The following is a 72089-nucleotide window of genomic DNA, read 5'->3' as shown; positions in this document are numbered from 1 at the left end:
GATAGCTGAGTAATATTCCATTGTGTAGATGTACCACATTTTCTGTATCCATTCCTCTGTTGAAGGGCATCTGGGTTCTTTCCAGCTTCTGGCTATTATAAATAAGGCTGCAATGAACATAGTGGAGCACGTGTCTTTTTTATATGTTGGGGCATCTTTTGGGTATATGCCCAAGAGAGGTATAGCTGGATCCTCAGGCAGTTCAATGTCCAATTTTCTGAGGAACCTCCAGACTGATTTCCAGAATGGTTGTACCAGTCTGCAATCCCACCAACAATGGAGGAGTGTTCCTCTTTCTCCGCATCCTCGCCAGCATCTGCTGTCACCTGAGTTTTTGATCTTAGCCATTCTCACTGGTGTGAGGTGAAATCTCAGGGTTGTTTTGATTTGCATTTCCCTTATGACTAAAGATGTTGAACATTTCTTTAGGTGTTTCTCAGCCATTCGGCATTCCTCAGCTGTGAATTCTTTGTTTAGCTCTGAACCCCATTTTTTAATAGGGTTATTTGTTTCCCTGCGGTCTAACTTCTTGAGTTCTTTGTATATTTTGGATATAAGGCCTCTATCTGTTGTAGGATTGGTAAAGATCTTTTCCCAATCTGTTGGTTGCCGTTTTGTCCTAACCACAGTGTCCTTTGCCTTACAGAAGCTTTGCAGTTTTATGAGATCCCATTTGTCGATTCTTGATCTCAGAGCGTAAGCCATTGGTGTTTTGTTTAGGAAATTTTTTCCAGTGCCCATGTGTGCCAGATGCTTCCCTAGTTTTTCTTCTATTAGTTTGAGTGTGTCTGGTTTGAGGTGGAGATCCTTGATCCACTTGGACTTAAGCTTTGTACAGGGTGATAAGCATGGATCGATCTGCATTCCTCTGCATGTTGACCTCCAGTTGAACCAGCACCATTTGCTGAAAATGCTATCTTTTTTCCATTGGATGGTTTCGGCTCCTTTGTCAAAAATCAAGTGACCATAGGTGTGTGGGTTCATTTCTGGGTCTTCAATTCTATTCCATTGGTCTATCTGTCTGTCTCTTTACCAATACCATGCAGTTTTTATCACTATTGCTCTGTAATACTGCTTCAGTTCAGGGATAGTGATTCCCCCTGAAGTCCTTTTATTGTTGAGGATAGCTTTAGCTATCCTGGGTTTTTTGTTATTCCAGATGAATTTGCAAATTGTTCTGTCTAACTCTTTGAAGAATTGGATTGGTATTTTGATGGGGATTGCATTGAATCTGTAGATTGCTTTTGGTAAAATGGCCATTTTTATTATATTAATCCCGCCAATCCAGGAGCATGGGAGATCTTTCCATCTTCTGAGGTCTTCTTCAATTTCCTTCTTCAGTGTCTTGAAGTTCTTATTGTACAGATCTTTTACTTGCTTGGTTAAAGTCACACCGAGGTACTTTATATTATTTGGGTCTATTATGAAGGGTGTCGTTTCCCTAATTTCTTTCTCGGCTTGTTTCTCTTTTGTATAGAGGAAGGCAACTGATTTATTTGAGTTAATTTTATACCCAGCCACTTTGCTGAAGTTGTTTATCAGCTTTAGTAGTTCTCTGGTGGAACTTTTGGGATCACTTAAATAAACTATCATATCATCTGCAAATAGTGATATTTTGACTTCTTCTTTTCGGATCTGTATCCCCTTGACCTCCTTTTGTTGTCTGATTGCTCTGGCTAGAACTTCAAGAACTATATTGAATAAGTAGGGAGAGAGTGGGCAGCCTTGTCTAGTCCCTGATTTTAGTGGGATTGCTTCAAGTTTCTCTCCATTTAGTTTAATGTTAGCAACTGGTTTGCTGTATATGGCTTTTACTATGTTCAGGTGTGGGCCTTGAATTCCTATTCTTTCCAGGACTTTTATCATGAAGGGGTGTTGAATTTTGTCAAATGCTTTCTCAGCATCTAATGAAATGATCATGTGATTTTGTTCTTTCAGTTTGTTTATATAATGGATCACGTTGATTGTTTTCCGTATATTAAACCATCCCTGCATGCCTGGGATGAAGCCTACTTGGTCATGGTGGATGATTGTTTTGATGTGCTCTTGGATTCGGTTTGCCAGAATTTTGTTGAGTATTTTTGCGTCGATATTCATAAGGGAAATTGGTCTGAAGTTCTCTTTCTTTGTTGTGTCTTTGTGTGGTTTAGGTATAAGAGTAATTGTGGCTTCGTAGAAGGTATTCGGTAGTGCTCCATCTGTTTCAATTTTGTGGAATAGTTTGGATAATATTGGTATGAGGTCTTCTATGAAGGTTTGATAGAATTCTGCACTAAACCCATCTGGACCTGGGCTCTTTTTGGTTGGGAGACATTTAATGACTGCTTCTATTTCCTTAGGAGTTATGGGGTTGTTTAACTGGTTTATCTGTTCCTGATTTAACTTCGGTACCTGGTATCTGTCTAGGAAATTGTCCATTTCCTGAAGATTTTCAAGTTTTGTTGAATACAGGTTTTTATAGTAAGATCTGATGATTTTTTGAATTTCCTCTGAATCTGTAGTTATGTCTCCCTTTTCATTTCTGATTTTGTTAATTTGGACGCACTCTCTGTGTCCTCTCGTTAGTCTGGCTAAGGGTTTATCTATCTTGTTGATTTTCTCAAAGAACCAACTTTTGGTTCTGTTGATTCTTTCTATGGTCCTTTTTGTTTCTACTTGGTTGATTTCAGCTCTGAGTTTGATTATTTCCTGCCTTCTACTCCTCCTGGGTGTATTTGCTTCTTTTTGTTCTAGAGCTTTTAGGTGTGCTGTCAAGCTGCTGACATATGCTCTTTCCTGTTTCTTTCTGCAGGCACTCAGCGCTATGAGTTTTCCTCTTAGCACAGCTTTCATTGTGTCCCATAAGTTTGGGTATGTTGTACCTTCATTTTCATTAAATTCTAAAAAGTTTTTAATTTCTTTCTTTATTTCTTCCTTGACCAGGTTATCGTTGAGTAGAGCATTGTTCAATTTCCAAGTATATGTGGGCATTCTTCCTTGATTGTTATTGAAGACCAGTTTTAGGCCGTGGTGGTCCGATAGCACGCATGGGATTATTTCTATCTTTCTGTACCTGTTGAGGCCCGTTTTTTGACCAATTATATGGTCAATTTTGGATAAAGTACCATGAGGAGCTGAGAAGAAGGTATATCCTTTTGCTTTAGGATAGAATGTTCTATAAATATCCGTTAAGTCCATTTGGCTCATGACTTCTCTTAGTCTGTCTACATCTCTGTTTAATTTCTGTTTCCATGATCTGTCCATTGATGAGAGTGGGGTGTTGAAATCTCCCACTATTATTGTGTGAGGTGCAATGTGTGTTTTGAGCTTTAGTAAGGTTTCTTTTACATATGTAGGTGCCCTTGTATTTGGGGCATAGACATTTAGGATTGAGAGTTCATCTTGGTGGATTTTTCCTTTGATGAATATGAAGTGTCCTTCCTTATCTTTTTTGATGACTTTTAGTTGAAAATTGATTTTATTTGATATTAGAATGGCTACTCCAGCTTGCTTCTTCTGACCATTTGCTTGGAAAATTGTTTTCCAGCCTTTCACTCTGAGGTAATGTCTGTCTTTGTCTCTGAGGTGTGTTTCCTGTAGGCAGCAGAATGCAGAGTCCTCGTTGCGTATCCAGTTTGTTAATCTATGTCTTTTTATTGGGGAGTTGAGGCCATTGATGTTGAGAGATATTAAGGAATAGTGATTATTGCTTCCCGTTATATTCATATTTGGATGTGAGGTTATGTTTGTGTGCTTTCATTCTCTTTGTTTTGTTGCCAAGACGATTAGTTTCTTGCTTCTTCTAGGGTATAGCTTGCCTCCTTATGTTGGGCTTTACCCTTTATTATCCTTTGTAGTGCTGGATTTGTAGAAAGATATTGTGTAAATTTGGTTTTGTCATGGAATATCTTGGTTTCTCCATCTATGTTAATTGAGAGTTTTGCAGGATACAGTAACCTGGGCTGGCATTTGTGTTCTCTTAGGGTCTGTATGACATCTGTCCAGGATCTTCTGGCCTTCATAGTTTCTGGCGAGAAGTCTGGTGTGATTTTGATAGGTCTGCCTTTATATGTTACTTGACCTTTTTCCCTTACTGCTTTTAATATTCTTTCTTTATTTTGTGCGTTTGGTGTTTTGACTATTATGTGACGGGAGGTGTTTCTTTTCTGGTCCAATCTATTTGGAGTTCTGTAGGCTTCTTGTATGTCTATGGGTATCTCCTTTTTTAGGTTAGGGAAGTTTTCTTCTATGATTTTGTTGAAGATATTTACTGGTCCTTTGAGCTGGGAGTCTTCACTCTCTTCTATACCTATTATCCTTAGGTTTGATCTTCTCATTGAGTCCTGGATTTCCTGTATTATTTGGACCAGTAGCTTTTTCCGCTTTACATTATCTTTGACAGTTGAGTCAATGATTTCCATGGAATCTTCTGCTCCTGAGATTCTCTCTTCCATCTCTTGTATTCTGTTGGTGAAGCTTGTATCTACAGCTCCTTGTCTCTTCTTTTGGTTTTCTATATCCAGGGTTGTTTCCATGTGTTCTTTCTTGATTGCTTCTATTTCCATTTTTAATTCCTTCAACTGTTTGATTGTGTTTTCCTGGAATTCTTTCAGGGATTTTTGTGACTCCTCTCTATGGGCTTCTACTTGTTTATTTATGATTTCCTGATATTCTTTCAGGGATTTTTGTGTCTCCTCTCTATGGGCTTCTACTTGTTTATTTATGTTTTCCTGGAATTCTTTTAGGCATTTTTGCGATTCCTCTCTGTAGGCTTCTACTTGTTTATTAATGTTTTCCTGTGTTTCTCTAAGGGAGTTCTTCACGTCTTTCTTGAAGTCCTCCAGCATCATGATCAAATATGATTTTGAAACTAGATCTTGCTTTTCTGGTGTGTTTGGATATTCCATGTTTGTTTTGGTGGGAGAATTGGGCTCTGATGATGCCATGTAGTCTTGGTTTCTGTTGCTTGGGTTCCTGCGCTTGCCTCTCGCCATCAGATTATCTCTAGTGTTACTCTGTTCTGCTATTTCTGACAGTGGCTAGACTGTCCTATAAGCCTGTGTGTCAGGAGTGCTGTAGACCTGTTTTACTGTTTTCTTTCAGCCAGTTATGGGGACAGAGTGTTCTGCTTTCGTGCGTGTAGTTTTTCCTCTGTACAGGTCTTCAGCTGTTCCTGTGGGCCTGTGTCTTGAGTTCACCAGGCAGGTCACTTGCAGCATACAAGTTGGTCTTACCTGTGGTCCCGAGGCTCAAGTTCGCTCTCGGGGTGCTGCCCACGGGCTCTCTGTGGCGGCAGCAACCAGTAAGACCTGTGCCGCCCCTTCTGGGAGCTTCAGTGAACCAGGGTTCCAGATGGCCTTTGGTGTTTTCCTCTGGTGTCCAAGATGTGTGTGCAGAGAGCAGTCTCTTCTGGTTTCCCAGGCTTGTCTGCCTCTCTGAAGGTTTAGCTCTCCCTCCCACGGGATTTGGGTGCAGAGAACTGTTTATCCGGTCTGTTTCCTTCAGGTTCCGGCGGTGTCTCAGGCAGGGGTCCTGCCGCTCCTGGGCCCTCCCCCACGGGAGCCCAGAGGCCTTATACAGTTTCCTCTTGGGCCAGGGATGTGGGCAGGGGTGGGCAGTGTTGGTGGTCTCTTCCGCTCTGCAGCCTCAGGAGTGCCCACCTGACCAGGCGGTGAGGTCTCTTTCCCATGGGGTCTGGGAGCAGAGAGCTGCTGCGGGCCGGGATCCGCGGGTCGACAAAACATTTCTGAAGCAGGCATATTACACAGAAGCTCACCTGAAGATTATTTCAATATGGGAACATGTTCCTTAGACAGATTTGATAACAGGCAATTCTTTATGGAAAATATTGAGAATTTGTACATGTGGGACTCTGTGCTGTCCCTGGAAAAGATCATGTTTGTTTATCAAGGTCTACTTCAAACTTGACGTCAAACTAGTAGTAGTAGCATTATCTGGTCAGCACGACCCATAAGTGGGGCTAAAGTTATACTCCAGTAGGACAAAATTTCTGGGGAGAAAAATCACTAATAAGAGACACTTACTTTGAACATAACGTTACTTCAAGCCCTGTAGATCATGTCTGCTGCTTCCTTTTAATTTACCATTTATCGAACTACTAGAATTATGATAAAAATACAGTATCTCCTAGTGTTTGATCATTACTTTTCATTGCCAAAAGCATCTCTTCAGCAGTCCTATTGTTAAGATAGAATACTGGGATTTAACCAAAAAGTTGAAGCCAAAGAAAGCACTGGTAAGAGATATGAAGGGCATGGGCTTCAGTCACAATACAATGCAGGAAAACTGGACATTCCAGTCATGAACAATTGAGTCCACTGCATTTTGAGCCTGCGAGGTTTCCTAAATGCTGAAGGGGAAATCCAGTACGTGTTTCTTTAAGGTCATATCAGCTCAGGTGATAAGAGAACGGGTAAGTGAGTCAATAGTCAGGCAGGTGCTTTATGAAGAGAGAGTAGAGGATCAATGAGAGGTGTGTGTCCTCTGCCTTACCTACACCAACCTGAGAATTGTCTCATCAAAGTGAATTTGAACTTGATCTATATCAGAGTCCTAAGAATTCAGCCTAACTTATGATTCGCTGCTAGGAACATCTACAGACCCTGAAAGAAGTTCACATAGCAGGCAGGATGAAAGTCAATAAGCCGTTATGGGAGCAACTTGGTAGGGAGAATAGGAAAACATCAAGAGCAACAGAAGACATTTTGCATTAGTCATTTTTTGTAACTGTGACAAAACACCAAAAACAGGAGTAGTTGTGGATTGTAAAATCAAATAAAAAGATTTATTTGATTGGCCAGTTTTAGGGATTTTACTACATGGTTGGCTGGATCCTACAGAGAGAATCTCTTATAAACATTACCTGTCCAAAAAAAAAAAAGCCATTGGCCAATGAGCTGAGGCAGGAAATATGAGGCAAGACATTAGCAGGAGGAGAGAGGATTCTCAGAAACAGTAAGAGATAGAAGACAGACTAGGGGAAAGCCGAGAGAGATGAGATGGGAGACAGACTGAGTAGCAGGAAGATGGATGTAAAGCAGCAGGGAGACTCTAAAGAAGTGGGCAGGGACTGAAGGAGAGGTAACTAACCACATGGCAGACAGAATAGTTTAAATGGTTAAATAAGTTATGAGCTAATCAAGGAATGAGCCAAAGGTTATGGTCTGGGCATTTAATAATAACTAATTAGTCCCACCGTCATTATTGATAGAAACTAAGGGACCAGAAGGAAAACTGAGGTTAAAAAAAAATCATGACCTACTGGTGTACATAGGCGATGGCCTCTGAGTGGCCAGAAAGCAGAGAAAGCCAGAAAGGGCTTCAAGATAGGGCTTATCCTTCAAAAGAATGCTCTCAATGACCTACATCCTCCAAGTAGGCCTAGTTCCCAAAAGGCCCATTCATCTGTGAACTCATACATGTATTAATCTACTAATGACTCCAGCGTCTTCACGACCCAGTCACTTACTAATAGTGCCATCAGCTAGGGATCAAGACTTTAATCTGAGTCTTTATAGGACACTTCATATCCAAACCACAGAAACCCCCACCTCTGCTCCTCAAAAGCTCATTTTTATATCATAATATAAAATGCATTTAGCCTTTTTTTTCTAAGAGTGCTCTTAGTTTCAACAGTTATGGCATTTCTCAGAAGTCCAAATTCAAAGTGTCCTCTGAGACTCAAAGCAAACAATGTTGGTTGTGAGTTCCTATAAAAATAAAGCAAAATCAAATATAAACAGAAAGAATTGCACACAGTAAGTATTATCATTTCCAAAAGAAAAAAACATGGACCAAAGAATGGGGGCAGGGCTAAGGCAAGACCTAAGCCCATGAAAGCAAACATTAAAAGCTCATCACTCTATGTCTAGAGCTAGGAGGATTGATAGTATAATGTAAGCTCCTAGAACCTTGCTACCTACAAACCACATAGTTCTCCTTTAAGCCAGCTCTTCTCACTGCCTGGGCTTTTTCTTTGTAGATGTGCCATGTTCTCCGTGATTTCTAGTTCCTATGTCTATTGTGGTTTAAATGTTACCCTCTGAGCTTCACACATCCCCTTCCCTAGAAACTACTCACAGAGGATCCAAACTGCTATCTATTGGCTGCGTTTCAGGACTTCCTTTTAAATCCTGAGGAAACCTCCATGACCCTGTAACTGTGGCACTCCACCTGCCAGCAGAATCAGAATTGCATGGACAAAGTTCTGCCCCCAGCTTGAACTTGGACCACAGTTGTGCTGACCTCTGTGTGACTGAGTGCAATGAAATGAATTCCGATGAAACAACATTCCAGGAAGCCCCAAGAAGCAGGATGTGTAGGCAGTGCTCTCTTCTAAAACAACATCTTTCAAATAATTCTACACTTTCACACAGAAACCTGTGGTGGACAAGGTCTTGGCAGGTCCTTTGATACCTTCAAGACATCTTTCCTATTGTCCCAGTGCAAGGTACTTTTTCCTCATTTCTAAACCTTTTACCTGTGAAGGAATAAATCTTCTTTTTTTTACTTCAACCTCTGTTGAATTACTTCCTACAAGTAAGCTGCACTTCCCACAGTCTTTCAGCTATGAATTCAACAATGGCTTAATCTATTCATGAATTCAGGAAACAGGAGACAATGACCAATTTGTTCCAAAGATGATCTTCAGAAAGGACTACTTAAATAATCAGTTCAGCATAGAGAAGAAACATTTGAACAGTCTTATCAATCGAGAATCAGTTTATGGAGACCAGAGAACTGCTCTATTAGTATAACACTCAGCCCCATCCTGGCTTTTAAGTATGGAAGTATATGTTGGAAAGGATAACTTCAAAGTGTTGCAGCTAACCAAACAAAGAGCATGCGCAGGCTAGTCTGAGGCCTCAGGACATATGTGTTGATGGGCTACCTTGCCTGGTCTCAGTGGCAAATAATGAGCCTAATCCTACAGGGACTTGATGTTCCAGGGTGGGAGAATACCCAAGGGACACCCTCTCAGAGGTGAAGGGGAGAAGGGGAAATTTTCTGCAAGCGGGGGACCAGGGAGTGACATTTTGGGATATAAATAAATAAAATAATTAATGAATAAAACAAAAAGGTGGCTATATGGGTTTTTACAAAGCCATGTTCTATGAACTTAGATACTTAGATACTACACAGCCATCTTATTCATTCACTTATCTAATCAATTTATTTCACAATGACTGTTTACGAGGCTCACAAGAATCAGAAAACTGAGCAAGACAGATGGGTTCTGGCCAAAAGAGATTTAAAAATCTTAGTCAGCAGTGACCAATATTAGAAGAATGGCTTGTGAGTCATTATTTCTCTACAACTACTATAGCCTACATGCTCCTTCACGAGCTCTCTTTCTAGACTAGATGTAAACTATCTCTTTCAGAAGTGTTAACTGCCATCAGGATTATCTGTCAGTCAATATACCAAGATTTTCCTCAGCAAATCCATATTGTTAATTGAAATGGTGTGCTGGTAACTTTCTCAGGGCACTCCTTGTAATTGTCAGCTGTATCAATAGTGGTGTCAAAAGAGGGGAAATTCTTAACTTGAGAAAACAATCATTTCGTTGAAAATGTATTAGCAAAAAATAAAGAACTTAGCACCACGGGCGTCCATAAACATGACTGCGAAATAAGAAAAGTCAGAGATTGTGATAATTTCTACATCATCTGGTTTTCCTGATATCTGTGGAGAACTGGAGAATAGACATAATCAAGGTCCTGGGGTAAATGCCTTGTGAGAAGAGTAAGGTAAGTGTCTTCTGATGGAAACTAAATGTGCTACACTTGGGTCTTTCTTCAGTGCTGCTAGTGATCATGATACCAAGTCGCTCTTCTGCACTCTACTGTACTCATGAAAGAACTGACTTGGAGTGACTGAGGAAAGTCCCTTCTGTACAATCTACTAAGAAAATTTTCAGGACATTACAAGTGATGGTACTCTACCCCCATTCCACCATGTCTCATAAATTTCATATAGGCACTTAAGTCTAGAGTCTACATTGAGTTGGGAAGGAAATTGCTAATTTTGGAATCTGAGGTTGACCTTTTCAGATTGTCAAAAGAGATGTCACAGCACTGGAGTATAAAGAGAAAACAGACATGGATGAGTTAAATTCAAGTTTGATGGATCTCATAAGATTGTAAATTGACTTCTTTCCGTTTTGAAGTTTTCTATTAACCTCCTAAGTTATATAACTCGGTAGAACCACAAAAGTTAATACTATTTTTATAGTCAAAATGTTCAAATACCAACAATTCTATATAATTCAATCTAGTAGGTATCCTGAGAAACGATCTCACAGTTTGGGCAGAACAATAGATCTAGAAAAAATTATAGCTACAGAGGTCAGAGTAGACAGATGACATATTGCAAGAGGAGATAAACTCTTCTGATGGAAACAGAATTTGCTACACTGATGTCTTCCTCTGGTGTGGTCTGTTGAGTGTCAACCTCCATGGACAGATAGGAAGACTAGATAGTGAGGAAAAGGAGAGGGAGAAGAAATGACAAGGAAGTAGGAAAAGAGAGGAAGGAGGGACAAAGAAGAAAGGAAGGAAGAGACAGAAGAGGAAGGAAAGAGGAGGAAGAGAAGGGAGGGCAGGAATAGAAGAGCAACTTATGATGGCACCCATGTTTTATGAGCATACATTAGTTACATGTGATGGACTTCATCATGACACTTGCACACATCTCATTTCACATGACTCTTTCTTGTTTCCCTGCCTCCTTTGCAGTGGCTTTACTCTTCCCAAATACCTCCTCTTCTCATTGAATGCCTTTTTAAAATAAAAAGTTTCATTAGAACGCTTATGAGAGAATGGGTCTTCACAGGAACCTGGGCATTTTCCCAGTGGCTATGTCACTAAAGGAAATGTCTCCCTTGGGGCTGGAGAGATTGTTCCATGATTAGAGAGAGCCACAGCTGCTCTTCCAGGGGACTGAGGTTAAGTCCTCAGCACCCACAGCCATCTCAGCAGCTTTAACCATCTGTAACTGTAGTTCCCAAAGACCAGATGTTTTATTCTGGCTTCCAGGGGAACCAGACATATGGGCAAAACACCACATACATAAAATAAAAATAAATCTAAATTAAAGAAAGAAAGAAAATGTATCTCCTCTCATATCAATCAACAAACATATGAATCTTCAGGGAAAGGTGGAGCTCCATGCCGAAGCATTAATCCTGCCCAGACTTTTATGCCGGCAATCAGAGCTGCTGTGGGCTCAATGAGAGTTTTTGCATCTAATACTTGAATTCATTTTGCTCACAGTAAAAAAAAAATGTTTCCTGTCTCAAATAGCACAAAATTCCAATTAGAAAATCTCTGGTCCGTTTTAAAGATCTCTATCTAAAACACTCTGGTTTTAAACTCTTAGGGTGCAAAATGGCGTCATGTTCACATTCAGTGTAGGAATGTGCAGGAAGAGGCAGCACCCAAAGTTCCGATCTGATCCATCTCTTCTTTCAAGAGAGCAACGCCTGAAGCCCTCCCTCCCTACTCCATGAAGAAATCTGCAATATCTTGCTGGCCAAAGGCATGCCACATGGACGTGCACATGAGAAAGATGCTGAGGTGCTGTAAATTTCCTGGCAGCAATGCTCAGTTTCTCTGACTGTCACATTCAGTGTTCAGTGGCCAGCTCTGTGACTGAGCAGCCTCTGGGTATGAGGAAGCTGTATCCTAGGCTTCGGCAGCTATGGTCATTGCGGAAATCTGCCTTCTGCTTCCAGCATCCCTACATCTCTTTACAAGGCACGCTACAGGTCCCAGGTGTGGTCCAGATCCCTCTCCTCTCTAACATTTACAGAGAACAGAGCGCCCTGGTGGGCCAATTCGACAATCTTGTTCTGTGAGTTATTCTTAAAGTCACAGCCTATAGTCTGCTCCTGGGGGCCTCTGCGGTTTTGCAAACACTTAATTACATCTTTTAAATGTCTTTCTGTTTACAACAACTAACATGGTTTCTGCTTCCTGAAGCAGGACTCTGGCTGATACACAAGCCACTGTTTTGCCACAGGTAGTGAGGTGGAAAGCAAGCTCTGCGGGGCCTCAGCCTCTGCCCAGGCTTGTCAAGAAAAAAGCTAACAAGAACTAATTTCCTCAGCTTCCCAGAGCCTGCACAAATGAACACATATTTACTTTCCAGGCACGGCTTTAGTCACACAGATCTAAACCTTCATAAGTGTCCGTGCCGCTGACGTTATTTCTATCCTGAACAAATGACACTAATTGTGCATCCTGAGGTTCGAGTATCCCATTCTCTTTAGTTTTCTTTTCTATTGAACAAAATGATTCCAGAAATCATACCTTGATGCATGAATGCATCTCAGGATATTCAGGTTCCAGGATTTATAATCATTTTTTGGAACATCTAATAGATTTCTAGTAGCATTCACTAAAATCTAACATTTATTCACAGGTTAAAAACTCTTAGGTTATAAAAAGAGTTCTTTTGATGCATTTCTAATTTTTTCATGCTCTTTTTAAGTTGTTGTTTTTGTTGCTTTAATTAGGACTGGCAAATAGAAAAGTAAAGTGAAAGCAAATCAACAATGTAATAATGGTGATGATAGCTAACATTTTATATATTGCCATGATGCAGATAAGTATTCTGCATTCTGTTTGCAAACCTGTCTTGAGCAAACTCCAGAGCAGAGCTGGGTATGTAACTCATGAGTAATGAACCCACCTAGCAGGAGCAAGGTCTTGGTTAAAACCAGCAGATCTACAGAAAATAATTGTCTATTTAGTATCACAAACATTCAATGAGATACACAATACGGGTATCACAGGAGAGCTAATAAGCACTTAGACACTGAAAGTGTAAATAAACATGGCGATGAGTCATCTGAAAATGGCAGCCACAGAACTGGATGGCAGCAATCTAGGGTGAGACTCTGTGTGCTTCATATCTACCATCCAGTTCACAGACTGGAAATGTATAATAAAATGACTTATATGCAGAGACAATGAAATATTGCATTTACTACTAGATAGCCCTCTCTTGAAATTTAAATAACTCTTCCCCCTTCAATCTACCTTCTATGTTTCTCATAAGAGACTCCAGGAACCACTCTTCCCTTCCAAGAACTGCAACTCTGTCATCCAGTTAGATTTCCCATTTTAAGCATTTGTGGTATTTATTCACTGAAACCATGAAAGCCATTGTCCCGAAGCATGAAGTAGAGTAGATCCTTGAGCTGTAAATATGAAGCAACATTTCTTACTGTTTTTCCCTCTACTGTATGCCCACGTACATAAGAATGTCCAGAGTGAGAGTGGCACTCTGGCCACACTCAAACAGCCAGTTGACTTCTAAGTTAACTGCTCACAAGTCCTTCTGTTTATGTAAAATGTTCCATTTAAACTCCCATCCTCGACTGTCTACTTCTTTTTGTAAAAACTCCCATCTCACCCTACCCCATATTTAATTTGAATTTTTAATTTCTAGAAGGTCAGTCTATCTGAATTGGGTTTGCAATTCTACTACTTGGTCTCTCTCTTTCTGTCTCTCTCTCTCTCTCTCTCTCTCTCTCTCTCTCTCTCTCTCTCTCTCTGCTTACTTCCCTTCTCTTCCCTTCCCTTCCCTTTCCTTCTCTTCCCTTTTCTTCTCTAAGAAAAAAAAAAGTCCCCTCCTCCTGACCAAGATAACTCAGCATTGCCAGCAGAACTTCCCATAACAAGGTGCTTGTTTTAGCATCTTCTAAAGCAATGAGCAATAACAGTGAAAGTTGCAATGAATGAAACTGAGCTGTAATGTTCATCCCACAGGGTACAAGATGGAGTGAACAGAAGTTTCTTATACATTGATTTTAAGAATAAAACCATCACAACCTACCTTATTTAGTAAAATAGAGAACTCGAGCTTTTATGTCAGAAGCGGCTGGCTACTTCTACACCAATTTGTTAAGAAGTAGCTTTCCCTCCCAGAATTACATTTGCCATCCTCTTCCCTAGTAAGCAGTGGGCAGAGAAATGTCACATGACACTTCCAGACCACCATGGTAAGGAACAGAGGAGGGTTTCATCATTGCCCTTTTCTCGTCTCCACCTGCAGGCAGAGCATTCATCACAAGACTGTGAGGCTCTGGAAATAGCAGAGCCATATGATACAAAATCTTTGAAATACAACTTGGAGGAGAGCCTCTTGCCAACCAGGAACATATGATTGTCTTTTAGAAGAGCCAAAAATAATTTCTCATGATCTTGTCATGAGATTTTTTTATACATTATTACTTTAACTATTCTATTAGTTAATGCTTGTATTGTTTGTCTTGAATTTTTAATTTTTGCCTTGTTTTTAGCTTCTTACAAAGTAAAGATGCCTAAAACAGACTTATAGGCCGTTGTAGGCTATAATTATGCACAAGGAGATAAACGGTAAGTATATATACAAGTTAGGTTTTGTCCACTTAAAATAAATTTATAATTACCTGGAAAGACAGACGCTCAAGTACGAACTTTCTCCACTAGATTGCCCAATGTTTATGTCTGTGAGGCATTTTCTTAATTGTTGATTGACATACAAGGGCCCAGCCACTGATGGGTGTTACTATCTGTAAGCAGGTAGCCCTGGGCTATATAAAAAAGGTAGCTTGAAAAAAGAAAAAGAAAAAAAAAAGAAAGGTAGCTGAAGCAATCCAGAGACAAATCAGCAAGCTGCCTTCTTCCATGGCTTCTGCTTCAGTTCCTGCCTCCAGGTTCCTGCTTGTGTTCCTGCCTTGACTTCCCTCAATAATGAACTGTAAAATGGAAATATAAGCCAAACAAACCTTTTCCTATCCAAATTCCGTTTGTTCATGGTGTTGATCACAGCAGGCAAACCTGGCAGGTCTGTTAAGCAAATCTTAAAGTTCGCAGAATTCTGAGACCAACTACATCTTTAGAAACCATCTAAATTCAAAGGTCCATCCAACTAGAAGGCCAGTTGGAGTGTGTGAGACAAATTTATAGAGACTGTGGTATCCACAAAGTAGTATCACTTTTAAAAATCCTTTGTCTTTTTCTTCCTGTCCTTCCACCACACCATCTGATCTCTTTCTGCTGCTCCTGAAAAATGCTGGCTTGGCGGTTGGCCCTTAAAAATGTTCCTTCTGGTCCGAAATCTCCCATTTAATTCTATTGGCAGACAACTCGATTTGATTGACACTGTCTCAGACATGTCTTTACCACTGGCCCTTTGGTTATCCTGACCAACTATTACATCAACCACTTTTCCTTTTGTCTACAAATTTTGATTTTTAAAAAAGGGACTGGAAGAACGCAAAGGTAGAAGCATTGTGTCATAATTTAGAAGTAAGTTCTTGAGCAAGGAAGTAACTGAGGGAGGAAGAAACTTCAAAGTGGTAACACAGTGTCTTAGTGACATGACTTACACGGCTCTCGTTAGTCATTTAATGTCTTGTCCTGCATTTCTCTACACGCTTCTACTGCTTCAAAACGTCCCCAAACTAACAAGTTGAAAGTCCAATGTGCTCCGTGTAGCGTAAAGTGCTCCGTTATATTGCGCATTCTTAAACAGTTTCTGATTCTCTTCAGAGATCTGCAGTGCCTATCCCTCCTCTGTCAAAAGACAAGTTTTATTCATATTTTCAAATCCAGGTCAAATGTTGCCTCCTGTACAAAGCCAACCCCCAACCACTCCTCATCTCCATAGTGATGGTCAGGAGCCTTTGTGAACTGCAATTGCAACATTCTCTGATTACAGTCCACAGAAGGCTGGCCGGAAACAGAGAATAATTGGATTGCTGTCTCTCCAAGAAGTCCTGAAGAGAACTTATCTCTGTATATCTAAGGCTAGACCTAGCACCTGGCACTTAAATAGTGAACATGCTTTTATCAACGCAAGCTACTCCGCCTCAGAGGCATTAGCAAAGTCACAAGTCAAAACGCAAAAGCTCAGGGAGTGCTTGTGAGGCAAGCAGTTCAGAAAAAAAAAATCTCTGGAACAAACATTTCTGCAACTGTGAAAAATTATTAATGGCAATTATTCCAAGCTTCTGAAGATTGCCAGAGTGCCTGCAATCATTTATTCATCAAATGTCTAAAAAGCTTTAATAAGGAGAAATTTGTGAGAAACAGAGAACTGACATTTTAGATGGGTCTGTGCCCACCCCTTCCCACCACACTCCACATGCAGGTGACAGTGACAGGTGGGAAGGTGGGAGATTCCTTCTCCATCAGCTCAGTTCTTCACAAGACATATTCAAGCAGAGCAAGAGCCACGCATGTTTCCACTCAACTCGTATACCGCAGAAATCGTCCTTAGGCCAGTTAATGGAGAGCAAACTCCGAACTTCTCACCCTCATCTCCTGCTCTATACACATAAGTATGAGCTGGATATATGCTCAAAGTTCATGCAGTCAATAATTAACTATTGATTTTAAAACATGAGTTATGCTAATCAGAGTGTATTCCCTAAGAAGAGGGGTCTGAAGAAAAGCAATTTTAAAAATCTGAGCAAGAAGCTAGGTGGTGGTGGCACTTGTCTTTAATCCTAGTACTTGGTGGGCAGATGAAGGTGGAGCTCTGTGGGTTCAAAGCCAGCCTGGTCTACAAAGCTAATCCAATACAGCCAGGGTTACACTAGAAAAATTCTGTGTCAGAAAAAATATCTGAACACAAGTTAGTAGAGGATTCCTATCACTGGATTAGTAGCATTTCTAACTTTATTCCAGATAAGTCACTAAGCAAAACATAAACAAACAAGCAAAAATATGAAGACTTGACAATCACCTATTGTAATTGACATGTAGAGGCTTACTGCTGAATAAGCTCACCATTTCTAGTTCTTTCTAAACTCTGACTAACTGGTCAAACTCAACTGTTCTGGCTCAAACTCCTCTCCAATCTGACTCACTTAATCTGCTATCCCAACATCTCACTAAAATGTTCTGCTTGGCCTTAAACTAACTCTAGCAATGTGTATTGCAGAGCAATAGTGATAAAAACTGCGTGGTATTGGTACAGAAACAGACATGTTGATCAATGGAATAGATTCAAAGACCCAGAAATAGACCGACACAATTTTAGACACTTGATTTTTTATAAAGAAGCCAAAACCATAGAAATGAAAAAAGAGTAAAGCATCTTCCACAAATGGTGCTGGTCTAACTGTATATCTACATGTAGAAGAATGTAAATAGATTTATCACCCTGCAGAAAATTCAAGTCCAAGTAGATCATGGACCTCAACATAAAACTGGATGGATACGCAAGATCTAATAGAACAGAAAGTGGGGAATAGCCTTGAACACATTGGTACAGGAGATAGTTTCCTGAATAGAACACCAGTGATTCAGGCTCTAAAATCAACACTTGATAAATAGGACCTCATGAAACAGAAAAGCTTTTGTAAGGCAAAGGACACTGTCAATAGGACAAAACAGCAGCCTACAGATTGGGAAAGAATCATCACCAACCCTACATCTGACAGAGGACTAATATTCAGAGTATACAAAGAACTCACAAAGATAGACACCAACAACCCAATTACCTCAATTTAAAAATAGGTACAGAACTAAACAGAGAATGTTCAACAGGTAATCTCAAATGGCTGGGAAACACTTAAGTAAATGTTCTAAGCCTTTAGTCATAAAGGAAATGCAAATCAAAACAACTCTGGGGTTCCATCTTACCCTTATCAAAGCAGAGATCAAAAACTCATATGACAGCACATGCAGGCAAAGATGTTGGGCAAAGGAAACACTCCTCCTTTGCTAGTGGGAGTGCAAAATTATATAACCACTTTGGAAATCAATTTAGTGGTTTCTCAAAAGAGTGGGAATCATTCTACTTCAAGACCCAACTATACTACTCCTGGGTACATACCCAAAAGATGCTCCATCATCCCACAAAGACACTTGTTCAACTATGTTCACAGCAACTTTATTTGTAATATCCAGAAACTAGAAAGAGCCAAGATGTCCCTCAACTGAAGAATAGATAAAGAAAATGTGGTATGAAATACTATGCAGCCACTAAAAACATAGACATCATCAATTTTGTAGGCAAATAGAACTTCAGAATATCATCCTGGCTGGAATAAATCAGTTCTCAAAATGACATACATGGTATATACTCACTTATAAGTGACTATTAGCCAAAAATAGCAACAACAACAGCAACAACAAAAACAGGATACATATGCTACACCCCACAGACCTAAAGAAGCTAAACAAGAAGACAGGATCCATGTTATACAGGTGTCAGCCTGTAATAAACCAAGCCAAATTATCAGGCCTTGATAAAAACAGATTAAAGAAACACTTTCCATGCTAAAAACAGACTAATGCAATTTCTAACCACTAAACTAGCTATATAGAGGATAGTTAAAGGAATATTTAAGTCTGAAGAGGAAAAATATGCCTTAGAGAGCACAAAGAACAAATAAAAGATAACACTGATTTGAAAGAGATCTTAAAAACTACAACAAAACAATAAAACAACAGGAATTAATAAATACTTTTCAACAATAACTTTTAATACTAATGGACTCAATTTTCTACTAAAAGAGACAGAGACTAAGAGGGTTAGATGGATTAGAAACCAAGATTCATTTTATTTTATTTGTTGCTATCTCCATAAAACACATCTCTCCACCAATGATAGATACCACCTCATGGCAAAAGGGTGGGAAAATTTGTTCCAAGCAAATAGAACTAAGCAACAAGAAGTCATATCTATACTAAGAGCAAACAAAATAAAATTAAAACCTAGTAAGAAGAAGTAAGGAGGGATACATCATATTCTTTAAGGAAAACAATCTACCAAGGAGAATATTAGAATTTAAAAATACATGGATCAAACCTATGTGCAGCAACTTCATAAAACAAGCACTATTAAAATCTAAAACCACAGATTAATCCCAACATAGTAATAGTGAGCATCTTAATACCTGCTCTCCCCAATAGACAAGTCAATAAATACAAAAACTAAAGCAGAAAATCATTGAAGCTAAATGAAAAAATAAAACAGATGGACTTACCAATTATCTAGAGAACATTTCACCCAAACATTAAAGAATACACATTCATCATCCCATGGAAATTTTTCCAAAACTGACCACATATTGTGAGACAAAGAAAGTGTCAACAAATTTAGAAACACTGAGATAACATTTGTCATTTTATCTGACTACACAGAATAAAGCTGGATGTCAACAGCAACAAAATCTACAGAAAGCACACAAACTCATGAATGTTGAAGGATACACTGCTGAAAATTAGGTTCAAGGAAGAGAACAAAAATGGAAATTTTAAAACTTAGAATATAAATATTTTTAAAAATGAAAACAAAACATCCCAAAAGTTCTGAACATGATGAAGACAGTTCTACAAGAAAAGTTTACAGGCTTAAGTGTCTAGAGTATTAAAATTAGAAATATCAAATTAATAAACTCAATAATATACCCAAAGGCCTTGGATAAACAAGATAAACACTACCCAAAAGAGTAGGCAGGAAGACACAAGGAAAGTCAAAGACAAATTATCAACAACAGCAATAAAAAAAAATGCACACACAAAGAATCAATGAAAAGAGCAATTGGGTCTTTAAAAGAAGTAACAAAACTGACAAACTGCTATCTACATTAAGAAAAAGAGGAAGAGAAGCCCAAATTAAAAAGATTAGAGAGAAATGAGGCATTGTAGCAGAGGAAAATGAGAAAATCAGGATATACTATAAAAAGCTATATTCCATTACTGGAATAACTAGAATAAATGTATGAACACCCAAACACATTTGATATAGCAAAGTTAAATCAAATGAAATAAATAATTTAGGTAGGACAATAACAACTAGTGAGATAAAAATTTCCCAACATAAAAAGCTCAAATGACTAGTTAGATTCAGTGCAGTATTACATCGGAGTTCAAAAAGGATCTAATACTTTATTACTTTAAAGTAATACCAATACTCTTCAAATTACTCAATAAATTAGAAAAAGAGAAAACATATGAATTATTTTATAAAACCAGTATTACTTTGATACTAAACCCAAATAAAAAACTCAACAAAAAGTTATAGGCCAATCTCAATAATGAAAATGGATGCAAAAATTCTCAACAAAAAAAAAAAAACCCTACCAACCAGCAAGCAGTGGAGCTGACCCTGATGGTGAGCTGGCCCCAAGGATGTGAGCATGGGAGACCTGATCCAGCAACTTTGTACCTACCTTGTAGGTACAAAGTAGCGTGTTAGGGAGAGATACCCTACCCTACCCTCACCCTGAGGATGTGAGAACAGAAGAGATGTCCCTGACTCTCACCTGCTGCAGCACTCAGGAGAGTAGGCTCTGCACATTGATCAGGAATTACAGTAGAGATGTCCCTGGACAGAGGGGTTACAGTGAGCTGTCACCAGATGCATGAGAATGGAAAAAGCAATGGGCTGACCAACTCAGAAACTTCTCAGGCCCAGATGCAGGACTTTGAATTGGCCCACCCCCATATCTGTCCTACCAATGGATTGCATGAAAGGGACAGTCCTACAGATCCAAAACTAAAGTATTTTCATGACACAGGGCAACATCAGGATACTCAAGAGGAGTCACAACAAAGTTCCAATACTGATAGAGTAGCAGAAGCCAAAGACATATACCATACCAACAAGTCATTGCAATGAACATTTGCAAGCAAATATATGTGGACAAAAGGTATACTGTGGGACATACTGTGACATACTACAGCTTCCATAATATTTTTTCTTTTTTGTAGATGGGGAGAAGTTGCAAGGGTGGAGGGCAGTTACAAGTGGAGGAAGAGAGGAGTGGGATTGGGGTGCATGATGTAAAATTCACAAAGAACAAATAAAAAGGTTTTAATGCAAAATGAAAAAATACTTTTAAAAATATCTGCAAGCCAAATTCAAGAACTCATTAAAATGATCATCCACCATGCTCAAGTTGGCTTCATACCAAAGATACATATGTAAATCAATAAATGCAATCCACTACATAGACACGTTGAGGGACAGAAACCACACCACCATTTCCATCATTTTATTAGATGCAGAAGATTACATCCAATAACTCTTCATGATAAAAGTCCTGGAGAATCTAGGGGTTCAGCAGGTATACTTACCTCAACTTAACTCAACATAATAAAGAAAATGAATATCATACTAAAATGGAGAAAGAAAAAAATCATTTCCACTAAAATCAGGAACAAAACAAGTTTGTCCGCACTCTCCACTCCTGTTTCATGCTTGAATTCTTAACTAAAGCAATAAGGCAAGTGAATGAGATAAAGTAAATATAAACATGAAAAGAAATCAAACTACCCTTATTTGTAGATGAACTAATTCTATGCACAAAAGACCCTAAAGACTGCTAGGAAACTCCTAATGATGATAAACATATTCAGAAAACAAGTAAGATACGAAATTAACACACAAGGAAAATCATGGGGAAGGGGCAAAAAGATTATAAGCACCAGAGGGTAGGACATTTGTTCTGAGACAACATCTTCTCTGTATGATAGGGAAGCTACACTCATGAAATCTCAACACTATAGTTGCCTAAACAAGACCTCTACAATGACATTAGTTGATAACGTGAGCGGGATAAATCCCACAAGGACCAATTTTGAGGTTTTCCTACCTCTGCCCTTGTGCTCAAATACTGCATTCCAATAAAGACTACTGGTGAGTGGTTAAAACAAAAAGTCTACTTATATACATACATAATAAGAAAGAAATTAAAGAAACAATCCCATTCACAATATCTTCAAAAATTAAAATAGCTAGGAATAAATCCTACCAAGCAAGTGAGTTGTACAACTTTAAGATACTAAAGAAAGAAATAAGATGCTAGAAGAAGGAAAAAGCTCTGGATTGGTAGGATTAATATAGTCAATATGGTCATGACCCAAGAACAGTCTACAAATCCAGTGCAATGATGGTGCTGATGAAGATGAAGATAGTGGTGGTAATGATGGTGATGGTGACTATGATGCTGTCAATGCTGTTGATGATGGTGGTGGTGGTGGTGGTGGTGGTGGTGGTGGTGGTGGTGGTGGTGGTAATGATGGTGATGGAAGCCATCAAAGAGGAGAAGAAGGACGGAAAGAAATAGGAAACAAAAAGGGGATAAAGAAAAGGAAAAGAGGAGAAAGTGGAGGGAAAAGAGGAAGAGTCCTACCAATGTCATCATTTATGGATTCAACCCACTTCAAATATATTTTCTATTACTTTCTCCTCTAGTAACTCATATCCGATCTCATAAACTAATGATCATTTCTCAGCCATCCCAAACAATTTCCCTTGTATTCTTTTATTAGTTTGGTTAAAATATATTTATATGTGTAGATGTATCTGAGTATATACATCATTGAAATATGAAATTCACCTTTTACTGTAAATTTTTAGCAGAAACATTATGCAAAACCTTATTACAGAGCAATAGATATTTACCTTTGTTAAATCAGAGATTTCATTGAAAATCTGATTCTGAGATTGGAGAATATATACATGGTGCCCAAGGTCACATTTTTTGTTCAGTTTTAGAAAATTCTCAAAACCACTAAAATGAGTTTCAAAATCTACCAGGAGCCTAACGCTCAGAGTTACCTCTAAAAGTACATTAGCAATTGATCCTCTCTGAGACATTGACATCTCCTATTGACATGCCCATTCTGCCAAGTGAGAGAGGCAGGAGACTCCAGAAGGAGATGCCCTGTTCCTACAACCTTTAACTTTCAATAGCCTATTGGGAGGAAATAAAAACACAGGTGGGTAAAATATGTGTCTTCCACATGCTTTAGTGACTGTGAAAACATATAAGACAAAAGTGAAAAGAGTTGACATGAAGTTAAAATAACTCGAATATCCCCATACCCTGATGTATTTTCTAATTCTATCTCACACTGAACATACCCTGAAAGAATATTCTTTTATATATTGTGTGGAAGCATGCACTGTCAATAAGAACTGATGACATATTGGCAAAAGTCAGGGAGTAGAAGGTCTTTATCAGAGAGAGAGGGAGGGAGGGAGAGAGAGAGAGAGAGAGAGAGAGAGAGAGAGAGAGAGAGAGAGAGAGAGAGAGAGAGACTCTGGGATAGGGTCAGGCATGAGAAGATTCACCCCAGACTCTGAGGAGGTTGGACATATGAAACTGAGGAGAGGTAACCAGCTATGTGGTAGACATAAAATAGGATAAACAGGTTAAATAAGTTACAAGTTAGTAGGGGAATGAGTCTAATTTAAGGCCATAAGCATTCATATAAATAATAAGCCATCGAGTTGTTATTAGGAAACTGGTATGCAGGTGAAACAACCTGTGTTATAATACCCAAAATTTGTCTCAATCACATGCATAATGACCTACTCAAGAAAAAAGAATAAGATAAAGACATAGAGGGGCTTATAAGAAAATACATGGCCAAAAGGGACACATGATTTAAAATGCACCATCAGCCTTTCTCTCCCACCCCATGTCAACCTATCTACCCAGAAAAAACACAAGGACATTTGGCAGGTTTGTATCATTGAAAATTATATTTGACATTTACAGTGGACCACTCAAAGCTATTTGCACACAATTAGCCACTCCTGACCCAGTTACCACACAGCCTCCATGCAAAGTAATCATTCTTAAAAGATTTCAAGAGGGAAGAAGAGGACACCTAGGATACAAGTGTCATTTCCTGAGAAGAAAATCTTCATTTTAGTAGCATGGGAACTACAAGGATGATGTGGTTTTAAAAAGATCTGTTGCTTCTGATGTCAGTAAAGTGTTCTCCACCTAAATATATGGTCAGTCAGGATGAGTCCATGGAAGCAAGAGCCTTTCTTTGCTGAAAGTCTTTATTTTCAACCATCAAGTGGTAAATCAAACATTTTGAAATACCTAGTAAGGGTCAAATGATGGAACTGAGAGTCTCAGATTGTCCCTGGGATTACTTAACTGAAGTTATTCCTGCCATCATCACTGCTAGGTTTACACCACTCAAAGACAAAAGTCAAATGCTGAAAGGCCAGGAGAAATGAGAGCCAAGAGGACTTTCAGTCACAATGCTCACCCATAAGAATAAGCCATCAAAGTACTACTCAAGAGCTGTTGTGTGGCGGTAATGAGCAATAGAGTTGAGATCTTAGCTTCTGCCTTCTATGGGGAGCTCAAGTAGAAGAATGGCCTAAGTGCTTCAGCCAATTTACAACAAAGCTCTCTATTTTGTCCACTAGAGAGATGTGAAATGCTTGTGAGCAGGAAAAACATCACCCCAGACTAAAGGTCTCTGATGAAATGAGTCAATCTATTAAGAAATCTTTCTGTCCACAACTGGACATTTGGTATCCTTTGCTTCTGTGTATCTAAGCCAGTAAACAATGGAGTGCTAAGCATGTAGGGAGGCCTTGGGTAAAAGGCTCCTTTTATATTTAACTCATCTATTTGGGCTTAATCTAGGCCATAATGATAGCTATAAAAGACAAGATGAAGGAATAAACACAAATGATGAAATACCTAACATTATGATTGCAATGTGTGTTGATATAAGAAATGTAAACTAAACCCATAACCTTACTGTGATTACTAGATTTTTTTTCTTTCAAGAGTAATATTAATACAGGAGAGATTCATGGTAGGATGACACGGGAGTGTGTCACTATATAGCACAGAGCATATGTTAATGGAGCATAGATATGATGTAGACAACTGTTATAATCAATATTCAAGAAAGTACCACACACTAGTCTTGTTCCCCAGGTCTATCTCTCACGAATGTCTAGGCAATCACATAGCAGTGAATTGTGTTTCAAAATGACAAAGAACAAGAAAATTGAGAAGGGCTCTCATCTGTGAGAACAAAGAGCACTGCATGGGCTCTGAACTCACCACTATATTTGATGCTCAGTGGTTTGGGTAATATACAGTGATGTCATCGCTTTCTAGTGAGGATATAGATAATGGCACTCACTGGTGCTAGGGATACCTGACAAGGTGAACCATGCAACTTCTGTGAGGCTCTTGCTTTGTGTTATAATGGGTGGGAAATGGCAATGAAATGGGTCTGTAACATCTGTAGACCAACCCCAACACTTTTGCTGATGCCAAGAAGTGCTTGCAGAGAGGAGCCGAGTATAGCTGTCCTCTGAGAGGCTCTGCCAGCGACTGAATAAGACATCTGTTGGCAAATATAGCCAACCATTGGAATGAAACCAGGGACCCCAATGGAAAAGTTAGAGGATGGACTAAAGGAGCTGAAGGGGATTGCAACCCCATAGAAAAAACAGTAATATCAACTAACCAGACACCCCAAAACTCCCAGAGATTAAACCACCAACCAAAGAGTATTTTTGAGTCAGTCCATGGCTCCTACTACATATGTAACAGAGGACTGCCTTGTCTGGCATCAGTGGGATGGAAGGCCCTTGGTCTTGTGGAGGCTTTTTGCCCCAGCAAAGGGAGATACTAGAGGCCAGAGTAGATGGGTGGAGGAGAGCACCCTCTTAGAAGCAAAATGGAGGGGAAGGAGGTAGGGATTTGCAGAGGGGAGATTGGAAAGGAGGACAGCATTTGAAATATAAACAAATAAAATATTAATAATGATGATAACAATAACAAGAAGAGGAGGAGGAGGAAAAAGAAGAAGAGGAAGAAGAGGGGGAAAAGGGAGAGGAAGAAGAAGGAGAAGGAGAAGGAGAAGGAGGAGAAGGAGAAGGAGAAGGAGAAGAAGAAGAAGAAGAAGTGAATCTGTAGAGTAGGGAAGGTCCTTAGAGCTGAGCTTTTAGTCATGAAGGAAAGATGGCACAAGGGAAAACAGAATAATAAGCAAGATACATATTGATACATAACAGGTTTAACCACATCTTCTTCCAGCTGCTTACGTGAAAACTCTGCACCTGCTTCCTCAATACCTTTATTAAGACAGAGACATATATCACTACAGACAGAGAAATAATTCCTATCAACAGTAAACTTTCTTTCAACATGTTCAACAAGTAGGGATACACTGAGTCCTCACTATTAAAATTTTCTTTTTTTTGCAATTTCCTTCTCTCTTTTTTCTTTTTTTCTTCTTCTTTTTTTTTTTTTGGAGCTGGGGATGGAACCCAGGGCCTTGTGCTTGCTAGGCAAGCGCTCTACCACTTGGCTAAATCCCCAACCCAATTTCCTTCTCTCAAATGTTTGTGTCATGCGAGATCATGAATTGCAAGGAGATTGTTATGACAAGTGACTTCCAATAAAAAGCCAATTTTATTTTTAAAAATTCTATGAGAAATGATGGACAAAAATTCCCTTATAAGGTATGTAGTAAGTACTGTAGTCCTATGGAGCAAATGTGTAGATATTTTTAAACATTTTGCCGTAATTGCACAATTTTTGCATTTTTACATGATGTCATTGTTTCTTGTAATAAAACCTTTTCTGATTGAAAACTGCCAGTGTTATAAGCTGATCTGAAGAATGATTTTTGCAAAATTAAAATTTGGTGAAAATTTTAAAAAAGCTAAATTTTATACTTAAGAAACTACAAAAATGATCATCTCAAAAATAAACAGGGATGTACAAAAGGAAGGAAAACTCTGAGATGCCTAGAGAATAGTTTCAGTTGAATTCTGAATGTGAATGTGAGATCCTGGTGAGACAACATTGTCTGAATGTCTCACTGAATCCCAGAGTAGAAGAGAGCTAACTCAGCAGGGGTTTTCTTTTATAAATAAAGTCTGAAATTGGGAACAGAGAGTTGAGATGGAGAAAAGAGACTCTGATGCATCAATAGAACCCAGAAAGTGACAGGGCAATTTGAGATGACCTTAGGATTGGGAAAAGAGGGGCTTTACTGTCATCACAGTACCCAGAGCTCAGATTTAGTTTGAAAGAGCTACCTTGGTAAAGAATCTGTCATAATCTTGAGTGTTTTATAGTCTGTTTTGTGCTGTGTAGCAGAAAGCCATAAACTGGGTAATTTACAAATAAGAGAGGAATAGAGGGCTTGTCGTTCAAAAGCCCAAAAGTAAAGGACTACATCTGTAAGGGCAAGCTTGCTGTGACTTAGTATGATAGAAGACATCATATAATAAAAGAGAATCTTAAAAGGAGTAAAAGAGGGCCAAATGTGCTTTTATTATATGGTCACTTATACAAAAATCACACTAATCCCATAAGGATACATTTCTCATTACCTACCCACATCTTAAATGCATCACCTCTTAACATTGCAACCCTGTGGACTAAGTTATTAACACATAAACTCTGATCGATCCATAAACTGTGGAATTCAAGTAATAGAATTCAACAAGCCTTCCAAAATCCACCTTTATCTCACATGTAAAATGTATTCATCTCATTCCATTAGACTCCAAAGACTTAACTCACTGCAACATCAACTCAAAAATCCAGAGTCCTTAATCTCTTCAGCACTATAAGCACCTCAGCAAACAACTCAAGCAGAAAAATTTTGGTAAGAGTTGAGAACTATATTTAATGTGGGTCTAAGGACAACTATTTAGAACATAGGGATTGTGCTTATTTAGTAGGCATAAAGACGAGCTTAACATGGACAACAACAGAAATGTTAAATTACACAGGAGTAAGCCTGTGAGGACTCAACCATACTGTACTGTAGGTAACTAAGAAATGCTTTGTGGAAGAAATAGTCACCACTATGGAAGAAAACACTAAAGTTTATTCAATACCATTTTTTCTGCTTTATAGATATTTTTATTTATTCTCTGAGGATTCACACATGCACGTAATATTTTCCAGTATAATTTATCATCTCCCACTCTTCAATTATGGTTCCTTCTTTAATTTCCCATTACTTCCTCCTCTTACCTTCTTGTCTTCTTTTTACTATAGCCCACTGAGTCCAATTAGTGATACCCACATATGGATGGTTGTGGAATCATCTACTGAAGTATGATTAGCCTATGAAAGACCAAGCCCCCAAAGAAAATGGACTTTCTTCTCTAACAATCTTCAACTGTCAGTAGGTTCTCTGACATTCAATTCCATCTGCAACTTCTTCAAAATGTCATTTGTTGTCTGTGTCTCTACCAGGATTCTGATCACAAATGCTATGTAATCCCTAGACTTTCCCTAAATTGATACCAAAAGGTTATGCCTTTCCCTATTAATCACAGATTCCATCCTCAAATATATCCCCTTTCTACTATCTTACTATAAACAGACAAAAGAAGTCATAGCAACACCTTGGATGCTTAAGTATCCAGACATTTTCTTTGTCAGGTCCCCTAGTTGCTCTTGTGTTCTGCCTTTCATAAATCGTAGTTTATAAACAATAGAAGTTTACTTGACCCACAATTATGGATGTTAAGAAATCTCAGGTCAAGGAGTTCTGCATGTAATGATGGTCTTGCAACAACATAGCCAAAGGTTTCACATGGAAAAGAAGTACACAAGAGGAGGAAAGAAGGGATCAAACTCATTTTTATGGCTAACTTGCTCTTGTAATCATGATCTGAATCCATTCATGAGGATAGAGTCTAGTGAGCTTATACCCATTTAATAAAGTACCAAAAGGATGTAGAAAGAAAACAGATAGTTTGTAAGGATGCCAAAACTGGGAGGAAGAGGAGGAAGAGGAGGAGGAGGAGGAGGGGAAGGGGAAGAGGAAGAGGAAGAGGAAGAGGAAGAGGAAGAAGAGGAAGAGGAAGAGGAAGAAGAAGAAGAAGAAGAAGAAGAAGAAGAAGAAGAAGAAGAAGAAGAAGAAGAAGAAGAAGAAGAAGAAGAAGAAGAAGAAGAAGAAGAAGAAGAAGAAGAAGAAATTCAGCAGCCTCCTGGGACCTGGTGTTCAGAGTATTAGGGCATGAGAAAAAGAGAACAAATCCCTCTGTTAGAAAGAGACAATATGTAATCTAAGTGGGAAATACACACTGGATTGAGGGCTCCCTGGAAAGGATTTGATCCTTTTCATTTGTCCCTTGTCAGAATTACTGAAATATAGGAAATATCTCTTTTGCTCTTTCAACTATCATCTTGTTAAGGTTGAATTCTGCCATGCCCACTTTATGAAAATTGCTCTAGTAAAGGTCACTGATGACATTTTTATTGCTAAATCCAGCATCCTTTCCACTTAGATCTCTCTGGTATACCTAATACCATCAGACACTGCTTTCTGGAAACTTTCACTAGCTTGGTTTCCATGACACTACACATACTGTCCTCCCAGACCCCAACTTTTCTCTTCCCTTCAACTCCATGAAAGTAAGTGTTCCTTCAAATAGTTTTAGTCCCATGATCTTTTCTCTCTTCCCCTGTAAGAGACAATTCCACCTTTCATCATCGCTTATAGAATAATTCCATATATCTAAACCTAAGTGGCAGTCATAGTTTTCAAATGCACCACCACCTCTTTTTCCCTTAAGCACAGCATCATTTCAGGATTAATACTTTGGACCCAACATATGGCACCCATCTCTTCCCAGTGGGATCTCTAGTATCATATCCACAGCAGAAGCATCTTATTTTTCCAAATGATATGTGTCATATTTTGGATATATCCCTCAAACTATCCAACTTATTCCCCCCAAGTCATTAGGCAGTGAGGCCCTTTGAAATGATGAGTTATTTGTAGATTATAACTTACTGGCTTATTTTGGCTGCTGTTGTTATTAAAAGCAAGTTTTCTCTAGCATGCTCACTCTGTTTCACTATTGGTGCCTTTTGTCATAGTGCAGTAAGAATCTTCTCTTGGTGGTGCACAGTGTTCTAAGACTTCCCAGAATCTATAACCATGCTAAATTATAAATTACCTAGTCCATGGCATTCACTGTAGCAATAGAAAATGATTTAAGATGATAAGAATTAAAAAGTTTAGAATACAGTTTGAGTTTACATCATACAAACTTACTTTCATCTATTCCCCTTAATTCCTTTTCTGTCATTATGATTGCATTATATTTGATTTTATAATGGGGTGGGCATTACCTACTTTTAATTTTCAACTGTCTTTTTCTATCTAAATGCTTTTTAAATATATAAAGGTCAAGAAGAAGGAAGACCAAAGTGTGGATGCTTCATTCCTTCTTAGAAGGAGGAACGAAAATACTCAACAGGAGGTAATATGGAGACAACATGTGGAGCAACTGAAGGAAAGGCCATCCAGAGACTGCCCCATGTTGGGGATCCATCTCATAAACAGACACCAAACCTAGACAATATTGCTGACGCCAAGAAGTGCTTGCTGACAGGAGCCTGATATAGTTGTCTCCTGAGAGGCTCCACCAGAGCATAACAAATACAGAGGCAGATGCTCACAGCCAACCATTGAACTGAAAACAGGATCTCCAATGGAGGAGTTAAAGGACTGAAGTAGCTGAAGGGGTTTGCAACCCATAAGAAAAACAATATCAATCATCCAGCGCCCCACCCCTGAGCTCCCAGGGACTAAACCATCATCCCAAGAAAACACAGAGCTGGCTATGGCTCCATCCGCATATGTCACAGAGGATAGCCTTGTCAGGCATCAATGGGAGGAGAGGCCCTTGGTCCTGTCAAGGCTCGATGCCCCAGTGTAGGAGAATGTCAGGGAAGGGAAGTGAAAGGGATGGGTGGGTGGGTGGGTAGGTGAGGGAGCACCCTCATAGAAGCAGGGAGTGGGAGGAAATGGGATAGTGGGTTTCTGGATGGGAAATCAGGGAAGAGGATAACATTTAAAATGTAAAATTTTAAATCCAATAAAAGAAAATAAGGAATTGATGGAAAAAAATATTCTTGTGACTAACAGAACCAACCCATGGGAAATAATTGTTTCACAGTACTAAAATAATTTTAGTACTGCCCCTTGCCTACTTCAGTCTCTTTCTCTCTAGTTTTTCCTAACAGTTGTGATTTAAACATGTCACAATCACACAGGACATTAGAATACAAAGGCATTATTGAATCCTTCAGGAAATCTTTTAATTACATCTTATAGATCGGTCTCGTTGCAATCAATTCTTTTGGTTCAGAGAGTACCTTCTTCTGTCCTATTTGATGGCGACTAAAGCAGGGTACCTCTACTGTGGCCACACACATCACCATGCTTCTTTGCAATATATCATTGCCTTTTCTTCCTCATAGAAGCCGCAGGGACAGAAACTACAGCCTGTACTTGAATGTTCACTAGCAAGATGGCATTTGAAAGTCTCTGGACAATAGCATAAATTAGCTCTCTGTGGAAAATACCCTCAGTATGAAGACTAGGGTTTCATTCTCCTACACCTTGAAATAATTGTCTCCATATCTCTGTTACAAATTTCTTGATTTCTGTCTTGATGATTACTGAAGCATGGGTTGCTTTCTTATAAAGCCTAAGAGTCATTCTATGGTGGGGACACTAAAGAAGACCCAATTATCCATTTTACTACCTTCTTCTCATTCTAATAGTGATCGCACTTACTTGTCAACCAAGAGTTCCTCTTTACTGTATTCCCATAGTCAACAATACATGCTGTCACTCATCCTCAACAGCAATATAAAACTCTATTCCTCCAAGCTCTTTGGGCTGGCTCATATATTCCCCAGGCTGCTTCTATGAATTTATTATCAATTAAAAAGATTCCATGCTACACAGACAGCTGAAACCTTTTTGCTGATAGAATAGCAATTAATTTATGATGACAACTATACACAGCTGGTTAACCTAGTGTCTGAATTTTATGGTATTCACTGATTAACACCTAAACCTGGAATTACATAGTCCCTGGGTTCACAGTAAAGGTTTCCTTGGTGCCTATTTGTAGCATTTCCTAGACATTTTACTCAATTACCTTACACTTTTTGTTGTTACTAAACTATATGTAAAGACAGAATCTTACCCTGGAGCTGCGGAGATGGCTCAATGGATCAAGTGACTGATGCTCAAGCATAAGAACCTGAGTTCATAACCCCAGCACCCATGTAAAAGCTGGGCACGACAGGAATAGCATTACACTTCTATGACACTTGTGTTGGGTGTAAGATAGAGAAAGAGTTTTCTGCTCAGCCAATTGAGTCATTATCTATCTGTCTCATGGTTGTGTATCAAGATGGGGCTGTGAGATATTGTTCCAGTGCCAGCATGCAGGCTGTAAGTTCCAAATAATCCTTCCTTCTCTAAGTTGCTTTGGTCGTGTTGTCTTACCAAAGTAAGAGAAAAAAAACTAAGATATTTTTAAGAGTCCAAAAAAGTGAGATCATATGTAGTTGGTCCATTAGAAAAGCCTTAGAAAGCAGATCACTTTTGAGATTTATTTTGAAGAACCTTTAGGGTTTGAATAAAAAGAAAAAGATAATAAAGGATTTCAAGGTGATGAATAGAAGTAACAAAGTCAGGATGTAAGTCAGAAGTAAAGAGTAACAAATAGAGGTGTTTGACTGGAAAATAGGATTTGATTCAGAGAACACAAGCAAGGGAGAGGGATACTGGAGATGGCATAGGCTTCCAAGAAGAAAGTTCAGTATATAATGCATGAAATAATAGGATGTGTAACTCCAGCTAAGTCTACTCCTCACCCACACTTTGCAAGTTATGAAAGGCTTCACAACCCGAGATTCAGCTTAGATTAGAAAAAAATAGATTTAAAAAAATATTCCCAGAGATGAGGATTTGAAGAATAATGAGAGTAGAGTTGAAGAAGATGATTACCCATGCTAGTGTCATTTTCAATGTGTCATTGAAAAGCCTAATTAACCCAAGGTGAACTGAAAGGAAAGAAAGAAAATAATAATAAGCTAGACACAAAAAAATGATAATAAAGATTCTATAGGTTTTAGAGGTAAGAAAGAAAATCAAGCAAGCAGAAAGGAGAAAGCCAAGCAGCTTTGAGTGGTGACTAATAAAGGTTGACTTTTAAATTAGCAGGAGAGAACACAGGTATGAAGTTCATTGGCACTGTAAGAGTGGGCCCCCATCTAATTCTCCACACCTAATGAGTGTGGGAATGAGTGCACACATCTGAGCACAATGCAACAATGCGTTCATCAGCAAAGATGCATCTTAATGCCCAAGGGCTCAAAGGAAAGAGCGGGAAACAGGAAGACGCTGACTTTCGGCAGGTGTGTATGTCACCAAAACCAATTAGTCACAATGAGAAATAAGAAAGTTTAAGATAAGAAAGCATCATGAGTCATAAAATAAAGGGTAGCTGAGTAATCGTTGTAGAAAACTAGTATGCTCAGGGCAAACAGGAAGTTTGTAGTTCAGCTGTCTCTATCCTCTTAGTTATGCCTGGATGTGTTACTCATTATTTGAGGAATCGAAATCAAAGAGACAAATAGATGTTTTAGGGTGCTTGGCAGAAGCTGGAACTCTAGAACGTCCTACACGGAAAAGGCCACTTTGCTTAACTTTAATAGGTATGTAATTGCCCTGTCCCCATATCCCCGTCTAGCAAAGCACAGAGTCATGAGAAAGAGACCCAGCTGCAAAACAGAACAACTCATGTGGCCAACCTGGCCTCTCGTTCCATCGGTAGGATCTTGAAGTTCTGCATCTCTTCTCTTCCCAGCAATGGAATCTGGGTCACAGGGATTAGAGCTCTAGCACTGGCTTGTGTCTAATGAATAACTGTCACTGATTTTCCAGCACAGGAGCTAATCATTTACTTTCCAATAACAGCTCTAAATATTGGCAGGACAAAAGAGGACCTGGGAATACCTCACATGGTGTTGCTTCTCTCCACCCTTCATTGTCATCAAAGGCACATACAAAACTTAAAATCTGAAGAGCATAGGGGGCCACCACACTTTCGTCCCATACCCAAGCAACAGCTGCTGCTGCTGCTGTCATACCCTGGACCAAGCATGGACAAGCTGCTGCTTTGGATGTCTGTCTTCACCAGCCTTCTTTCAGAAGCCTTTGCTCAGACAGGTAAGAAGTTTAGGCTACTGTCGGGGAGCATAAAATGAGAAAAGTTGAACCTGAGATATTGTTTCTCTGAATTTGTTGAAATGCATTCTCTTTCTTGCTTTATCTCACAGACCTCAATCAGAAGGTATTTGTGTTCCCCAGAGAATCTGAAACTGATTATGTGAAGCTGATCCCATGGCTAGAAAAACCGCTGCAGAATTTTACACTGTGTTTCCGAGCCTACAGTGACCTTTCCCGCTCTCAGAGTCTTTTCTCCTACAGTGTCAACAGCAGAGACAATGAGCTACTAATTTATAAAGACAAAGTTGGACAATATAGCCTATACATTGGAAATTCAAAAGTCACAGTCCGTGGTTTAGAAGAATTCCCTTCTCCAATACATTTCTGTACCAGCTGGGAGTCCTCCTCTGGTATTGCTGAATTTTGGGTCAATGGAAAGCCTTGGGTAAAAAAGGGTTTGCAGAAGGGATACACTGTGAAATCCTCACCCAGTATTGTCCTGGGACAGGAGCAGGATACGTATGGAGGAGGGTTTGATAAGACACAGTCCTTTGTGGGAGAGATTGCAGATTTGTACATGTGGGACAGTGTGCTGACCCCAGAGAACATTCATTCTGTGGACAGAGGTTTCCCACCCAATCCTAATATTTTGGATTGGCGGGCCCTGAATTATGAAATAAATGGTTATGTAGTCATCAAGCCCCGTATGTGGGACAACAAAAGCTCATGAAAATGAGATGATCAGTGTGTACGAGGTCAAGGTGGCAGAACTCACTCTATCTGGAGTTTTTTCTTCTTTATGAATGTCCTGTCTACATATCTGCCAAATAAAAATCCTATCAAATTCTACCTGCATTGTTTTGTTGCTTGATGTAATTTCAAATGCTTTCTCTTGGCTCTACTTCTTTTGATAATTGGTGTTTCAATATCTTGAAAAATCAAGTTATAAAGCAGGGGGAATTTAAGCAACTGAAATGCCAAAGCATTTCACAAGGAGGAAAGTGGCAACACTAATAAGCTACTGGTGATCAGTTTAATAATAGCTCAAAATATGTGTAAAATTGCAGTAGAAATCCTTCTGCTTACTTTTCAAAGTACAAGTCAATAAATGATGTTGCTCAAGGGACACAATGATAAAGATAAGTGACAGTTAAAAACTGGACAGCAAATGAAATTGAGAGATTAGAATAAAAATGAAAATTAAAAACATATAGAAACTGAGATCAATTTGTATGAAAACAAACATGTATGATGTCTCAAAAGCTCCAGTGGTGATCTAGAACACCTGGCTTTTGCAAGCCACTGAGATGTTATCACAGACAGATTCCATGTCTGAGGAACACGTAATATTGCTAACAGAAATGTCTTTACACTCCTCCCACACTTCCTTCCTCTCACAAGATACAGTTCAAATCTCAACAAGTGACTTTTGCCCTCTGTAAGTCACCTAGTCCTATGTCTCTGTGTACACTGAAGCTACAACTTAGCACAGCAAGAATCATACAGGCTACAGCACTCCAAAACAGCATCCAGATATTATTAATGGTAGTCGTTGATATGATTACAAAGAGAATAAAACACAGCACCTAGAACAAACTCTAAACACCAGGATAACCGTCCAAAAGAAGATGCAGTTTGGGCTGCATATGGACAAAAAAATACAGGTCTAGCTCAAAGATAATGGAGAGCAAGGCCCAGGAAGGGCACAATGAGAGCATCCAGAACAATAAACAAAGCAATTGTTTCTGAAATTAATTACTTAGGAAGCACAAAGAAGCAGGTACCAGATCAAAGCTGATGGAACAGTATAAGGGAGCAGTGAGCTCAGGTGAGAAGGGGCAGGAAGAGCACAGAGATATCTGCTATCTGAATATCAAGTGATTTTGGATGGAGATTTTAGAGATGTGGAAGTCATTTTCAACTTCCATCTTCTTTAAAACAACTTTTTCATAACGCCATATTCTGATTAAAACTTTCCCTTCCAAAAGAAAAAAAAAACTTTCCCTTTCACACACCTGCTTTCCTTCTCTTTAAACAACAAGGCAAAAAAAAAGGAATTTTAAAAAAGAAACAGCACAAGAAACACACACACAATTATAAAAATACAAAATTGGAAACTATACTATACAAGCAAACAGCAATAAGTTAAAAAAAAAAAGCCAACCAAAGCAATATAAGCCAAAAAACATCTCCAAAAAAAAAAATCATCATTAGGTTAGTTTGGTGTTGCCATCTACTGCTAGGTATGATGCCTACATATAAGTGAGGTTCATATGCCCAGTGAGACTCCATAGGAGAAAACTGTCAATTGGAGATAGCTGTTAGGACTGGAGAGATGGCTCAGCAGTTAAGAGCACCAACTGCTCTTCCAGAGGTCCTGAGTTCAAATCCCAGCAACCACATGGTGGCTCACAACCATCTGTAATGGGTTCCGATGCCCTCTTCCGGTGTGCCTGAAGATAGCTACAGTGTATTCATATACATGAAATAAATAAATCTTTAAAAAAAGAAGAAGACAGTGGAGATAGCTGTTTAGTTAGGGATAGGAACTCATGGGCACCTCCTCCTCTCCGTTCTTGTACCCCATTTGACTTGCACTCATGCAGGCTCTATGCACGCTACCACAGTATGTCTCTGCGAGTTCATATGTAGATCAATCCTGTTGTGTCTGGAAGGTCATTTCCTCCAATCCCAAAGGTTCCTAAGACCTTACCTTCTCCTCTTTTGCAAGAGTTTCCTGAGTCATGAGGGAAGGGATCTCATGAAAATATCCCATTTAAAATTAAATGTTACAAGAACAGCCTTTCTCTTCACATTGCCCAGGTGTGAGAGTCTGTATTGGTCCTGATCTACTGCAAGAGGAAGAGTCCCCAATGATGGCTAAATTGAATAATTATCTTGTAAGTTCAGGTTTGCTTTATGATAAGTTAATACTAGGAAATGTGTCTAGGGCTTCAGAGGTGGGGTCCATAGGTAAAAGTCCTACATAAGAGAGCAGGAAGACCTGAGTTCAGGTCCCCAGTACCCACATCTAAGGCCAGATGTGGCCATATAGACCTGTAACCTCAGAGGTGGGCCTAGTAGGAGAGACAAAGGTTGACTGGAACTCATTGATGAGAAGTTTCATCTGATAAAATGATGAGTTCCAGGTTAGGTTAGAAAACCTGCTTCACTTGCAACTCCATAAGAACAACAATGCCAACCAATCAGAGCTTCCAGGGACTAAAGCACTACTGAAAGGCTATACATGGACTGACTCTGAGCTCCAACTGCATATGTAGCAGAGAATAGCCTTGTTGGGGCACCTGTGGAAGGGGAAGTCCTTGATCCTGCCAAGGTTGGACCCCCAGTGCAGGGGAATATGGGGGGGCAGTAAGGGGAATGTATAGGGTGAATACCCGAATAGGGGAGGAGGAGGGGAGGGAATGGGGGCCTATGGACAGGAAACCGGGAAGGGGAATAACATCTGAAATGTAAGTAAAGAAATGTATCTAATAAAAAATTTAAAAAAAAAGAAAACCTGCTTCACAATACCACTAAAAGCAGGGATTAGACAAGGCTGCCTACTCTCTCCCTACATATTCAATATAGTATTCAAAGTTCTAGTCAGAGCAATCAGACAACAAAAGGAGGTCAAAGGGATACAAATTGGAAAGGAAGAAGTCAAAATATCACTATTTGCAAATGATATGATAGTATACTTAAGTGACCCCAAAATTTCCACCAGAGAAATCCCAAAACTAATAAACAACTTCAGCAAAGTGACTGGATATAAAATTAACTCAACGGTAATGGGGGGAGGATGGGGAGGGGGATACCCACAGAGAAGGGGAAGGGGAGGTGTTAGGGGGATGTTGGCCTGGAAACCAGGAAAGGGAACAACAATCGAAATGTAAATAAGAAATACCCAAGTTAATAAAGATGAAAAAAAAGAAATACCCAAGTTAATAAAGATGAAAAAATAATAAAAGCATCCTTCATTTGTGCAAAAATAAAAAATTAACTCAAACAAATCAGTAGCTTTCCTCTACTCAAAGGATAAACAGGCTGAGAAAGAAATTAGAGAAATGACATCCTTCACAATAGTCACAGATAATATAAAATACCTCAGTGTGACTCTAACCAAGCAATTGAAAGATCTGTATGACAAGAACTTCAAGCCTCTGAAGAAAGACATTGAAGAGGATCTCAGAAGATAGAAAGGTCTTCCATGCTCATGGACTGACAGGATTAACATTGTAAAAGTGGCCATCTTGCTGAAAGCAATCTACAGATTCAATGCAATCCCCATCAAAATTCCAACTCAATTCTTCATAGAGTTAGAAAGAGCAATTTGCAAATACATTTGGAATAACAAAAACCCAGGATAGTGAAAACTATCCTCAACAATAAGAGAACTTCTGGGGGAAATCACCATCCCTGACCTCCAGCTGTACGAGAGCAATAGTGATTAAAAACTGTAAGGTACAGAGACAGGCAGATAGATCAATCCAATAGAATTAAAGAACCAGAAATAAACCCACACACCTATGATCTTTGACAAAGGAGCTAAAACCATCCAATGGAAAAAAGACTGCATTTTCAACAAATCAACATGTGGAAGAATGCAAATGGATGCATTCTTATTGCCCTGTACAAACCTTAAGTCAAAGTGGATCAAGGACCTCCATATCAAACCAGATACACTCAAGAAGAAAAAATGGGGAATATCCTGGAACACATGGGCACAAGGAAAATTTCCTGAACAGAACATCAATGGCTTATGCTCTAAGATCAAGCAAGAATTGACAAATGGAACCTCATAAAATTGAAAAGCTTCTGTAAGGCAAAGGACACTGTCATTACAGCAAAATGGCAACCAACAGGTTGGGAAAAGATCTTTACCAATCCTACATCTGATAGAGGGCTAATATCCAATATATACAAAGAACTCAAGAACGTAGACTCCAGAGAATCAAATACCCCTATTAAAAATTGAGTAGAGAACTAAACAAAAAATTCTCAACTGAAGAATATTGAATGGCCAAGAAGCACCTAAAGAAATATTCAACATTCTTAGTCATCAGGAAAATGCAAATCAAAACAACCCTGAGATTCCACCCCACAACAGTCAGAATAGCTAAGATCAAAAACTCAGGTGACAGCAGATGTTGGCGAGGATATGGATAAAGAGGAATACTCTTCCACTGTTGATAGGATTGCAAACTTGTACATCCACCCTGGTAATCAGTCTGGAAGTTCCTCAGAAAATTGAACATAGTAAAACCTGAGGACCCAGCTATACCACTCCTGGGCATATACCCAAAAGATGTTCCAACATACAACAAGGACATATATTCTATTGTGTTCATAGCAGCCTTATTTATAATAGCTAGAAGCTGGAAAGAACCCAGTTGTCCCTCAACAGAGGAATGGATACAGAAAATGTGGTACATTTACACAATGGAGTACTACTCAGCTATTAAAAACAACAACTTCATGAAATTCTTAGGCAAATAGATGGAAATCGAAAATATCATTCTGAGTGAGGTAACCCAATCACAAAAAAAACACACATGGTATACACTCACTGATAAGTGGATATTAGCCCAAAAGCTTGGATTACCCAAGATACAATCCACAGACCACATGAAGTTCAAGAAGGATGACCAAAGTGCAGATGCTTCAGTTCTTCCTAGAAGGGGAAACAAAAATATTCATAGGAAGAGATATGGAGATAAAGTTTGGTGCAGAAAGTGAAGGAAAGGCCATCCAGAGACTGCTCCACCTGGGGATTCAGCCCATATACATATAGCCACCAAACCCAGAAAATATTGCTGATGCCAAGAAGTGCATGCTGACAGAAGCCTGATATAGCTATCTCCTGAGAGGTTCTAGCAAATCATGACAAATACAGAGGCAGATGCTCACAGCCAACCACTGAACTGAGAACGAGGTCCTCATTTAAGGAGTTAAAGAATTGAAGAAGCTGAAGGGTAAGTACAACAATACCAACCAATCAGAGCTCCTGGGGACTAAACCACCATCCAAAGAGTACAGATGAAGAGACCCATGGCTCCAGCTGCATATGTAGCAGAGGAAGGCCTTGTTGGGCACCAATGGAAGGAGAAGCCCTTGGTCCTGCCAAGGCTCGATGCCCCATTGTAGGGTAATGTCAGGGCAGAGAGGTGGGAAGGTGTTGGTGGGTGGGGGAACACCCTCATAGAAGAAGGGGAGGGGAGATGATATAAGGGGGTTATGGACAGGAAACCAGGAAAATCCTGGTTTAAAAATCCAATTAAAAAAGAAAAGAAAACCTGCTTCAAGGAGATATGACAGATAATGACAAAGCAGGACACTTGACATCTTTCCTTGCCTCCTCTCATGCACTCACAAATGCATGCACCCACACACATACAAGAATACACCTTCACATACTCTATGTACACATAGACACACAGAGAGAAATCTTCCCATAAACATTCACTAACAATGACTATCTAGAGTAATCAGTATTTCCACTAAGAGCATATGAACACATTGTTTGCCTTAGCATTGCATCTCCATAGTAGAGTGTTTTCGCTTAGCATTCCCTTTGCAAGTGACATAAAACAAATTTCAGAAATGAATCCCATATAGGCAAATAGTAGCAACCATTTGTTCAATATTTATTGAGCCACTATTCTATTCCAGGCACGATGCCAGCTACCGAAAATGTTATACTGGTGAAATAAACGTGCTATGTGCCTTTTTTGGAGTTTATATTTTAATAAGTCTATGTTGTCTAAATATGGGTTCCTCCTAACGACTCTCAGCCTGTGCTACAATCCATCCTCCATATCTTCATGTTTATCTTCAGGGCCATGCACTTCTCTTCCCCTCCAAAGTCCACCTAAGTTAGAGGAATCATTTATTCTCCTCTATTATTTGTATCTGTGTCTGTGCTAGAATCTAGGTGTTTCTACCCAGTTTCTTGTACTTGGAAACCCTCTGCCTCATAAAATGCCTCTTTTTTGGTAGAATCCAAGATAACTATACATCCGTTCTTTCTGCTATGTGGCCCATACTTTATTCAAGAGAAACACTCATGCATCCTTTTAGCCCTGTAAATTCTAGGAGTCCACAATGATCTTAATTCAGACAATACTTCCCTGTTTTTACTGTGGCCCTGGCCTTCTCAAGTTCTGTGAATCTGAATAGCAAAAAGCATGTGGCAGCTTTGTGTTTCCATGGGAACCCTCTCGCTAAGCCTGAAGTGAAAGAAACTGAAAGACCAACAACCATCTTCTCAAGAAACTTAAGTACATGACCCATGACTCCATCAAGTAACAACTCAAAGCAGAATCTCTCTTCAAACAAGGTCTTGCCTTTTCCTGAAGACCATCACACCTTGCTCTGGTTGAGGAACACAAGCATCACAGATTCTCAATCATCTCCTTTGTCAATTCTTAGATGCAGGATTGTGTATGCTATGCTGTTATTGTTACTATTATTTACAATGTTAATTGTTCATTTGAAGAAAAATTTTTACCTCTAAAAAGCAAAAAAAAAAAAAAGAAAGAAAAGAAAAGAAAAAGAAAAACCTACTAAGCACAAGCTTTCTTTTAAATTGTTTGTCCGGCTTGTCCAAGAAACTCTCAAAACGTTACAGGCCATTGCTATTGCCTTTGGTTGTCCTTGGAGCTAGAAGTCAAGTCCCTAGTGTTGAAGAAACCATGTACTTCAGACAGAGGGCCGAGAAGCCCCTGAGCTAGAACTGATATGAATGTCTCTTTTCTGAGGATTAGCTTTCATGGTAACAGAGATTCCATGCAAGCTTTCAAAGACAGGAAGCCACTGGCAGCTATGAATCAAAATAATCAGAATAACACAATAACACTAAACGTACAGTGGTGGTATGTATACCTTGGTAGTAACCAACAGCTCTCTAATTGACTTAAGACCACTTGCAACGAGAAGGAAACAATGCCTGGTACTAGTTCCTAGCACACTAGCTACGGCTAGCAAAGGAAAAGAACCTACAATCACAACTTTACTAACCAGTACAATCCCTTACTACAGTCTACATAGTAGTCTTTATAGCTACAGAAAACTGCAGTTCTCGCCCCACATTAAGAAAATTTATCTTTGCAACAGATGGAGGCTGAAGGTTAAAGATAACCACAACCAATCAAAATTCTGAGTTGTGGAGCCCAGTCCCCGTAGACACATCTATAACATCCACACCTAAACTCAGGAATCATTGTAGAAAAGGAGGCATAAAGAGTATAGGAGCCTTAGGTACAAGAAATTCGCTATGAGATTGTGCCTCCAAGGAATGTCGGTAACTACATCCATGAAGTCTCAACCTGGCTGCCTAAAAACTTGAGCTGAAACAGGAATGACAGACTTCTCATGGGTCCTCAACCATACACAAAGATCTACAGGCAACTGAGGAATACTGAGAGTGGAAGATACAGTCTTCCAAAGGGAAGAGCACACCAATTAGTTACTCAGTACCAAATGTTCAGCCATGAAAACATACATACAGACCAACCATGTTGAATTTATGTATTTAGGAGTGTGTGTGTGTGTGTGTGTGTGTGTGTGTGTGTGTGTGTGTGTGTGTGTGTGTGTGTAACAACAACTAAGGGACCATCAATTTTCAAAAAGAATAAGGAAGGGTATATGAGAGGGTTTTGAGAGAAGAAAGGGGAAAGCAAAATGATGCTATGATATTATATTCTCAAAATAGTTTTCAAAAAGAAAGGTCAGTTCCATGGAAGTGTATTTAAGAATAGAATAACTGAAAGTTGAAGAATTGAGCGTTCTTCTCAAGTGCAGTTGAAACACCAAAAAGTCACTGTGATGACTTGAGTAATTTGGAACCAATAAGGAATATAGAAATATTGGAAGGTCACAATAATCTAAACAATTGATTGCCTACTCATTCCAAAATTGCCTGACATTTTAACATTCCCATTGCTTATCATTAAAACTGTCAGCTTAGGAAACAAGCAAAACACTGTCGTGTAATGATGGGCATACTAGCCATCTCTCCTAAAACTTTTGAGTCTCTTCGTTGTACGAGTAAGGATCTGATTTTTATGTGGCTACAAAAAGAACAGGTAAAAGCATTTTCCGGGCTCCAGGACTGATGTTTTTACCGGAGTAGTCCATAATGAATTTCTAGAGGAGAAACCTTGAATTTAGTTCTCTGTGGTTTCATAGGGAAATGGTGTGGGAATGCCTGCAACCACATCCATGTCTCTTTGACTTAAAATATGCCCTAGCCAGAACTGAGTTGGAATGGGTATGTAAAGAGTATTTCGTGAACATTAGGGAAAACCAACGGTAGTCACATTTGGAAAACATAGAAGCTTTTTAAAGTATCTGCTGTACTCTCTGTTGTTGGAAAGAATGCTTTTATAAGACCACTCGAAGAACAAGAACAGGAAATTATTTTAAACTCACTCTTAGTCTTTTCCAGGACATGGCTACATGTATGACAACATTATACAGTAACCTAGATTTATAGGCCAGGACCTGAGGAGATGACTCAGTTGGCAAAAATGCTTGCTGCTCAAACTTGAGGAGCTGGGCTTGGGTTCCCAGGACCCATATAGAAACTGAGCACGATAAACAAAGAATTCACAGCTGAGGAATGCCGAATGGCTGAGAAACACCTAAAGAAATGTTCAACATCTTTAGTCATAAGGGAAATGCAAATCAAAACAACCCTGAGATTTCACCTCACACCAGTGAGAATGGCTAAGATCAAAAACTCAGGTGACAGCAGATGCTGGCGAGGATGTGGAGAAAGAGGAACACTCCTCCATTGTTGGTGGGATTGCAGACTGGTAAAACCATTCTGGAAATCAGTCTGGAGGTTCCTCAGAAAATTGGACATTGAACTGCCTGAGGATCCAGCTATACCTCTCTTGGGCATATACCCAAAAGATGCCTCAACATATAAAAGAGACACGTGCTCCACTATGTTCATTGCAGCCTTATTTATAATAGCCAGAAACTGGAAAGAACCCAGATGCCCTTCAACAGAGGAATGGATACAGAAAATGTGGTACATCTACACAATGGAATATTACTCAGCTATCAAAAACAACGAGTTTATGAAATTCGTAGGCAAATGGTTGGAACTGGAAAATATCATCCTGAGTGAGGTAACCCAATCACAGAAAAACACACATGGTATGCACTCATTGATAAGTGGCTATTACCCCAAATGCTTGAATTACCCTAGATCCCTAGAACAAACGAAACTCAAGACGGATGATCAAAATGTGAATGCTTCACTCCTTCTTTAAATGAGGAAAAAGAATGCCCTTGGCAGGGAAGGGAGAGGCAAAGATTAAAACAGAGACTGAAGGAACACCCATTCAGAGCCTGCCCCACATGTGGCCCATACATATACAGCCACCCAATTAGACAAGATGGATGAAGCAAAGAAGTGCAGACCGACAGGAGCCGGATGTAGATCGCTCCTGAGAGACACAGCCAGAATACAACAAATACAGAGGCGAATGCCAGCAGCAAACCACTGAACTGAGAATAGGTCCCCCGTTGAAGGAATCAGAGAAAGAACTGGAAGAGCTTGAAGGGGCTCGAGACCCCAAAAGTACAACAATGTCAAGCAACCAGAGCTTCCAGGGACTAAGCCACTACCTAAAGACTATACATGGACTGACCCTGGACTCTGACCCCATAGGTAGCAATGAATATCCTAGTAAGAGCACCAGTGGAAGGGGAAGCCCTTGGTCCTGCTAAGACTGAACCCCCAGTGAACTAGTCTATGGGGGGAGGGCGGCAATGGGGGGAGGGTTGGGAGGGGAACACCCATAAGGAAGGGGAGGGGGGAGGGGGATGTTTGCCCGGAAACCGGGAAAGGGAATAACACTTGAAATGTATATAAGAAATACTCAAGTTAATAAAAAAAAAAAAAAAGAAAGAAAGAAACTGAGCACGACAGCATTTGATTGTAATTCCAGCAGTAGGAAGATAGATCCCTCTAGCTACACAGTTTAGACAAATCACCAAGCTCTGGATGTAATTTAAAAACCTATCTAAAAGTTTATGGTAGAGGGCAATTGAAGAAACCTCTCATCAACCTCTGGTCTTCACACACACACACACACACACACACACACACACACACACACACACATATATACACACACACATACACACACATACACACACATATATATATGTACACAAACACATGTAGACATACTTACACACTTGTACATAAAAATGTTTTAAAATAAAAATAAATAAAATACCAAAACAAATGAGTTTGGATTCCAGGGTTGCTATTTACGTTTTGTCTATGGCCATCCTTTCTCAGATCAGCATGAGAAGTTCCAAGAGGCACCCCATGCAGAGGTGGTTAAGGTGCCTGTGGGCAGTAGCATATAGCCACAAGATCCAAAAGGAAAGTACATCCTATTTTATCAGTACCTACTTATACCACACATCCTCAGAATGAGAGCCAAGGGCCAATGTAAAGCCCTGCACTCATTGCTCCAGGAGCTGCAGCAACTTATCCAAATTGTTCTAATAGGCTCGAGCTGTATATGTAGCAGAGGATGGCCTTGTTGGACACTAATGGGAGGGGAAGCCCTTGGTCCTGCCAAGGCTGGACACCTGCTCCCCAGTATAGGGGAATATCATGGCAGGGAGGTAGGAAGGGGTGGGTGGGTGGTGAGGGGGAATACCCTCATAGAAGAAGGGGAGAGGGGGATGGGGCTTATGGACAGGAAACCTGGAAAGGGAATAACATGTAAATGAAAAATCCAATAAAAAAAAATAAAAGAACTCTTGCTAGGACTAGATGTGGAGATGCATGAAAGACCTCCTGGATACATGTTGTGACATGGTGCATGTCCTCAGTGTTCCAATGGTGGCAATGAGGAGAATGCCTCCCTGAAACCTAAAATTGCTCGCTTTAACTTCTTGTTATGTTGGCCCATGTTGCCTCTGCTATTATCACCATCTGGATCCTATGGCTCTTCACAACTTCTCACAAATGCCTTTACCAGCACTGTGTGGTGATGTAAGTAACCTGCTAAATGTCATCATGCTGACCTGGTGACTAACAAGGCTGGGCCTTGAAAGGTACCAGAATTCTGTTTCTTGTTTTAACAAAAATGGCGGTCAGATGTCCTAGCATGGCAGCAATCTTTCAGAAATGAACCACAATTGTTTGATAATCTCTAAAATGAGAAAAGAACAGAGTCATATCCCCTAAATAGGGCAGGGTAGAGGCTTTGAGATCTAAGAAAGCTTCTGTACAAACACAGACCATCCTTCTCTTGTGTATTTTAATGAGTCATTATCATCTGCTTCTTGTGAAGTCAGCCCTGGCTCCTTAGACCTGTTTTATGTAGAAAGCAGAGAGGATGGAAAAGCAAGGAAAGGGAGAGAGGTGAACATCACTATCTTTCTTTTAATTTCACTATTCTTTCACACACAAAACTTAATTACGAAGACTTAATCTGGTTTGAATATTTTAATTTTTAAAAAAGCAGACTCTGTTTCTAGGCACCACTTTGGTTTATAAAGATTGAAATGTTTTGGAAGATCCATAATGCAAAACTATCTTCCCTTTTTTCAAATGGTATTTCCTTTTTCACCCTCAAATTACACTTCCCCCTCCGCTCTCTTTTCCTTCCGTCTCTGGAAGGAACATTGGCTTCATGGCTAAGATTTTGATGTATGAGCACATTTCAGTGTTCTCACTCTCCCACAGGGTTTTTATCCTTCTGGAATGTATAAATCATTTTGAAAGCTCCTTTCTGTGCTATATTGTGCTTTTGAGATTATCCACTGGTGTGTTCCTTACACAGAAACACCCGCAGGCTCAGCCACAGACAGGGCCTGGTCTTGGGTGGTAGAAGAACAGCAGCTACTGTGCACAGCTGCACTCGCTCTGGCTGGGTGGACTCACATAGCAGTCACTGGGAGTGGGAGAGCCCTGTTAAGATAGTCATTATGTTCACGTTCGCTGACAGGCACTCCGACCACTAAGACTCAACCAGCCAACCTCGAGGAATGGAACCAACCCATGCCTTTAACTCTGGGCCCTTTCTGACCTCTTCTCCTTCCCAAAGAGAGACTCTGGTGCTCTTTGATTCCCTGTATCTTATTTTCAGGCCTCTAAGAAGACCGGAGAGAGCTAAATGATTCACCCCAACATCCTATACTCCCTTTCTCTTCTCCATCACCTTCCCCCACTTGATTCTGGGACAATAGGAAGTGCCCTGTATTTACCATCTGAGCTACACGCTCCTTCATGCTCGCTTTGAATTGAGAACTCATGACAGACAGGTTGACAGTGAGACACGTTGTAATGAAAGACTCTAAAATCTCCCAAATATAGAACAAAATAAACACAGAGCATATGCTGTGAAAGTGCATACGAAAGCCAGGGCTGCCATGAGAGTCCTCTTTCAATGCAAATCAATTAATTCATTTGTAAGTGACACACACACCTCTACCTGAGGTATGTGGCTCCTTGTTTTCAAAGATGGAGTCTTTTCTGAAACACGGGGATTCCCAGATTGCATTTCCCAGACTCCCAGAAATCTATATCACTTCCTAGATTCCTAGTAATAGTTACCTAAATATGGTGCCAGCTAATGTTTTCTTGCCCTTTAAGTAAAATCATCTGAAACAACCACTTGATATATGGTAGCAATCTCAGAGTCCCCCACCTAATTTTTTTACAAAATATTATGTGTGGTGCAAGAGAGAAAGCTGGACAGCAGAAGGCTTTGGGTTTCTTTTCTACCTTCTTCTGAATTTCACTCTGCCTATTTGATGCCCTTTTCTTGTACCAAGCCATCATCAATTCTCTCTACTTTCAAAATGGCTCGAAGTGATGGCCACACTCATAACAGCATTAAATGGAGGCTCCAGGCCTTCTCCAAAAAAAAAAAATGTTGGTTTGCCTCCCACCCTTGGCTTTATTGAAGGTCTAATATTCTGTTGCCATTACTGGGCCTCGCTTCTCTTCCCAGTATGTTCCCTTCTCTCCCTAGTTACTTGTCCTGAAACCCTTTAAGTCCCTGTGGACACTTTTACAGTAGAGTGATATTTGCCTGTGATTCGTCTCACGGAAACCAATCTGGCTAGCAGTAGAAATACAACATTTGCACTCCTACTGTGTTCCTGAAGTTCAGCTCTCCCACAGGCTAATTCTGTTCTCAAAACAATGCTACTAGGAGTTTCTTTTGAGCAAGGCTACCGGCCCGTGAGTCTAAGTCAGCCTCAGGTCATTGTCCCACCTCTTCAAATTTTCCCTAGGACAAAAATAAGGCAAATCTATGGTGGGGAGAGACCAGACTTCTGTGGCCTTCGTACAGGAAAATGAAAGGCCATCCACCCATGCACTGTGCAACACTATATGTCCCTCAGAATACTTTGAAAAGATATGCAGCAGCCTCACGTTGTGGTACTTTGGAGACCAGGGAAAAAGGAAGACTAAGGAAAGAGCAAGACTGATAGGGATGGCATGACGTAGGTGACCATGTGAACCAATGGGTTCTCATTAGAGCCACAAAGATGCTGATCCTCTTCCTTCTTTTCTCTTCTCCATTTCTTTCTCTTGTCTCTCCCTTCTCCCCAACCTTCCTCTCCCTTCCTCTCTCCCTTCCCCTTCCTCTTCCCCTTTCCCTTCTTACCCTTCCTCTTACCCTCACCCTTACCCTTCCTCCTCCTCCTCCTCCTCCTCCTCCTCCTCCTCCTCTTCTTCTTCTTCTTCTTCTTCTTCTTCTTCTTCTTCTTCTCACCACTCCTCTCCCTCTCTTCCCTAAACCCATTTCTCAAACTCTATCCTAGAATCCCTGTTATGATGAAAATATCTCTGTGTTGACATCTCATGTTGCTTTCAGACATATCAACTGAAGAACGACAAAGAACAAACCTGTGAACCATGTGAAACACGGTCTGCTCACATCCTGCCAGAGGTGACAGAGGCTTTCATGCTGTTTTCCTGAAACTTTCCAGGCTTCCCTAGAGATGTTTTGTCATCCTGTACAGTTGACCTCCACTGACAGTGCTATGCTATCATTGTGACTTTATTTCTGACCATCACTTCCATAGCTCCAGGTACCTGTGAACATTCTGGCTAGGTCAGAGCCCAGGTGGTTCTTCAGCAGATGCCCACTGGCCTTGTATCCCAGAATCAGTCTACAAGGCTCTGCTATACAAGCATTCCTCTTCATTACTTTAGCTGTCACCAACTGCTTCTTCACAGAGATGGTATGATTGCTACATGCTTGCCTACAAACCCATGAGAGGCAGTCATCACGAAGATTAGCAGACATGCTGCTTAAAAAAAAATGAAGCTTTGCAATTATCCTGATTATGGCATCTATCCAGGTGATACCTTTATTTTCCTTACCATTTCATCATATGGTGGCCACTCATCATTTTGTGTGCAACATATTCCCTGTCAAGAAACACTCCTGTATTGATCCTACTGTTGATAGGAAAATGATTTTGTTGTCAGTTTGCTTACTACATGATCCTTATAGATCATCAACTTCTATGCTCTCATTATTGCTCCTGTCTCAAAGATTGCCCAGCTAAGAGCTGAATGAAAAGCCTTTGTCACCAGTCCCTCACCACTTACTCTAAGTATTGGTAATTATGACTGTGCTTCTATTGCCTACCTCAATCCTGAGTCAGATAATGCAGTAGAACAAGACCTCCTTCCCCAAGTCACCTACACTTTCCACACTCCTATACTTAACTATACTGTTTAGAGGTCAAGATACAGAATAGTCAACTGTGCTATAGGTAGAAATCTGGACAGACTTCTCAGTTAACCTATTCTAAGAAGACAGAACTCATGTTTTTATTGCATTCATCGTAAACAACCTCATAATTCTAATGTGCGAATTCTGTTCTGTGTGTTCTGAATTGTGTTTCTCCATTTAAAAATCTTACTTTTGTTTCCACACATTTCAAAGCTTTTCCCAATCATTTTCAAATGAATACTTAATGTATTAGAGAGAATGGGCATGATTAAAAAAAAAACCACACTTCCGTTTTCAGAGATGGAGTAAGGGACATATTTGTTAAAAATTCATACGTGTTTACAATATACCTTAAGCATATTCATCTCCTTATCCCTCCATCCATGCCTTCCCAGTCTCCCTCCACCCCCAACATATCTACATCTCCCTCCTAACTTCCTATCCTTTTGTAAGTCTTCCAAGTCTGATGAGAGCTTCCCATACAGTTTTGTGAATGGGATCATCCACTGGGGCATTGATAACCTACATGACCTCATACCTTCACACACACCAATCTTCATCCTCATCCAGAAGAGAGGCATCAGAAGCTCCTCCATGATCACTTTTTAATCCTCTTTATCGTGTGAAGGTCTGAGTTCATGTATGTAACAGCAATGTCATGTTCAAAGGCCATTCGTTTACAGCATTCCCCACACTGCAGCTCTGACACTTGTCCCAACCTCCTCTCCTGTAATGTGCCCTGAGTGAGGCAATGGGTGATATAAGTGTTTCATCTGTGACTGAGCACTCACACTTGCCTTTTCTCAGATATCTGAAGTTATGAGTCTCTGCACTGACCACTACCCATCCCACTATAATAAGAAGCTTTTCTGACTGAGACTCAGAGCAGCACGAATCTATGAATATAAACATAAATATGTAGAGGAGAGTTTGACACAGGGCCATTTACAAAAATAACATCAGTAGGCACTCCCCCTAGAGCCTATGGCCTCCCTGACCATGTGTTTCTGGCCGTGCTTTAAATAACTTACATTTTTTCCATAAAGTATCTTCACACACTTGTAGATGTAGTTAAGTCATTCGTATTCCTTCTTTCCCTACTGCTTACCCCATCCCACCTAAACCTTTTGTCCCAGTATTTCCACTCTTGCGCTTTCATATCAGAGACTCAGTAATAAAAAACAGCATAGTACTGTCACAAAAAGAGATGTACACATCAGTGAAATAGAGCAGCAGATCCAGATATAAGACTGCAGCTATAGTTCCAACTCAAGCCTCAAGAGACAAACTCCACACGCTCTCTCTCTCATACGTGGGTGTGAGCTTCTAATTTTGTATTTGTGTGTTTGACCTAGAGTACATGTGAAAGTAAGGAAATAGGTACATTGAAGAAGAAGGAGTAGTAAATTATAGGTGAGATGAAAGCATAAAGGGGAACTACTTAAAATCATTTAGAATTAATTGTTTGGATCTGGGGATATGGCCACATTGGTAAAGCATTTGCGAGGCAAGAACAAAGACCTGAGTTCAGATCCTCAGAACCCGTTTAAGGCCATGGTAGCATACATCTATAATCCCAGTGTTCTTACAGCAACATGAGAGGAGGAGGCAGGAGAATCCCTGAAGATGACAGGGCAGCAGCAGCTAGTTTGGTTTACACACTAGCAACAAAGGACCCTGTTTCAAGCAACATAGAAGGTAAACACCAACATACAAACTTATGCTATGACCTCCATATGTGCACCATAGTATACACATGCAAGTGTGCACACATGCAGATGCACACACGCACACACGCACACACACACACACACACACACACACACACTCACCGAAAGAGAAAGAGATTAAAACATGATTGTTTTATCAACAAAAATTACTTTCACAATACAATGCACAGAAGGTAGAAATGGGCAGCTGGATGAGAAAAGTTACTAGTGAAGGAGTCCCCCAAAAGAAAATTCTGCCAGACTCCTGAATGGAAAGTGATAGCTATGTATTTTTTAAAAACTAAAGCACATTAGTCAAAATATACTGGCCTAGCAATTGAAAATATAGTCTTTATTATTCAATTTATACTATAGTCTTTCCTTCCATTATATATGGTCTTCACTATACTACGCATGGTCATAGATCATGCATAATTCTCACCTTGCTAATGTAGGTGTGCTGATCCAATTCTCTGTGGTTTCTGGCTCTTTCCATGAAACTAGCTCCTCTCTAATTGCTATGATGAGAAAATGAGTTGGTCAAAAAGATTTATGCACTGTTTGGAGGACGAACCATAAAAATATTCTTCATTTCCACGTACCATGACAACTGCTAGATAATGCCATAGAGGAGAAAGATAGAAAAATGAGGAGAAAAAATAGGACAGCAGCCAGAAGCCATTCAGAGACATTGGTTTTCCAATCATTTAAGTCACAAAATAATGTATAGGGAAAACGTCTTAACATATGCAGCTCCTTTAAAAGAAATAATTTGCATGAGTCTCTTTTGTATTGCTATGACAGAATAGCACTTACTGTTGTTTATTTAAAAAAAAAAGAGCTCATGGTCCTGGAGACTGAGAAGTCCAGGAATTGGTATCAGTACCTGACGAGGACCTTCATGTTGTATCATCACACATGGGAAAAAAGAGAGGGGGGCATAGGAACATTACTACAAGAAGGGACTAAAGTAATCAGGCCTCAATTTCCAATATTACATTAAGCATTAAGTTTCCAACTTGAGGACCCAGAGGCCCTAAGCTGGATCTGATCTGAAAGTCTCCTCCCTGAAGACTAGCTTTTATGTTTCCAGAAGATGCCAGGCACACCTTCGAGTGATGAAAGCAGTAAACAATCTTATCTAGCTATGATGCCTGTCGACTAGAAAAGCCAGCATGGCATGGTAACCCTGAGTGTGCAATATGGCACACATGCCTTGGTGGCCACCAAAATCTCTCTAACTAGACTTAAGAACCATTGTCAACAAGAAAAAAATCATGAATGATACAGAAAACCCAGCCAGTCTAGCGCTAGTGAAGTCATGGATCTTGGAGAACCTAAAATTGCCCCTTTACTAACCCAGTATAATCTGTAACTACAGTCTAAATATTTGTCCTTATAGCCACAGGTAAATGTAATTTTCTCTCCATATCAAGGAACTTCTCTTTGCAGCACAGATCATCACAGGAAACCACAAATGATCAAAACGTGGAGTTGTAGATTCCGGCCCAACTGAAACATCTACATCACAATTCCTACACCTAAGGCATAGTGAGATAGATTAAAAAGCATTGCCAGAACATGAAACTCAAGAAGGATGACCAAAATGTGAATGCTTCACTCTTTCTTTAAAAGAGAAACAAGAATACCCTTGGCAGGGAATAGAGAGGCAAAGTTTAGAGCAGAGGCAGAAGGAACACCCACTCAGAGCCTGCCCCACATGTGGCCCATACATATACAGCCACCAAACTAGATGAGATAGATGAAGCAAAGAAGTGCAGGCCGACAGGAGCCGGATGTAGATCGCTCCTGAGAGACACAACCAGAATACAGCAAATACATAGGCGAATGCCAGCAGCAAACCACTGAACTGAGAATGGAACCCCCCGTTGAAGGAATCAGAGAAAGGATTAGAAGAGCTTGAAGGGGCTCGAGACCCCATATGAACAACAATGCCAACCAACCAGAGCTTCCAGGGACTAAGCCACTACCCAAAGACTATACATGGACTGACCCTGGGCTCCAACCTCATAGGTAGCAATGAATAGCCTAGTAAGAGTACCAGTGGAAGGGGAAGCCCTTGGTCCTGCCAAGACTGAACCTCCAGTGAACGTGATTGTTGGGAGGAGGGTGGTAATGAGGGGAGGATGGGGAGGGGAAACCTATTTAGAAGGGGATGGGGAGGGGTTAGGGGGGATGTTGGCCTGAAACCGGGAAGGGAAATAACAATCGAAATGTAAATAAGAAATACTCAGTTTAATAAAGATAAAAAAAAGCGTTGTCTGTGAGATTGTGTCTTCTATAAATATTAGGAGCTCCACCTATCAAGTCTCACCAGCATGGATGCCTAAAAGTGATCTGATCAAGGCCAACACAACTAGACATGCTAAAGTAAATGCGGGAAACCTCAGGAGGTTTCAACCCTAAGCAAAGAATTACAGGCATCTACGGACTGCTAATGGTGGGAAAGACTGTCTTCCCCAAGGAAAGCAAAATGATGTAATTAATTAGAAGCTCAAAAACTTTTTGAAAATTTCATTGGTTTTTGTTTGTTTTCAAACAGGAGCTCTCTATATAGTCCTGGATGTCCTAGATCTCACTACCTAGACCAGGACGATTTGAAACTCACTAAGGTTCTTCTGACTCTGCCTCTCAAGTATGAGACTAAAGGCATGCACAACCATACCCGGCCAAATACATACATATTCTTTTTTTTTAAGTTTTCCATTTGAATTATAACATATATTCAAATTATATATCCTAACTTTTAAATTCTCTAGGAAGTTTTTTTCTGTTTTTTTTTAACATGAATACATTTTTATATACTGCTGTCTTGGGTAGTTTTTCTAGTTTCTTTCTCTTGCTGTGATAAAACATTTAGCAAAAGTAATCTAGAGAGAAGGCAGTTTATTTCAGCTTACCTTTATAGTTCATCATTGAGGAAGCCAAGGCATGAACTCAAGGAAATAACTTGGAGACAGGAACTGAAACAGAGATCATGGAGAAACACTGCTTACTGACTTGTTCCCCAGACCCACATGCAGCTACCCTTCTTGTACAGCCCAGACCAAACTGCCCAGGGATAACAACCCACCACGGTTGAGCCCTCCTACATCAATTAGTAGTCAATAAAATGCCTCTAACAGACACGCCGTAGGACAATCTGCTAAAAGCAATTCCTCTATTGCGATTCCCTCCTCCTAGATGTGTCAAGGTGACAACCAAGATTAGTCATCATAGAAATGATAGAGTTTAAGATTGTTTTGTTTCGTGACTTTACTAAAAAATATTCTGTCTCAGAAAAGCAATCTTTCATAAATATAATACCAAAAGCAACATACGGATTCAATAAAATCCACACCAAAATTTCAATGTTGTTCTTTAGTCTCTCTGTGTGTGTCTGTCTGTCTGTCTGTCTGTGTATCTCTGTATGTCTGTATGTCTGTGTGTGTATGGTCTTGATGTTTATATGGAAGTTTAAATGACTTCAAAAATAAAACAGTATAGGCACAAAAACAGATATATCAATCAATGGGATAAAATGAAATGCTCGGAAAATAGGCCTGCATAACTATAGCCACCTGATTTTGACGAAGACCAAAAGTATATATTGGAGAAAAAATGGTCTCTTCAGATGATGCTGTGGAAATAGGATATTCACACAGAGACAAATGAAACTAGATCCCTATCTCTCATCCTATCCAAAAAGTGAACTCCCAAGGGGTCAAAGACATACAAGATATGAAATGTTTAGAGGGAAAAAAGTAGGGAAAAAAACCTTCAAGATATAATCATAGGTAAGGATTTTGTGGGAAAAAGTCCCTAGTCACTTGGGAAAGTAATGCCAACAATTGACAAATTAGACTTTGTGAAATTAAAAGCTTCTACACAAGCAAAGATGATAACTAAGAGCAGGGACAGCCGACAGACTGGAAGAAAATCATTGCTAACTACATGTGCATCTAAGAGAGAATTAGCTAATATATAATGAGAAACCTGCAGGCTTAAATTTTTCTTTACTTTTAATAAGGATTCTTAAACGCTTTAACCTCCCTTCTAGCTCACCGCCCACCAGAAGTAGTGGAAACTAAAGGTTAGTAGGGCATGGGGCAGTGGACCTATTAGAAATTGTTCTTTGGAGCAAATCCCATTTGCATTGTCAGGAAATCAGCAGTTCGGTTCACAGGAGTCAGCAGTGGCAGCTAGACCCACTGGATTATACCAGTAGTCCAGCTCAGTAATGTTAGAATAGCAAACAGGAGTCAGCAGTAGTGGCACGACCTAGCAGAGACAGCCAGGTCTCAGCTGAGTTAGCATGAGTTAGCAGGAGCAACCAGGGCCAGCAGGGATGCCGAGAGAAGTTCTCTTCTGTGCCTCTGTCAATGACGTGAAGATCAGCAAAAAGATGAGACCAAGAAGCTTTGCAAAGCTAGCTATGCAAGCCCGCCATCACTCTCCATTGGGTCCTATTTATACTCCCTCCAAACATCACCGGTCCCCCCTCCATAGGACTTGCCTCACCATGTGAGTCTGTCTCAGCCAAACTCCACTTGAGTCTGTATCAGCTGATATCACTCTGTCAACCAGCCAGAGTCCACAGAAGCAGCAAAAGCTACAGGAACCTCAGGAGAAGATCTTTGGCAAGTTTCTCTCTATGGGGTCACCACAAGTGGAACTCAGCAGTGCAATGTAAGTCGAACCAAATACATAGGTGTCATTGGCAAAGTCTCCTTCATCACATGTCCTTTCACATGCCTGCTTTCACCTGTGTCTGCTTCAGTGAAATGTTTCTTCACATGTCTGCTTTAGTGAAAATGTCACTTGATGTAACTGACTTTCCAAAAAGATAAAACAGAAGTTTCTACTTTAGAAATCAAAGAACTCAATCAATAAAAGGGCTAGCAAAGGAACACATTGTTCTCAATGGATGAAATTCTAATGTCCATATGAAAAAGTGTTTGCCTCACTAGCTATCAGAGAACATGCAAATTACAACTAAACTGAGCTTCTACCTGATTCCAGTCAGAAAATAAGTCATTAAGGAAAAAAAACTATTTTGGCAAGAATGTAAAAAAGGAAAACTTCTGTAGGAACATAAAGTCAGTATGTAAGTGTCTCAAAAGCAATAAAAGAAAGAAAAAAGGGAGTGAAGAAAGAAAGAAAGAAAGAAAGAAAGAAAGAAAGAAAGAAAGAAAGAAAGGCAGGAAGGCAGGCAGGAAGGCAGGAAGGCAGGAAGGCAGGAAGGCAGGAAGGCAGGAAGGCAGGAAGGCAGGAAGGAAGGAGGGAAGGAAGGAAGGAAGGAAGGAAGTTCATTGATCTACCCTGAGACCCAGCTTTATTAATCCTCCTGAGTATTTATGGAAAAGACTCCCTATCCACACATCACAGAGTATATGGCTGCACTCTTCACAATAGATAAGTTATGGAATGAACTTAGGTGTGTGTCAGCATAAAGAAAACATGGTCCATAGTTAAATGTGCAGGGTAGAACTGTATTCAGCCCTAAAGGCCATACCACCATACTGTCATTTGCAAGAAAATGGATGCAAATGGAGGCTACATTTTTTAAGCAAATTAAGTCAGCCACAGCAAGGCATGTGTCCTCTCCTATGTGTAGATCCTAGATTTTGTACAGAAACATAAGCCCTGTCAGACTGTGCGTCGTGAAAATAGAAAATAAACTGTCTAGTGAGATGAAGGCGACCAACGTGGGGAAAAGGAGGAAAGGGAAGAGAGCAGGAAAAGGAAAGGAGAGATGGAGAAAGAAGGAATAGAGAGGAGGAGGAAGAGTAGGATGGGCATATGCTCAAAATACACTGTATACGTGTGTGAAAATGTCTTTATGGGACCTAGGACAATGTTCAGTCAGTATATACTGATTAAAAGGCAAGAGCACTAGTTGTCAGATGTATTTTCTCTGCTTATTCCTTAATGCCATTTGCATTTAGGGGAATGATTTCTTTTCCTCTGCTTGGATGGGGGAGAGGTAATATTCTAAGAGCTTTAGCCAGAGCACAGAGTATCATTATGAACTTCTGAGACGTTTAGGCCAGGCTTCCTTCAGTATCTGCTATCTCTTCTTAATTGCTGCAATGTACCATTGCCCTTTCTGCATCAAAGCACCCCAAAGCTTTGGACCTGGGAGTCTTGGGCACATTGTGAGGTTTCAAAAGCACTTTCACAGTCCTGCCACCAAGATCCATACCTGCCAACCTGAGGTGGAAGTCCCTGATACATGGGCATTCCTTCCTCCAGGATGAGAGTCTCTCCTGAATGTGAAAGGATGGCTCCCCTTACCATCAAGGCGTCTAGTCCTGTGAGCTCATAACCCTTGGGTCCCTTATGGACCATTATGTTAGTTAGAGTTTTCCAGAGAAATAGAACCGATGGGGTATATATAATTATAACAAGAGATTTATTAGTTTGGTTCACACAGTCTGCAGCTGAACTGTCCCATAATGGCCGTCTGTAGGCTAGGGAAAGGAAAATCTGTAGCTGCTTGGTCCAAGAAGTTGAAAACCTCAGAATGAGGAATAGAAAGTGATATAGGACAGGTCAGGCCCAAAGGCCAAAGAACCTCTTGCACAGCATGGAGAAATACACACATGGGAAGGGAAAGCAAGAGAGAGAGAGAAAGAGAAAACCTGTTTCCTGCTTTCTTTTCTCTCAGAGCTCAGCTCTGAACCTGCTTCATGGTACTGCCACATCTGCATGTGCATCCCACACACTCCACTGCTCATCAACATTACAATCTTACAGACACACTGTGGTGGCTAGTCTTATGCCAACGACAGTTACCAGAAAGGATAGCAGTGCTGTGTACCCTAACTCCTGCCACATGGATAACTGTTCTTTCTGTGTCCCCAGAAAGTTCTTTATAAGAAAATATGCTTCTAGTCTCATTTTGGTGATAAAAACACCCTGACCAAAAGCATCTGCAGGGAGGAAAGGCATTACTGAATTTGCAATTCCAGGTTACGGTCCATTGTTGCAGCAGAAGTATGAGGGGCAGCAGATTGAAACATCTGGTCAACGTCACATCCACGCAAGATCAGAGAAAAATTGACGTGACTGTACTGTCTGCCTGCTTGCTCTCACCTAGTTTTCTACCACGCCTAGACTGTCAAGGGCTCGGACCATGTAATAGTGCTGCTCAAATTCAGGGTCTTCCCAATTAGCAATCTAGAAAATCCTCCACAACCTGACCTAGATAACGCCACATTATGACTCCCTTCCCAGGTGATTCTGGGCTGTATTAGGTAGACATTTCAAACTAACAGGCACACAGCTTTAGAACATTATCTCCTTGGGCTTTGGTTCCTCATTCTATCCTTGAGTCACCTCTGGAAATTGGGAACTGATTTTCCCAGTACTGTTCACTATGCCTGGACCACTGCTTTGAAGAAAAAGAGCCGAATAATCTCTTACCTTGTGATTGTTGACTTCCTAGTACAAAACTCTGTTTTTGGAGTTCTTGGCATGTTTTCTATAACTAGACATACTTACTCTCTTAAACCATTGGTGCTGTTGAAAGAAAAGACCTGAGACTGAGCAATTGGAAACAATAGAAGTTTATTTCTCATAGTGTTGGAGACTGAGAAGTCCAAAAATCAATGCAGGTTATGGCCACTCAGCTTCTACATCCAGGGTAGTGCTTTGCTCTCCACACTCCAGAGAGAACAAAAGGCTGTATCCTTGTGGGGCACAAGGGATGGAAAGGCTACAAGAGTCCTAGCTGGTTGCCTTTTATTAGTAGCCCTTTTATGGGGCTACTAATCCTATGTATGAGGACTGTCTTCAAGATGTAATCACCTCCTTGCAAATCCATCATTTAATACATTCCCATAGCGGCTAAAGTCACAACGTGGATTTTGGAAGGGCAAACATCTAAACCACAGCACCTGCTGTGTTTTTTCTCCATGCCCTTTGCATTTGGCCCTCCCTAAAGACAAGTGTGCAGTATTAAGCAAATCCACAGCAGCAAGCCCACATGAGTCTGTTTCTGCTTTACCCACGTTTCCTGCGAGCTAACTTCTCAGCTGCCTTAAGACCGCTCTTGGCCCCAGTGTTGATTTAGTCATTTGCACTGATTAATCCCTTAGCAACACGGAATCAGAAGTAGTGGAGATTTTCACAAAAGGGCATGGAGTGATACAGAAAAGCATCCTTCTTCTTACTTGAATGCAGTCTTTGAAACTTGAAGAAAAACATTTTTATATAAAAACACAGAGTGATGTGCCATATTCAATTAACAATCAGGACATTTCTTAATTACCCTTTTGGCTAAGTGACAAGTAAACCCACTCAAGGGCTAGAAACTCCTTGTGGATTTAGATTTTCAATTGTAATGGGGTAAAAGCTTGGCTTCCTTTGTGCTGGGCTCCAAATATCCAAATTTCTTATAGCCTAGTTAGTCAACTCCTATTTTGCCTGCAATGGAGATGAGTGCATGAGGTAAAGAAGACATGAAAATACCAAATGCTGGAAAATAAAAATGAACTCTTAAAATGAGAGAACAAAGCAGGGATGACTTGGAAATCTAAGGAATAGAAATCAGATGAATCTTGTGCCCAAAGAAATTCATCTTTGAAAGGAAGAGGAATTCCAAACAATATAGAACTATGGTCTACAGACAACAATGGAAGCGTTTTCTCAATTAAGATCCCTTCTTCCCAGACATGTGACAAAACGAACCAGCATACCCTCTAAAGTTTAAGCATTAAATGAAGTAATTCTCAGCACTATTGAGCAGCACAGTGCCCTCCTCATCAGTGAGTCTTTGAGGAATGATATGTGCCTTCTGTATCATTCTCATAAGATTGTCCTGTATGTAGCCAAGTCTGTAGTGTATCTTTCTGATAGATTGACTTGGGAAAGTCCAGCCCACCAGATGATAGAATTGCCTCCGGACAGTGGTCCTGAGTTCTTTAAAAAAGCAGGCCGAGTAAGCCATGAAACAGGAGCCATACATTAGCATATTTCCATGGTCTCTGCTTGACTTTCTGCCCTGACATCTCTCAGCCACTGAATAGGACCTGAAAGTTGTAAACTGAAATAAACCTTTCCTTCCCCAAGTTGACATTGCTTATTTCTGATTTATCACAGCAATAGGAAACCCAAGAGAAGGAATGTGTCACCTCACAACAGTCTTCAGAATTGATCCTTAAAGCCACAATGCATCTGTAGTGGGTAGGTGGAAGTATGCATACAAATGCATGTGCGTGTGCATGTTCCTGAGTGGAGGTAACTTTGAGTGAGCATGGGTGCATGTGTGCTGATACAACATGGACATCCGTTATCATCATCAATCTTTCTCCTCCTTTTTATTTGAAGTCTTTCTCACTGAATCTGGAGCTCATCAGTTCTTCTGTTCTACTCCCTGGGCTTAGCACCAAAAACACACATTGACACATCTGTTTTTGATTTTGGTTTTGTTTTGTTTTTATGAGTGCTTGGGATCTGAATTCAAGACCTCTAGCTTGAGTAGCAAACACTTTACCCACTGAGTTTTCATCCTAGCACTAATCTCTGCCTTTTTCTCTCAGCTTTTGGGGTTAATGGTTGGCCATTGACAAGTCTAGAACTGACAGAAAGATCCACCAGTTAACTTTAAACTGTCTCACAGCCATCTCTTCCTCCTTAATCTTGTTAAACCACATACTGTGCTTCACTGTGAGTCACTCTGGTCTCTTCCCAGATATCCTTTCTGTGAAAGGATTTTTCTTAAATAACATATTGATATGCCTCACATAAAGTCCCAAATTCTAAGTTCATCTCTATCTTGGAAATATATCAGAATTTCCCATTTCCTAGTCTGGGATATAACCAACCCTTCTGTAAGAGGACTGCTGCTTCTGTACCCCAGAGCCTAGCACAGTTCTTAGTATAAGCCATATCTCAATGAGCTACTTATCAAACTGAAACATAGACTGAGTACATTTGTAGCTGCTCCTTCATGGCTTGGTGAGTTCACAGTGAGTGTCTACTGCTCTCCAGTCCTGTGAAGTATCCAAGCTCTTATGTGGCAGGCTTTGGTTCTGGCTAAGGAGCTCCTACTCTCATTCTTTATGAAGTTTCTATTTCCCTGTATGATCCTTATCTTTTCTTTATTCCCCCTAGGTTTGAGCTGTCAAATGAGAAAGTTTTCAATGTGCTGGACTACAGTCACACTCCTCCTTTCTTATACAACATTTTCAAATAGCAGTAGTGCAGAAAGAACAGAACAATGTATAGAATCACCTGTGAAGGCACACTCTTGAAAGAGGGTTAACTGAGAGAGAGGTCATTGCTTGGAGATCAGAAACAAAGTTCTGCAATTAGACGACCAGTTATAATTGTGCCTGTGCCTGTCCTACTCTAATGATATTCTAACCTCTCCATGTGTCTCTTTCCAAGATGGAGAAATGGGTTAGTAGAGGTATCTATGGAGGAAAGTGTTATTTTCTGCTATTGTTATGCAGTTTAGCGAGGTTAAGTAAACTGCCTTAGAGTTAATAAACAGTAAGACTATCTGCTTGGCATGGAATTCTATCATTTCTCTATTTCATGAGATAATAGAAAAGACAGATAATGTGTGCCTTTGTAATTGTGTATGCACAAATGTACACTTTTAATTTTATACAATCATCTACTTATTATCAAAATTTGGTTTCTTGGGGCTGGTGAGATAGCACTGTGAGCAAAGGCACTTACCACATAAGCCTGGTCACCTAAGTGCAATCCCTGGAACCCACATAAAGCAGTAGAAAGAGAAAACTAGCTCCACATAGTTTTCCTCTGATCTACACACACACACACACACACACACACACACACACACACACACACACCATCACACATATACCCTCTCACAAACACATCATCACAATAAAAATTTTGAACTTCAATTCTCTAAGCCATATTACGTGAAGACATCATAACAGGCAATGGACTAAGAAATGACTAAGAAATCCCAATCCTTGCCTAGAAGTAGATGAGTTCAATAATTATCCACATGTTTACCATGAAGTATGATCAAACTTGTGGGAAAATAAGTGTGAAATGCTATAGTGATATACATTGGTGGGTTCTAAGTATTACTAGAAGAAGTGAAGTTAAAGCTTAATATCTTAAAACACAAAAGAATGGACTCCCATTTGCAGGACTAAATGCAAGGCTGCTGAAGCCTCTGGGAGAAGAAGACAGAAGGTATATCGCAGGCAGGAGAAGCAGCAATGGTTAAGTAATAATATAATTTGGGCTACAAAATATTGAATAGTGCTAAGACTTGAAATTCACAGGACATTGACAGAAGAGCAAAGTGGAAAGACAACGTTAATCACATGATAAATGACTTTATAATCCATTCTGAAGGATGTGTATCCTAAGGATGATGAAGAGTGCTCATGTGTCTTCAAGTAATGTGATGGCAATGACTTAATACCTCATTCAGAAAGCTCACCTACTAGCATAGGGGTTGGTAGGTAATGAAGGGAGAAGAGTGGCTGGGAAGGCACTGCGGGGCTGCAGAAGACAGGAAATGGTGGACTAGGCTGGAAGAAGAATGAGCTGATAGGGAGAAACTGAGCGATCTGAAAAAATCGCGGGAGGACAGATTGACAATTTGTGGTGATGGATTAAGTGTGAGAGCTGAGAGAGTCAAAGATGATCCCAAAGTGTTTAACTTAGGATGAATGCTTAACCAGTGCAAGGAATACTGCAAGAAGTGACTGCAGTGTGAGAAAAGAGACAATGATTTGGATTTGAGCCTTTTAAGGTTAAAATACCTAGGCGTTATTCAAATGGGAGCGAAGCAGATAGACTTGTGGGTGTAGAATTGAGAAGAGCGATATGAGTTCATGGAGGAGAAATCATAAATATATAGGAGTCAGTTTTCAAAATAGAAACGAATTGTGTTCATCCAGAGAGAATGTGCTGGAAAGAAATCTCCCTGTGGTGACGTGCTGAGAGGAGCTGACGAGCTGGGATACTGTACAGGGATGTGAAGGGAATCCAGACAATGAAATGAGCTATCATGACAGTAAGGGATGGGAGAAGGCGGATCTCTGTGCCTGTTTCTGGTTTTCGTTGATTGGCAGATTCTAATGTCCCCTTGTAGATGGAAACAGGCACAGAAAACTATTAAGATCCCCTAGTTTAACTAGAAGTAGACAAGGATCTTGCAGCTGCCTTAAAGAGGGGAAGGTGAGTGTTCCACTCATTCAGCCTTCTCTTTCAGGCCTTAGAGTCACACAGAGATCGTGCCAGGATGTTTGGTAGCCCGCATCCATCATAAGAAGCTGCTGCCCAAGGGCATAGCTGTGAGTCTCTTCACTCAGCCAGTTTCCTCTCGTGCCCATCATCTTTATAAATCTCTCTTCAAATTAAAGGATGGAAGTGAAGGGTACTGAAGAAGCATGGAGGGCATCCTAGGTCTATGTGAGCTGCACAGATGTGAAGCTTCATGTCAATTCTCATGTTGCATGGATAGATAGCAGACTCAGTGAGACCCATGTTTGCTGTCATCAGAACCCTAAAGTATCATCGTACATACCTGCATCAACAGCCTGAGTATCTTAGTATTGTGAATTTAAGCATAGCACACTCAGTTATTACAATATAAAATAAAGGCTGATGCCTTAATCTCAAAGTGACATCAGAAAGCCTGAAGACCCTCAGCCCTACTAGCTATTTCTTTCCTGAACTCAGCTGTCTTTAGGGTTATCTTGCCAGTAAAAGTCATACCTTCAGAGGACATGGGGAAAATAGTGTCCAGTGACATTCTTGATATTCTTACACCACTGACCCATCTGAGAAGACATATTTTTGAAGATGGTCACTAATATTTCTGTCTTAACATCTCTCTCGGAGTTTGATAAGACTCATCTTTCCTACTCCCAATTAAACAGAACTGTGACATCCTTCTCTTTACTCCCCTGGGATCTATAGAGAGTCACAACAGGAGCTTCTAGGGGCAGCCTTGGAATTTATTATGATTTGTATGAGTCCTCCAGAGACTCATATACTACAGGCTTGACTCTCTCAGCCTGAGAGAAGTTGCGGAACGTTTAAGAGATAAGGCCTAGTTGGAAGTCTTTTAGTACCAGGGTGGGCATATGTCTTCGATCTTCATCCCACCTTGTCCTTTTCTCTTTCCCTTTTTCCCTTCACAGCCATCACATAGTGAGCAGCTTGCTCTATCATAAGCTCCATATCATGATTTACTGTCTTTCTGAAGCCAGAAATCCGCTCATAGATAGATAAGAGACGATGCTATGAAAAGAATTTGCTGGGATCTCATCTCCATGTTGAATAATTTGTGGTTAATAGACTCAGAAAACCAACCTTGAGCCTAAAAACAGAGGAAGAAAAAAAATCAGAGAGAGAGAGAGAGAGAGAGAGAGAGAGACTATAAATCCTAATATTCCAGCTCTGGATTTGCATCTTTGAACATCATGGAGCCACAGAAACCTTACCAGGAGTATATTTAGCTGGTTCACCCCTTACCTGGGCCACCTGCACCCACCAGTTCTCAACCTAATATGCTTCACCTCTCTGCCCACCTTCAAAGTTCTTCAGAACCATTCATACTATGGGAATCAAGGTTTGTCTCATCTTCTAGGCACAGCACGGCCTTCCTCCAATCACTCTTATAGTCCATTCTTGAGGACAAGCCCTCTGTGACCCTTCTCACTTGATTGTGAATCTATGTCAGTATTTCCCTGCTGGTGACATCATCTGACCAGTGTCAGATGTTGTTGACTATTTTGTACAACTAATGGAGACAGAATTCTCCTTCACCAATAGACTGGGGAGTAATCAGCACACAAAGGACATGGCACAGCAACAGCATTTTAATTTCTTGTGATTAAGTGGACTGTGCTGAATATGCCGGCTTGAGACAGACTTTAGGCTTTTCTCCCAAGAGCGGCCACCAGGCAAGAGGAACTTGAAAGAGCAACTCATGAATATCTTCTTGGAGGAGAACTTGAGAAAAGCAGTGATTTTCTTTCTCGTGCCAAGACACTGTCTAGAAGGTTTAGAAGGGCCCTCCATAGAACCCACAAATATACATAGGTTAACATTTAAATACCTTCCCAGACAAACATCACACCTTTGTCAATAACAATGTCAATATGTCAATGCCAGCATTCGTGTACCAATGTATCAGAGTCAAAGTGTCAATAACAGCAAGGGAAAATGTGATGACCATTCCTGGAAGACTCTAACAAGCTTGCCAGCCTAGTATCAGACATGTCCCACTCTCTCTATCACCCTCAAGAAGGTTAAATAATAGACTCCATCTTCCTTATTGCCATCCCCAATCCCAACAGCTGGAACAAAAAGAAAATCAATAGCATGATACTGCCTGAGGTAGCAGGCAGAGTTAGGAAAAGGAAACCAAAACCTTCAATAATTGAAAGAAAAAGACACATGGCAACTGTCCAATATAGCAGCAAGACACAGGAAATAGAAATTCTACTGAGCCTAGTTGGAAACAGAAGTTGGAGAGTGAAAATCAAACTGTTTATACCCATCCAACTGGGTTAAAAGTGATCAATAAGCTGATTACATGGAAATCGGATTTGTAAAAATTGTTTAGTTCTCTACGGGTTCATCTAATAACACATGGGATTTATTTTTCAACCTTCAAAAGCGAGGGCTTTATGCACATTTTCAAAACTGTGTTAGGCACCCATGCAGGGGGCTCGCTGGCCCTACCAACTTATAGGTCTCAAAAAGTGTCTGTTGGATATGAACTGAGGTGTGGATGAGGCTAAGCCTTGGCTGCAAAGAAGAGCAAGCTCTGAGTGAGGCCTGGGTCTCAATTAACCTGAAACGAAGCTCTTCCTGTATATGCACAGCTCCATTCCTAGGTGAGGAAAGAGTGGCCCCTCTACCTCTGTAGCAAAGAGGCAGACATGGAGGAAACAATGAACTTATCTGATTATTCCAAGACTTGTTGTTTTTCTCAGACACCTGTATGAACAGAATAGTGAACCACTTACCCAGGCACAGTATTTGACATGCGCTTTCCATTCATTTTTAAAATTATTTTATTCTTTAAGAATGCAATACAGGTCTTCCTGGTTGCTGCCGCTGCAGAGAGCCCCTGGGCAGCACCCCACGAGCGAACCTGAGCCTCGGGACCACAGGTAAGACCAAATTTTCTGCTGCAAGAAAGCTGCCTGGTGAGCTTGGGACACACGGAAGCAGAATTTCTCTAGGACCGGGCACGTTCTGTGTTTACCGGAAGTCCCACACCCGCGGATCCCGGCCCGCAGCAGCTCTCTGCTCCCAGACCCGGTGAGAGAGAGACCCAACCGCCTGGTCAGGTGGGCACTCCTGAGGCTGCAGGGCAGAAGAGACCACCAACACTGCTCACCCCTGCCCACATCCCTGGCCCAAGAGGAAACTGTATAAGGCCTCTGGGCTCCCGTGGGAGAGGGCCCAGGAGCGGCAGGACCCCTGCGCCTGAGACACTGCTGGAACCTGAAGGAAACAGACCGGATAAACAGTTCTGTGCACCCAAATCCCATGGGAGGGAGAGCTAAACCTTCAGAGAGGCAGACAAGCCTGGGAAACCAGAAGAGACTGCTCCCTGCACACACATTTCGGGCGCCAGAGGAAAAAGCCAAAGACCATCTGGAACCCTGGTTCACTGAAGCTCCCGGAAGGGGCGGCACAGGTCTTCCTGGTTGCTGCCGCTGCAGAGAGCCCCTGGGCAGCACCCCACGAGCGAACTTGAGCCTCGGGACCACAGGTAAGACCAACTTTTCTGCTGCAAGAAAGCTGCCTGGTGAACTCAAGACACAGGCCCACAGGAACAGCTGAAGACCTGTAGAGAGGAAAAACTACACGCCCGAAAGCAGAACACTCTGTCCCCATAACTGACTGAAAGAGAGGAAAACAGGTCTACAGCACTCCTGACACACAGGCTTATAGGACAGTCTAGCCACTGTCAGAAATAGCAGAACAAAGTAACACTAGAGATAATCTGATGGCGAGAGGCAAGCGCAGGAACCCAAGCAACAGAAACCAAGACTACATGCCATCATCGGAGCCCAATTCTCCCACCAAAACAAACATGGAATATCCAAACACACCAGAAAAGCAAGATCTAGTTTCAAAATCATATTTGATCATGATGCTGGAGGACTTCAAGAAAGACATGAACACACTTAGGGAAACACAGGAAAACATTAATAAACAAGTAGAAGCCTACAGAGAGGAATCGCAAAAATCCCTGAAAGAATTCCAGGAAAACACAATCAAACAGTTGAAGGAATTAAAAATGGAAATAGAAGCAATCAAGAAAGAACACATGGAAACAACCCTGGATATAGAAAACCAAAAGAAGAGACAAGGAGCTATAGATACAAGCTTCACCAACAGAATACAAGACATGGAAGAGAGAATCTCAGGAGCAGAAGATTCCATAGAAATCATTGACTCAACTGTCAAAGATAATGTAAAGCGGAAAAAGCTACTGGTCCAAAACATACAGGAAATCCAGGACTCAATGAGAAGATCAAACCTAAGGATAATAGGTATAGAAGAGAGTGAAGACTCCCAGCTCAAAGGACCAGTAAATATCTTCAACAAAATCATAGAAGAAAACTTCCCTAACCTAAAAAAAGAGATACCCATAGACATACAAGAAGCCTACAGAACTCCAAATAGATTGGACCAGAAAAGAAACACCTCCCGTCACATAATTGTCAAAACACCAAACGCACAAAATAAAGAAAGAATATTAAAAGCAGTAAGGGAAAAAGGTCAAGTAACATATAAAGGGAGACCTATCAGAATCACACCAGACTTCTCGCCAGAAACTATGAAGGCCAGAAGATCCTGGACTGATGTTATACAGACCCTAAGAGAACACAAATGCCAGCCCAGGTTACTGTATCCAGCAAAACTCTCAATTAACATTGATGGAGAAACCAAGATATTCCATGACAAAACCAAATTTACACAATATCTTTCTACAAATCCAGCACTACAAAGGATAATAAATGGTAAAGGCCAACATAAGGAGGCAAGCTATACCCTAGAAGAAGCAAGAAACTAATCGTCTTGGCAACAAAACAAAGAGAATGAAAGCACACAAACATAACCTCACATCCAAATATGAATATAAAGGGAAACAATAATCACTATTCCTTAATATCTCTCAATATCAATGGCCTCAACTCCCCAATAAAAAGACATAGATTAACAAACTGGATACGCAACGAGGACCCTGCATTCTGCTGCCTACAGGAAACACACCTCAGAGACAAAGACAGACACTACCTCAGAGTGAAAGGCTGGAAAACAACTTTTCAAGCAAATGGTCAGAAGAAGCAAGCTGGAGTAGCCATTCTAATATCAAATAAAATCAATTTCCAACTAAAAGTCATCAAAAAAGATAAGGAAGGACACTTCATATTCATCAAAGGAAAAATCCACCAAGATGAACTCTCAATCCTAAATATCTATGCCCCGAATACAAGGGCACCTACATACATAAAAGAAACCTTACTAAAGCTCAAAGCACACATTGCACCTCACACAATAATAGTGGGAGATTTCAACACCCCACTCTCATCAATGGACAGATCATGGAAACAGAAATTAAACAGTGATGTCGACAGACTAAGAGAAGTCATGAGCCAAATGGACTTAACGGATATTTATAGAACATTCTATTCTAAAGCAAAAGGATATACCTTCTTCTCAGCTCCTCATGGTACTTTCTCCAAAATTGACCATATAATTGGTCAAAAAACGGGCCTCAACAGGTACAGAAAGAAATAATCCCATGCGTGCTATCGGACCACCATGGCCTAAAACTGGTCTTCAATAACAATAAGGGAAGAATGCCCACATATACGTGGAAATTGAACAATGCTCTACTCAATGATAACCTGGTCAAGGAAGAAATAAAGAAAGAAATTAAAAACTTTTTAGAATTTAATGAAAATGAAGATACAACATACCCAAACTTATGGGACACAATGAAAACTGTGCTAAGAGGAAAACTCATAGCGCTGAGTGCCTGCAGAAAGAAACAGGAAAGAGCATATGTCAGCAGCTTGACAGCACACCTAAAAGCTCTAGAACAAAAAGAAGCAAATACACCCAGGAGGAGTAGAAGGCAGGAAATAATCAAACTCAGAGCTGAAATCAACCAAGTAGAAACAAAAAGGACCATAGAAAGAATCAACAGAACCAAAAGTTGGTTCTTTGAGAAAATCAACAAGATAGATAAACCCTTAGCCAGACTAACGAGAGGACACAGAGAGTGCGTCCAAATTAACAAAATCAGAAATGAAAAGGGAGACATAACTACAGATTCAGAGGAAATTCAAAAAATCATCAGATCTTACTATAAAAACCTATATTCAACAAAACTTGAAAATCTTCAGGAAATGGACAATTTCCTAGACAGATACCAGGTATCGAAGTTAAATCAGGAACAGATAAACCAGTTAAACAACCCCATAACTCCTAAGGAAATAGAAGCAGTCATTAAAGGTCTCCCAACCAAAAAGAGCCCAGGTCCAGACGGGTTTAGTGCAGAATTCTATCAAACCTTCATAGAAGACCTCATACCAATATTATCCAAACTATTCCACAAAATTGAAACAGATGGAGCCCTACCGAATTCCTTCTACGAAGCCACAATTACTCTTATACCTAAACCACACAAAGACACAACAAAGAAAGAGAACTTCAGACCAATTTCCCTTATGAATATCGACGCAAAAATACTCAATAAAATTCTGGCAAACCGAATTCAAGAGCACATCAAAACAATCATCCACCATGATCAAGTAGGCTTCATCCCAGGCATGCAGGGATGGTTTAATATACGGAAAACCATCAACGTGATCCATTATATAAACAAACTGAAAGAACAGAACCACATGATCATTTCATTAGATGCTGAGAAAGTATTTGACAAAATTCAACACCCCTTCATGATAAAAGTCCTGGAAAGAATAGGAATTCAAGGCCCATACCTAAACATAGTAAAAGCCATATACAGCAAACCAGTTGCTAACATTAAACTAAATGGAGAGAAACTTGAAACAATCCCACTAAAATCAGGGACTAGACAAGGCTGCCCACTCTCTCCCTACTTATTCAATATAGTTCTTGAAGTTCTAGCCAGAGCAATCAGACAACAAAAGGAGATCAAAGGGATACAGATCGGAAAAGAAGAGGTCAAAATATCACTATTTGCAGATGACATGATAGTATATTTAAGTGATCCCAAAAGTTCCACCAGAGAATTACTAAAGCTGATAAACAACTTCAGCAAAGTGGCTGGGTATAAAATTAATTCAAATAAATCAGTTGCCTTCCTCTATACAAAAGAGAAACAAGCCGAGAAAGAAATTAGGGAAACGACACCCTTCATAATAGACCCAAATAATATAAAGTACCTCGGTGTGACTTTAACCAAGCAACTAAAAGATCTGTACAATAAGAACTTCAAGACACTGAGGAAAGAAATTGAAGAAGACCTCAGAAGATGGAAAGATCTCCCATGCTCATGGATTGGCAGGATTAATATAGTAAAAATGGCCATTTTACCAAAAGCAATCTACAGATTCAATGCAATCCCCATCAAAATACCAATCCAATTCTTCAAAGAGTTAGACAGAACAATTTGCAAATTCATCTGGAATAACAAAAAACCCAGGATAGCTAAAGCTATCCTCAACAATAAAAGGACTTCAGGGGAATCACTATCCCTGAACTCAAGCAGTATTACAGAGCAATAGTGATAAAAATTGCATGGTATTGGTACAGAGACAGACAGATAGACCAATGGAATAGAATTGAAGACCCAGAAATGAACCCACACACCTATGGTCACTTGATTTTTGACAAAGGAGCCAAAACCATCCAATGGAAAAAAGATAGCATTTTCAGCAAGTGGTGCTGGTTCAACTGGAGGGCAACATGTAGAAGAATGCAGATCGATCCATGCTTATCACCCTGTACAAAGCTTAAGTCCAAGTGGATCAAGGACCTCCACATCAAGCCAGACACACTCAAACTAATAGAAGAAAAACTAGGGAAGCATCTGGAACACATGGGCACTGGAAAAAATTTCCTGAACAAAACACCAATGGCTTACGCTCTAAGATCAAGAATCGACAAATGGGATCTCATAAAACTGCAAAGCTTCTGTAAGGCAAAGGACACTATGGTTAGGACAAAACGGCAACCAACAGATTGGGAAAAGATCTTTACCAATCCTACAACAGATAGAGGCCTTATATCCAAAATATACAAAGAACTCAAGAAGTTAGACCGCAGGGAAACAAATAACCCTATTAAAAAATGGGGTTCAGAGCTAAACAAAGAATTCACAGCTGAGGAATGCCGAATGGCTGAGAAACACCTAAAGAAATGTTCAACATCTTTAGTCATAAGGGAAATGCAAATCAAAACAACCCTGAGATTTCACCTCACACCAGTGCGATTGGCTAAGATCAAAAACTCAGGTGACAGCAGATGCTGGCGAGGATGTGGAGAAAGAGGAACACTCCTCCATTGTTGGTGGGGTTGCAGACTGGTAAAACCATTCTGGAAATCAGTCTGGAGGTTCCTCAGAAAATTGGACATTGAACTGCCTGAGGATCCAGCTATACCTCTCTTGGGCATATACCCAAAAGATGCCTCAACATATAAAAGAGACACGTGCTCCACTATGTTCATCGCAGCCTTATTTATAATAGCCAGAAAATGGAAAGAACCCAGATGCCCTTCAACAGAGGAATGGATACAGAAAATGTGGTACATCTACACAATGGAATATTACTCAGCTATCAAAAACAACGAGTTTATGAAATTCG

The 72089-nt window shown here is 40.2% G+C and overlaps 1 protein-coding gene and 1 pseudogene across 1 annotated transcript; both read left to right on the top strand.

Annotated features, from left to right (window-relative positions):
- Positions 1-33675: 33675 nt before the first annotated feature.
- Apcs (amyloid P component, serum) lies at positions 33676-34652 on the top strand. The gene is made up of 2 exons (NM_017170.3): positions 33676-33803; positions 33914-34652. Exons 1-2 carry the CDS (start codon positions 33737-33739, stop codon positions 34531-34533), a joined length of 687 nt encoding a protein of 228 aa, NP_058866.2. The 5' UTR covers positions 33676-33736; the 3' UTR covers positions 34534-34652.
- On the top strand, positions 48868-49612 carry Or10as1-ps1 (olfactory receptor family 10 subfamily AS member 1, pseudogene 1; annotated as a pseudogene).

This window comes from Rattus norvegicus, chromosome 13 (genome assembly GCF_036323735.1).
Source record: "Rattus norvegicus strain BN/NHsdMcwi chromosome 13, GRCr8, whole genome shotgun sequence".
NCBI classification, from domain to species: Eukaryota; Metazoa; Chordata; class Mammalia; order Rodentia; family Muridae; genus Rattus; species Rattus norvegicus.
Note: the sequence above shows the minus strand (reverse complement) of the source record. Positions and strands in the feature narration are given on the sequence as shown.

What these genes read in the sequence shown, in the direction of transcription:
- Apcs (NM_017170.3), top strand. Translation starts at nt 33,737, where the DNA reads ATGGACAAGCTGCTGCTTTGGATGTCTGTCTTCACCAGCCTTCTTTCA. An exon ending in AGAAGCCTTTGCTCAGACAG is followed by an intron (nt 33,804 to 33,913) that starts GTAAGAAGTTTA and finishes TTTATCTCACAG; the next exon opens with ACCTCAATCAGAAGGTATTT.